Genomic DNA, 72,089 nt, shown 5'->3' on the forward strand with positions numbered 1-72,089 from the left:
GAAGGGAACATATGTAATCCAACTCCCTAGTGGTTTTGAGTTATTTTTAAATAACTGTTACTATGTACCCAGTTTATCTAAGAACATTATTTCTATTTCCGTACTCGATGTAGACGGTTTTGCATTTTCAATAAAGGATAATACATGTATTTTCTTTTTAATGAAATGATTTATGGCAAAGCAGTTTCCATGAATGGAATTTACATCTTAGATCAAACCACGGAAATATTACACATAAATAATAAGAAATTAAAGGTTGGTGACAAAGATGAAACCTATATATGGCATTGTCGAATGGGACACATAAATGAGAAACGCGTGAAGAAACTCGTCGATAATGGGACTATTCCCGCATTCGATTTTTCTACATATGGCACGTGTGAATCATGTCTCATTGGCAAGATGACTCGAATTTCCTTCAAAGGTGTTGGAATGCGCGCTAGTGACCTATTGGGACTCATACATACTGATGTTTGTGGACCTATGTCAATTACCGCCAGAGATGGCTATAGATATTTTATCACTTTCACGGACGATTTGAGTAGATATGGATATGTCTACTTAATGAAGCATAAAAGTGAGTCCTTTGAGAAATTCAAGGAATACCAGAACAGGGTACAGAACCAACTGGGTAGAAAGGTTAAAGCACTCCGTTCAGATCGGGGTGGCGAATATCTTTCAAATGAGTTTGATCAACACCTGAAAGACTGTGGAATCATTTTGCAGTTAACTCCACCTGGAACACCTCAATTGAATGGTGTGTCCGAACGGAGAAATCGAACCTTACTTGATATGGTTCGATCCATGATGAGTCACACAATAGTGCCTGATTCATTATGGGGTTATGCTCTTTTGTCAGCTGCTCTTATACTTAACCGAAGTCCGACTAAAGCTGTTGACAAGACTCCATATGAAATGTGGAAGGGAACGGTCCCCAACTTATCCTTTATTCGGGTTTGGGGCTGCGAGGCTTATGTTAAGTGGAGACACGAGGATAAGCTCGGCCCGCGATCGGTCAAGACATACTTTATAGGTTATCCAAAAGGAACATTTGGTCATTACTTCTATTCGCCTACCGAACATCGTATTTTTGTTGCGGCTAGTGCGACGTTCTTAGAGAAAGAATTTCTCGAGAACAAGACGAGTAATAGAACCTTCGAGCTGTCGGAGATTCCAGAACCAACTACCGAGGAACGGATGGAGGAAGTTGTTCCTCCAACTGATGATACGGTTAATATTCCTGAGGAACCTAGGAGGTCGGGTAGAGTCTCTTATCCTCCGGACAGATACATTGGTATGGTCGAGGAGAATGACGTTTTACTCCTAGAGAGTAATGAACCCGTTACCTATAAAGGTGCTATGACCTGTTCCGACTCAAAGCTATGGCTCGAAGCCATGCAATCCGAGATGGACTCCATGTATGAGAATGACGTATGGGATCTAGTTGATTTACCTAATAAGGTAAAACCTCTACAGTGCAAATGGCTTTACAAGATAAAGCGTTCTGTAGACGCGCAATCAGATACCTATAAGGTACGACTTGTGGCAAAAGGTTTCACTCAAGTGCACGGATTGCATTATGATGCGATTTTTGCACCTGTAGTCATGCTACGTTCCATTCGGATAATCTTAGCGATTGCCGCTTTTCATGATTATGAAATTTGGCAAATGGATGTGAAAACCGCCTTCTTAAACGGTTATTTGGAGGAAGAGTTGTACATGGTGCAACCCGAAGGTTTCATAGATCCTGAACATCCTAAGAAAGTATGCAAGCTTAAGCGTTCCATTTGTGGACTTAAGCAAGCTTCTCGGAGTTGGAATCATCGTTTCGACCAAGTGATAAAAAAGTATGGTTTCACTCGATCGGTCGAAGATGTTGGAGGTGGTGTCCTCCAGTTAGTGCGGATAACGTCATTGCACATACACTTGTACGGACAAGTGGGAGCTTGTTGGGGCTGGTGTCCTTTACAGTTAGTGCAAGGACTTATAAATCTCTAAAAGGATCAAAGGGTATACTTTTGTATCATAATCAGTTGGTCCACGTTTATCAATAACGGTTGGCTTGCTAGATAAGTTTGACGTTATTGTCATACAGATGGCGGTGATCAACTGGTCCCTAAAAGTCACACCTATAGGATACGTTTGAGAGATGTGACGGTATGAAAATACAGTCATGTAGATGCCAAATTTGACTAACCAGTTAGTCTGAGTTATTTGACTATTAATTAGTCAAAAATGTGATGTTGAGATATTTTATTTAATACGGATTAAATAATAATGGCTAAAGCGAATTAAGCAGTTAATTCGTAAAATTAAATATAAACGATTTATATTTGATTAATGTATATTGGATAAATTAATTATACGATATTGTCTTTGTCGGACACGTATTAATAATTCAACTAATCCGTGTTATTAGTTGATGCCTTAATATCCGATAACCGATGACAGTTTATAATGAAACCGTGTCATATACATTTAGCGCATTTCGGGTCGTACCATGAGTTAAAAATTAGAGAAAGTGGAAAGCCCACTCTCCCCATCTAAAGCTCACGGCCGAACCAAGTGATAAGAGGAGCTTCCTCTCCTTTTTGCCCTATTCATTCATTTGAGAAAATTTTAGGGTTTTGAGAAAATTGCCTCTCAAAATTCGGATCTCTCATCCAACGAAACCTCACAAAACAATCCTCTCAATATTGCAAGGCAATTAGAGGATTCAATTCTAGCACAAGGGCATTTCTCGGACAATCTTGGGTGCAACAATTAGGAGGAGATCTACTTTGATCTCTCATTGCCGAATTGCACTAGGACCGGAGGTTATTGCTTAATCTTTATCGTTTCATTATGTTTTTCGTTTATGACTATTAATCACGTATAAAATTTGCGTTATAATCCTTCAATTTATGGGTTTTATACGGATATTACCCTACAAGTGGTATCAGAGCGAATTACTATATGAATGATTTGAAGAAAAGTCCCCATGAACTGCACTCCCTTCTCGTACAGACCGAGAAGGACATGAAGTTCAGTGGGAGCTTGAAACAGGATGTTCTCGTTGTGACAAACAAGGGGAAAGGTAAGGGCAAAGCTCAGGCAAACCTAGCAGTAGGTAAACCGAAGTTCAAGAAGTCGGGTTCAGGTAAGAGTGGGCCTGGTGAATCGAGCACCTCATCAGGCGCGACAAAGAGCAAGAATGAAAACATGGAATGCCATCATTGCCACAAGACTGGGCATTGGAGGCGTACATGTCCTGTTTATCATGAGGACTTAAAGGCAGGTCGTGTTAAACCTGTTGGTATGTCTTCTTCTTCTTCTACTTTTATTCATATGATTGAGATTAACCACGCAAGTTACGGAACTTGGGTACTTGATATCTTATTGTGGTTCTCATCTGTGTAATCATGTGCGGGGGCTCCGAAACATCGAACCCCTCGTAAAGGGTGAGGTGGACCAGCGTGTTGGGAATGGAGCACGAGTGGCTGCCGTCTCAAGGGGAACATATGTGATCCAGCTTCCTAGCGGATTTGAGTTATTTTTATATAACTGCTATTATGTACCCAGTCTTTCGAAAAACATTATTTCAGTTTCTGCACTTGACAAACTTGGATTTTCATTTGTAATAGAGAATAATACTTGCATTTTCTCATTACACGATATGATTTATGGCAAGGCAGTCTCCATGAACGGAATTTATGTTTTAGATCGACGATAGAAATATTACACGTAATGAATAAAAAGTTAAAGGTTGGTGACAAAGATCAAACGTATCTATGGCACTGCCGTATGGGACACATTAATGAGAAACGCGTTAAACAGCTCATCAAGAATGGAGCTATCTCGGCCTTTGATTTTCAATCATTTGGCACGTGTGAATCATGTCTCATCGGTAAGATGACTCGGATTTCCTTCAAAGGTGTTGGAATGCGCACTGCTGACCTATTAGGACTCATACACACGGATGTATGTGGTCCTATGTCAATCACCGCACGAGAAGGCTATAGGTATTTCATCACTTTCACGGATGATTTAAGTAGATATGGCTATGTCTACTTAATGAAACATAAAAGTGAATCCTTTGAGAAATTCAAAGAATACCGAGAATAGGTACAGAACCTATTGGGTAGAAATATTAAAACACTACGTTCAGATCGTGGTGGCGAGTATCTTTCTCACGAGTTTGATCAACACCTAAAGGACTGTGGGATTGCCCTACAGTTAACTCCACCTGGAACACCTCAATTGAATGGTGTGTCCGAACGGAGAAATCGAACACTACTTGATATGGTTCGATCCATGATGAGTCACACCGTGTTGCCTGACTCATTGTGGGGTTATGCTCTTTGTCACCGCTCTAATACTTAACCGAAAACCGTCTAAAGCTGTTGACAAGACTCCATATGAACTATGGAAGGGAACGGTCCCTAACTTGTCCTTTATACGGGTTTGGGGATGCGAGGCTTATGTCAAGTGGAGACACGAGGATAAGCTCGGCCCGCGATCGGTCAAGACGTACTTTATAGGTTATCCTAAAGGAACGCTTGGTCATTACTTTTATTCGCCAACCGAACAACGTGTTTTTGTTGCGGCTAGTGCGACATTCTTAGAGAAGGAATTTCTCGAGAATGCAAAGAGTGATAGAACCTTCGAATTGTCGGAGATTCCAGAACCAAGTACCGAGCAACTATTGGAGGAACCTATTCCTTCAATCCCGGCTACGGTTAACATTCCTGAGGAACCTAGGAGGTCGGGAAGAGTCTCTATTCCTCCGGACAGATACATTGGTATGGTCGAGGAACATGACATAGATGACGTTCTACTCTTAACGAGTAGTGAACCCGCAACCTATAAAGGTGCCATGACTAGTTCTGACTCAAAGCTATGGCTTGAGGCCATGCAATCCGAGATGGACTCTATGTATGAGAACAACGTGTGGGATCTTGTTGACTTACCTGCTAAGGTTCGTCCCCTTCAATGCAAATGGCTTTACAAGATAAAGCATTCTGTGGAAGGTCAACAAGATATCTACAAAGCACGACTAGTTGCTAAAGGTTTCACCCAAGTGCCACGCTTGCACTACGATGAAATTTTTGCACCCGTAGTCATCTTTGCGTTCCATTCGGATTATCTTAGCGATCGCCACTTTTCATGACTACGAAATTTGGCAAATGGATGTGAAAACCGCCTTCTTAAACGGCTTTTTGGAGGAAGAGTTGTACATGGTACAACCCGAAGGTTTCATCGATCCACAACATCCTAAGAAAGTGTGCAAGCTTAAGCGTTCCATTTATGGACTTAAGCAAGCATCTCGGAGTTGGAATCATCGCTTCGACCAAGTGATTAAAGAAAATGGATTTACTCGATCGGTCGAGGAACCATGTCTTTATATCAAGTCGAGTGGGAGCAAGATTGTCTTCCTAATATTGTATGTCGATGACATACTCCTGATTGGGAATGACATACCTCTCTTAACTTCGGTGAAAGTATGGTTGAAAAACCATTTCTAGATGAAAGATCTGGGAGAGGCACAAAGAATTCTAGGCATCCGTATCTATCGAGATAGATCACGACGGATGTTATCTCTCGATCAGAGTCTTACATAGACAAAGTCCTAGAGAGATTCAGCATGACTAACTCCAAGAAGGGGTTTCTTCCTATGGCTCCAGGGGTGCATTTGAGCAAGTCTCAGGCACCAGAGACACCGGAAGAGAAAGAGCGCATGACACGGATTCCTTATGCCTCGGCTATAGGATCAATCATGTATGCCATGATATGCACACGTCCGGACGTGGCATATGCATTGAGTATGACAAGTCGATTCCAACAGCATCCAGGTGAATCACATTGGATGGCTGTCAAGAACATTCTTAAGTACCTACGGAGGACTAAAGATTGGGCATTGACTTATGGAGGCGATCAAAAGCTATGCGCAACCGATTCTGTGAGATGCTAGTTTCCAAACGGATCGTGATGACTCGAAATCTCAGTCTGGATTCGTTTTTACTCTTAATGGCGCTGCAGATCACCTGGAAGAGTTCCAAACAAATTACAAACAGATTCTACGACGAGTCCGAGTACTATGCCGCGTCCGAAGCTACAAAGGAAGCGATATGGATGCGTCAATTCTTACATGGACTATCCGTAGTGCCTAGTTCGAATGACCCGATCACCATCTATTGCGACAATAGAGGTGTCATCTTCCAAGCTAAGGAGCCAAAGTCTAGCAACAAGTCTAGACATGTACAACGGAAAGCTCATCTAATCCGGGATTACGTGGAGCAAAAGGAAGTAGTGATAGAAAAGATTGCTACGAGATGACAACATAGCAGATCCTCTCACTAAACCATTACGACAAGATAAGCATGAAGGGCATGTTAATTCCATGGAATTAAACGTGTTCCTAAGTTGTAGTACTCTCTTATGGATTAGATTCATTCTCCTTTGTACTCTATACGACATCATCGTTTTGATATTTTATATATTTTGTTTTTCATGTGGATTTGTACGACAAATTTTGAACACCACAAAGTGAACTGAACAAACATTATATTTTATGGTCCTTAATTACCCACGTGAGCTGATAACTCAAGGTAATTATTTTTGTGACGTTGGTTGATGGTGGGTTCAACGAGCCATAAGTCAACAAAGTTGGTCGACCAATCACAGAGGCGATTTATACGGATATCTCGTAGGACACAATTGCGACATCAACGTGGAGTCCTAAATGTTTTACAACATTCGGTGCCCGGTCGTGGATAGGACCTCCATGGTGATCCTAAGAGTCGATTCTTTTGACTATCGACTGTCTCTTGAGACTACGACAGATTTTGGGTGACTTTGGTTTCTTTCTCACGGTCATCCGTAATAGGGGGCCAAGTAGATTGTTTCGGGTCATTTCATCTTTGTGCTTAGATCGGAAGGAGTTCGAGTTGAAGGAGATATTCAGCCTTTATCAGGTACTCGACATTTCTCAGGGCCACTCGAGGAGCTGTAACTGAAATGCATGGCCATGCTCGGATACGGATTCGTTTTATCAGTTAAGTTACTCTCTAGTCGGGGAAACCACTCTAGATACAGATCGATTGTAAAATACGACCTTTGCGGATCCGGATCTGCAAATTGTTTTACATTGAGTGGGAGAAATTTTAAATGAATATGAGAATCGGTTATCGCACATACACTTGTACGGACAAGTGGGAGTTTGTTGGAGGTGGTGTCCTCCAGTTAGTGCGGATAACGTCATTGCACATACACTTGTACGGACAAGTGGGAGCTTGTTAGGGCTGGTGTCCTTCTACGATTAGTGCAAGGACTTATAAATCTCTAAAAGGATCAAAGGGTATACTTTTGTATCATAATCAGTTGGTCCACGTTTATCAATAACGGTTGGCTTGCTAGATAAGTTTGACGTTATTGTCATACAGATGGCGGTGATCAACTGGTCCCTAAAAGTCACACCTATAGGATACGTTTGAGAGATGTGACGGTATGAAAATACGGTCATGTAGATGCCAAATTTGACTAACCGGTTAATTACGAGTTATTTGACTATTAATTAGTCAAAAATGTGATGTTGAGATATTTTATTTAATACGGATTAAATAATAATGGCTAAAGCGAATTAAGCAGTTAATTCGTAAAATTGAATATAAACGATTTATATTTGATTAATGTATATTGGATAAATTAATTATACGATATTGTCTTTGTCGGACACGTATTAATAATTCAACTAATCCGTGTTATTAGTTGATGCCTTAATATCCGATAATAGATGACGATTTATAATGAAACCGTGTCATATACATTTAGCGCATTTCGGGTCGTACCATGAGTTAAAAATTAGAGAAAGTGGAAAGCCCACTCTCCCCATCTAAAGCTCACGGCCGAACCAAGTGATAAGAGGAGCTTCCTCTCCTTTTTGCCCTATTAATTCATTTGAGAAAATCACATAGAAAAATTTACGTGGCCTCGCTCTGATACCACTTGTAGGGTAATATCCGTATAAAACCCATAAATTGAAGGATTATAACGCAAATTTTATACGTGATTAATAGTCATAAACGAAAAACATAATGAAACGATAAAGATTAAGCAATAACCTCCGGTCCTAGTGCAATTCGGCAATGAGAGATCAAAGTAGATCTCCTCCTAATTGTTGCACCCAAGATTGTCCGAGAAATGCCCTTGTGCTAGAATTGAATCCTCTAATTGCCTTGCAATATTGAGAGGATTGTTTTGTGAGGTTTCGTTGGATGAGAGATCCGAATTTTGAGAGGCAATTTTCTCAAAACCCTAAAATTTTCTCAAATGAATGAATAGGGCAAAAAGGAGAGGAAGCTCCTCTTATCACTTGGTTCGGCCGTGAGCTTTAGATGGGGAGAGTGGGCTTTCCACTTTCTCTAATTTTTAACTCATGGTACGACCCGAAATGCGCTAAATGTATATGACACGGTTTCATTATAAACTGTCATCGGTTATCGGATATTAAGGCATCAACTAATAACACGGATTAGTTGAATTATTAATACGTGTCCGACAAAGACAATATCGTATAATTAATTTATCCAATATACATTAATCAAATATAAATCGTTTATATTTAATTTTATGAATTAACTGCTTAATTCGCTTTAGCCATTATTATTTAATCCGTATTAAATAAAATATCTCAACATCACATTTTTGACTAATTAATAGTCAAATAACTCGTAACTAACCTGGTTAGTCAAATTTGGCATCTACATGACTGTATTTTCATACCGTCACATCTCTCAAACGTATCCTATAGGTGTGACTTTTAGGGACCAGTTGATCACCGCCATCTGTATGACAATAACGTCAAACTTATCTAGCAAGCCAACCGTTATTGATAAACGTGGACCAACTGATTATGATACAAAAGTATACCCTTTGATCCTTTTAGAGATTTATAAGTCCTTGCACTAACTGTAAAGGACACCAGCCCCAACAGAAGAACCATGCTTATATATCAAGTCGAGTGGGAGCAAGATTGTTTTCTTGATATTGTATGTCGATGACATACTCTTGATTGGGAATGACATTCCTCTCCTATCTTCGGTTAAAGAATGGTTGAAGAACCATTTCCGGATGAAAGATCTGGGTGAGGCACATCGCATTTTGGGAATCCGTATCTACCGAGATAGATCACGACGGACGTTATCACTTAGTCGGGAGTCTTATTTGGATAAGATTCTTGATAGGTTCAGCATGACCAACTCCAAGAAGGGGTTGAACGCATGTATCGTGTTCCTTATGCATCAGCTATATGATCAATCATGTATGCCATGATATGCACACGTCCAGACGTGGCACATGCATTGAGTATGACGAGTCGGTACCAAAAGAATCCAGGTACCTACGGAGGACTAAGGATTGGGTATTGACTTATGGAGGAGATACTAAGCTATGCGCAACCGGTTACGCAGATGCTAGCTTCCAAACGGATCTCAGTCCGGTTCGTCTTCACTCTTAGTGTGTTGTAGCAGATTCTACTACTGAATCGTTGAATTATGATAAGCATGTAGGGCACGTCATTTCCATGGGAATTAAACGTGTTCTAAGTTGTAGTACTTGATTATGGATTTGATACATTATCTTTTTCATATACTATTTATAACTTCATCGTTTTATTATAATATTTTGTTTTTCATGTGGATTGTACTGACAACATTGAACGCCACAAAGTGAACTGAATTACATTATATTTGTTTTGGTCCGTAATCGCCAATGTGAGCTGATAACTCCGGCTATTATATTGTGCAGTCGATTGATGGTGGGTTCAACGAGCCATAAGTCAAACGGTTGACTGATCGATCACAGATGCGAGATTATAACGATAACTCGTAGGACAACTTTTTGTGACAACGTAATGGAGTCCTAAATGTTTAAAACATTCAGTGTCATGTCGTGGATAGGACATCCATTGTGTTCCTAGAGTCGATTCTTTTGACTATCGACTGTCTCTTGAGATTAAGGCAGTTTTTGGGTGACTTTGGTTTCTTTCTCACGGTCTGCCATAACTGGAGGCTAAGTAGATTTTTTCTGGGTCATTTCATACTGTGCTTACATCTGCAGGATTCGAGTTGAGGAAAATATCCAACCCTTATCAGGTATAGTTATTTCTCAGGGCCACTCGAGGAGTTGTAACTGAAATGCATGGCCATGCTCGAATGATGATTCGTTTATCAGTTAAGTTACTCTCTAGTCGGGGAAACCACTCTTGATAATGATCGCTTGTAAAATACGACCTTTGTGAATACGGATTTGCAAATTGTTTTACATTGAGTGGGAGAAATTTTAGGATATGAGAATCGGTTATCGCACATACACTTGTGAGGACAAGTGGGAGTTTGTTGGAGCTTGTGTCCTCCACAAATTAGTGTGATAACATTTGTAAATCTCTTACAGGTTCACAAGGGTATACTTCGTATATTTAATCAGTTGATTAACGTTTACCTAATAACGGTTGGCTTGCTAGAAAGTTTGACGTTATTATCATACAGATGGCGGTGATCAACTGTTCCCTAAAGGTCACACCTATAGGATGTGTTTGAGAAATGTGGTTATAGAAATATAATTACATTGATGCCCAATATGACTAAAAAGTTAGTCAATGTGTTGATGAGATAATTATTTAATGAAAATTAAATAATATTAGTTGAGACGAATTAACTGTCAATTCGTAAATTAAATATAATAAGTTATATTTAATTAAATGTATATAATGTTAGGTTGGACGAATTAATCTATTAATTCGTAAATAAATATAATCAGTTATATTTAATATCAACAAATTGAATGTGTCATAGTGGTAATAGTGAGGGTACACAAGCCAAGAGGTCATGGGTTCGATCCTCACTAGATGACAATTTAACACACTTTATATATTTTTGGAAAGACCAAAAATAAGGAGCATATAGTCCTTATTTCGGTCTGATGGCCGAAAATTAGGAAAGGATTATTCTTTCCTAATTGACTCCAAATTTCGGTCTGTATAAAAAGAAAGGGAGAGAATTATTTCTACCCTAATTCTTTTTCTTGACCTAGCCTCTCTCTCTCATCAGAAAAACACAAAAATAACTAAATTTTACAGAAAATTTTAGATCGATTTCTAGCATAATCAAGGGGCATATTTCATATCGTCTTGGGTGCAACTGATAGGCGAATATCTACTTTGATATTGTTCTTAGGCCATTTTTGCTAGGACCGAAGGTTAATTCTGAATCCTTTATACTTTGTTTATGTATTTTGTTTATGACCATTGATCATCATTGTTAAATTCGTTATAATCCTTCATTTTTAAGGGAAGTATACAGATTATTTCCCACAGTGTATGCCATTGAAAAGTTCCGGGCTTATCTCTTGGGTGCCAAGGTCATCATCTATACCGATCACAAGTCTATAAGGCAACTTTTAGACAAGAAGGACACCAAAGCAAGGCTAATGAGATGGGTGCTTTTGTTGAACGAGTTTGACATCGAGATCAAGGACAAGCAAGGGAGTGCTAATGTGGTAGCCGACCATTTGAGTAGGCTTCACATCAATGAGGATCTCGTGAAGACCATGGGAGTAGTTGACGGTAGCTTACCACATGAATCTCTATATTCCATGAAGGCCGTTGAGCCTTGGTATGCCAACCTTATCAATTACATGGTAACCAAGAAGTTTCCCACCTCACTCTCATCAAGTCAAAGAAACAAGATCAAGTCCGATTCTAGATTCTATATATGGGATGACCCATATCTATGGAAAATGTGTCAAGATCAAGTCATCCGACGTTGTGTACCGGACGTAGAAATCCCATCCATCCTCAAACATTGCCATGAGTACGCTTGTGGGGGTCACTTTGGGTCTCATAGAACGGCACGTAAGATCCTTGAGTGCGGGTTCTATTGGCCCAAATTGTTCAAAGATGCTCACGTTTTCGTCAATACTTGTGACAAATGCCAACGGGTTGGCAACATCTCACGACGAAACGAAATGCCCCAACAACCGATGCTTTATTTGGAGGTTTTTGATGTGTGGGGGATAGATTTCATGGGTCCATTTCCCAAGTCGGATGAGTATCTCTATATCCTATTGGCGGTGGATTATGTTTCAAAATGGGTCGAGGCTATACCAACTAGGAATGATGACGCAAGGACGGTCTCAAGTTTTGTTCACAACAATATCTTCTCAAGGTTTGGCTATCCTAGGGCGTTGATAAGTGACCGGGGGACTCATTTTTGTAATCGGATTTTGGAAGGGTTGTTGAAGAAGTATGGGGTCGTGCACAAAGTCTCCACCGCCTACCACCCACAAACCAATGGGCAAGCGGAAGTATCCAATCGGGAGATCAAGAATATCTTACAAAAAACAGTGAACCCGGATAGGAAAGATTGGAGTCAAAGGTTAAATGACGCTCTTTGGGCGTACCGCACCGCTTACAAGACACCAATTGGTATGTTCCCGTACCGACTCATTTATGGGAAGGCATGTCATCTTCCTTTGGAAGTGGAGCATAGAGCCTATTGGGCTATCAAATCCTTCAACCAAAGCATAGATGATGCGGGCCTCCATCGGAAGCTTCAACTTCAAGAAATTGAAGAAATCCGTCTTGACTCTTATGATAATGCCGCCATATACAAGGAGAAAGCTAGAATATGGCATGATCGGATGATAAGTCGGTGAGTTTTCAAAGAAGGCACCAAGGTTCTTGTTTTTCAAAACCGGTTAAAGTTGTTCTCCGGGAAGCTAAGATCAAGATGGGTTGGATCATTAATTGTGAGCAAAGTCCACCCTCATGGAGCGGTCGAAGTTGAGAACCCGAGCACGGGAAAGACAATTAAGGTGAGTGGGCAACGACTTAAAGAGTATCATGAAGGCATGGAAGCATAAATCGTTGAACAAGTCACTTTGGAAGACCCCATTTACCAAGCATGATCATGAGAAGCACTAAGTCGAGCCATCGACGTTAAAAATACGGCACAAATTTGTAAATATTCTCTTTTTAGTGTAGAATTTCCCGTTTTTCATAGGTAGAATTTAAATTCACGTCATTTATCATTCCGTCATTTACCTTCTTGTTTAATAAATTGCATTAACATTCATGAAGTTACTAATCATTCTATGAAGTTTGAAGTTGATTTTTACACCACCTCGGAAAGCGTGTCATTGGTGAAGTGACGGAAAAGTGGATGGGGAATTGAATGGGAGCATGTTAAGGGAAAGAGCAAGGAAGAGGTGAAGCTTCATTAGCTAAATTTTGGTTTAATACAAAAAATTTAGCCAACGAAAAATGTGCTAATCAGGGATTTTGGCAGACTGCCAAACCCCTCGGCAGTCTGCCAAAACCACGGCAGTCTGTCGTTTGCGCTACACTACGGGTTTGTTCCAAACTTACCCACGAGACCCCACCCCCCGCCTTTGCTCCTCATTTCAGAAATTTCAAGCAAGGCAAAACCCCATCTCCCTTCAATCATCATTTTTCCACCCAAATCACTCAAAACTCATCCCAACATTCATCAAATCTTCAATCCTTCAATCTTTTGGCAACAATCCTTCCATCACAAACACAAAATACCTTTGGTTCCACCAAAAATCAGAAATTTCCTCCAAATTTTTGAAGAACCCTAACTTTCAAGACCTCAAATTTCAAGCTACAAGATTGGAATTCAAGGGTCTAGGACGGGTTTTTGAGCAACTAGGAGCAACAAGGAGCATTATTTTGTGGAATTCGGGGAGGTATAACAACCAAACTCAACTTTTATTTTCTTGCTCTCTTATAATCCGAATTTAGCCTTGTTTTAGTGAATTAGTTGGATTAATTGTTGTCTCTTGATGTTATAGTTGTTGTTGGTGGTAAAATTTTCTGGGTGAGGCAAGACAAACACCAAACACAAGCTTTTGAAACTTTATTGAGCTAGTGCACACCAAGTGTTTGGTGAATTGTCCCAAAGAGTGAAAATTTTTTGAGTGCCATATTTTGTATTGTTTGTGTTGTATCAACTATTTTGTAGGTACAAGAATGTCAAGCTTAAACCCTTTCCGAAGGCCATCTAAGAAAAGGGTTGTAGAGGAGACCGAAAATGTGGATGAACCAATTTTTACCGGGGAGGAAGGGTTAGATGCCAACCAAACAAAAATCTTTCAAAAACTCGGCCTACACCAAAAACAACCAATCAAAACCACCCGTTTCCTTGCCCCCCACACCCTAAATGCCCTAGGCATGGGCACCCTAACCCGGGCTATGCTTGCTAAGGTGGGCCTAGAAGCATACTTTGATGATGAGTTATGGGATTACATCTACACCTCCTACACCCGAGAGTTCCTTTCTACCTTGACGGAGTGTAATGTGGCGGAGGGAAGAGAGAAAAATCCGGTTTAGAGTGAATGGAAAGTGGCACATCCTTACCCATACTCAAGTGAGGGAGGTCTTGTCTATTTCCAAAACCCCATCTTCCATTCTCATGCTCGGGCAAAGGAGTGATGCGGCTTGGACCGAGATTGTGGGAACAAAGAATGCTAAACATGACAACATGATTTCTTATTGCACCAACCCCGTGGTACAACTCCTCACCCGCTTCATAATCACCATCTTCTATGCCATAGGAGAGCCCACTAAGGTCAACTCAAAGATCCGAGCTACCATGTGGACCATGCTCCCGGAGGGGGTAGGAGTGCCCGATTGGGTACAACTTTTTATTGATGCATGCATGCTTCACAAGACCAAAAGTTCGGGAGGGAGTATCAATTGCGGGGGGCAATCACATTCTTTGTTACACACTTTGAGGGGGACATTGATGAATCCCAAGACATTTTCAAGACTAAAGGTCTTCCCTTGTACAATGATATTGTTCTTGAGGAGTGCAAGATGTTTAAGAAAGTGAGGGAAAACCCCCTTAAAGGGTATTGGTTGGGCCCCGACAAGCAAAAGTACTTGAGGCTACCAAGGCCTAAAAACTCTCCTTTGCCAAGTGGTACCCATGGTAGGAATTTCTATTGTCGTATGGATATATCGGACTTTGACTCCGATGAGGACGAAGAGGAGGCACCAAATGACCCTCCCGTGGACATGGACACCCCTATGTATGAAGCGGGAGAGGGCTCTCATGACCCGGTTGCTCCTTGGCAACAAAATATGTACGATTATTTCAAAGAGACAAGAGAGGTTTTCACTACCATAAGTGGACGTGTGGAGAATCTCCATTCTTTGCAACAACAACAACAAACGCAGAGATTGGAGAATCTAGATCAATGGAGAAGTGTGGTTGATGATAAAGGGAAGTTGATAGAGGAGGCCGCAACAAATCAAACGGCCTTGATGAGGGAAATGATTGCTAACCAAGAGGCTAACCGTCGTTGGCAACAACAACTTGACCAAACAATGACGGCCAATGCAAACATGTGGAAAGAGCAAAATGAGTGGAGAGGCCAAATGGACCACCAATTTGGGGTCCAAAATGAAAGATATCAAGAGTATGTCCAAGATTCATACTACGATGCAAGGACCCAAGAGGACACACTTGAGATAGTTAGTGGACTATTTGGCATGTCTCTTAACCCAACAATCCCACCCTCCATCACCCAAGAAGATGTGGACCAAAACTATGCCCGGGCCACAAGAGAAAGAGAAAGAAGAGAAAGAAGGTGGAAGAACCAAGGCACCCATGATCAAGGGGGTGCCTCGGGTTCTCATTCTTGAAGCACAGTTTGTGACCTCCTCCACTCTGAGGACAATGTGAAATGTAAGTGTGGGGGAGGAATATGAATTGTAATATATGTAAACTTCTTGTTGTTTAATGCTAAAAAAAAAAAAAAATTGAAAATTCCGGCTAGGTGAAAACCCACAAGGGTGGGCACCTAGGCAAGATTGGAAAAGGTGGCCGAGGACGGAATGAAAACCCGAAAGGGCATTCCGGGCAAAATGAAGAATCGAGTTGCGAGCCACCGATGAGAGGAAAGGAAAAGGCTAAGGTGAAAACCCGAAAGGGCACCTTAGGTAAAATGAGGGATTTTCAAACAAAAAAATCGAAAAATTGAAAAATGCAACACCAAAAAGATGGAGGGATAAGAAGGGAGCAATAAGGAGGGTCTTGGAAGGAGGTTAGATTTAGGATTTAATTTTTTTTTGAGTCAAAGAAAAGTGTTTCAAATTGGTGGTTTTTCATGTTGGCTACTAGGTTGTTGATCTTTGTTGGTGTTTGGCCAACTTAGTAGCATGACTTGCATTGCTTGGAGTGATAAGGGGGTGGTATAAGGGGAGTATGGATGATTTGGAGGATTGTGTAGGTCACTTTACTATTGCCTTGGGATAAGGCAAGAGTGACCATCTTTGCTTTGGAGTGATAAGTAGGGTGGTTGTGAAGTTGATGAGTCGGAGTTGGAGGTGTGTTGTGTCTTGTTTAGAGGGATGATATAAGGAGGGCGAGTGAGAGAAGAGAGTGTGTCAACTTTGAGTCTATACTTTCCTTTTTATCGGTGGTTGTCAATGAGGAAGTTATAAGAAGGTTGTAGTGAGGGAAGAGTGATCATTCAATCCCACACCCGCTTATGGACTTGCCGAATGCCTTCCTTGAGTTTTACTCGGGAAGAGCAAAAGTCCAAGTGTGGGGGATTTTGATAGAGTCAAAAAGTGTCGAGTCACTAGGGCCTTTTTAGGCCAAGTATGTTTTAATTAAGGGTCATTTTGTCGGAATAAAGAGTTAATCTTCCCGTCCCGATGATTGTCACAACTAATGCATTTTGATTCATGTGTGGAGCTTCGTATGAGGAGAGAACCCGGAATCCCAAGCGCAAGCCTCGAGCCACACTAGTAGACAAGCAATCACGCGGAGACGACCCTATATGAACCAGTTGCGGAGCCAACATTCCTTGTTAGGAAGCATGAAGGTCAAGTAGTGGCGAACTCATGTTGAGGAAGTGAAGAAACAATTCGCATTCAGGCATTTTGGCAGACTGCCACCAGCCACAGCAGTCTGCCACGGCAGTCTGCCATCCATCCGGCAGTCTGCCATTCAGCCGGCAGTCTGCCGATGTGCTGTACTCGTGACTTTTGTTTAGCCCGTTGGCTTAAATGGAAGCCCAAATTTCCGTATTACCCTAGAACTTCGTGCAGCCCTATAAATACTCCTCATTTTGAAGACCTAGTTATCATCTAATTATTGAATAATCTCTAGAAACTTGTAGTAGGAAGAACACTTTATTTTGGGTGAAAGTTGTAATCTTTCTTTATTGTTGGGTTTATGAAGACTATGGAAGGCTAAATCCTTCCCTACTTGGTGTAATCCATTGCAAGCTTTCATCTTTATCATTGTATTGACTCTTTAATCTCTACTCTTTCATTTATTTCAATTTCTAAGTTTGAATGTCTTGATGAATGTTTTGTTGTGAGAAGTAATTACCCTTGCCTCTTTAATGTTCATCTATTGCTTGTTTATTGCAAAGTTTCTTGCTTTTGTGATAACTTGTTGAAGCATCTCATGATTATTGATATCTTGGTTTAAAGTATCAACCTTTGTGAGTAGAAATTGATTGTATCATTGGGTTTGTTGGTTTAAACATATCTTTGTGATATCCCATTTACTTTCCTATTGGTTTTGTTCTTCATGCTCTTGGCTACAATTCCTACATGGTTTAATGTTAGAATTTGTAGTTTAAGTAGGATTATCATTGTTGGCTTAGATGGTGGTAATCAATTGCTTGAGGATTGTTGTTGGGTAAATGAAATTGGAAAGAAAGAGTCTTGCTTTGAGAAAAGTTGGAACTTGTAGGATTATACCAAGTATTCACCTCTTATAATTGTTACTTGCATACCAAGTGTTTGTTACCTTGTCTCATAGGAAAACTCACATCTCCTTGATTTTGTTACTTGTTTTCTCCATGCCAATTCTCCATATATGTCTCTCTATTGTTGTTCATTGTTAATACCCATAGTTTGTGCATAGTTTTGTGCTTTGTCCATTTCCATTAATCTAAATTCAAGTTTTTAGTCTTAAATCCCTTCTCTTGGGTTCGACCCTTACTTCCCTTTACTACTATTCTTAATTGCATAGTGTAGAGTTGAGTTTGGTTTATAAATTGTTAATTTGATAGGTTAATTCTAGTATATTACGACACCTAGTTTTGCGTTATCAGTGACCGCCCCTGCTAGCCCCCCTAGCTCACCACTGGTTTTAAATTAAAACCGAGTCAAATATGCTACTCCTTTCCTTCAAATCCAACACAACTGTTTTTCTGACACTATTTATATGTAAGAAGAATCTTCCGGTTAAGAGAAATTATATTTACGCGGAATCTTATTTGATTCGTCTCAAAGAATGCAACAAAAATATGAAACTTAAGAATTTTTACAAATAAATGAAAGATATAAGACAACAAATTTTTGGCTAGTCTATAGTCACCATTTTATCTAATCTACCATGAATACGGTTGTTTTAAGTAAGAATTTGTGGTCATGAGTATGAAGATTGCCTAGCCGTTGATAGAAATACTCCTGATCAACATAATGAAAAATATCTTATTATAGTGGTAGTAAATACTAGCATTAATTATTTGTCCGTCTCCTGTTTACTAAAAGAATAGGTGGACCTTCAGTTTTTCCCGGCTAAAATATTAGAATCGAGAATTGGGCTTATTATTGTAGTCTATTCTATTAGAGGTCGTTTGGTTTAAAGTATCGGAATGGATTGTGATACCGTAGAGGTAGGAGTTAGAACCCCATACTTGCTCACAAGTGTCTTGTTCGATCTTGGAATGGATTGAGTATACTTGCTCACAAGTGTTTTGTTCGATCTTGGAATGGATTGAGTATAGTAATAGAGTGGAATGGATTGAGTATAGTAATAGGGTGGAATGAATTTAGAAACTTGGGTATATCCATGGATATGAGATTCCAAGGAGTTAGAATAGGGTTAGAATACATTGGGTATCTAACTCTATTCCAATACCTTTCAACCAAACACTAGAAATAGACATTTTATAAAATTACTCAATTCTCTTATTGCTTTCTGTTCCGGGTGTAATTCCAGAGCAAGTATAGTTACCACCCGTGGCTAGTTGAATGATGTCTTGAGTTGGATTCTCCTTTGGTCTCAATCGTTCCTCACGGCCTCTCCTGCAACAATGAACGAACTGAGGGCTTGGCTTTGTGCCAAGCGTACTCACTCCGACGCTCAAGTCAGTAAACTTAAGAGATAAGTTGTTACTTGGCTGAATGTGTATTGTAGAGAGATAAGGAAGATATTACCAGATGAATAGTGTATTTAGGTTTAGTTGTGGACCAGTTGGGATCCTTTCCTCAATGAAGGTTGAGGAGTATTTATAGGCTTTCACCTTTTGTCACGTAGTGGCCAAGTGGCCAAGTGGCTAGCAGGTGGAAAGACTGATCTACCTCTCGGCCGAGGGGCCTATGGCTGGCCGGCGGATCCTGTTGACTCGCCGCCGAGGGGTCTTGGATATGAGTACGCGGATATGTGTCCCGGCTGGCAGGTTACCATGCCGAGACCCAGGCTGACGAGCCGATGGGTCGCATCGGCTAGATTGTCCAAGTCGTTGACTTCTTTGTGGATATCTTTGACCTTGCTCAATCATGTTGACTTGGTCAGCGGTGCAGAATATGCCCCATCAATTTGCCCCCAGCGTAGTCTATGCCGTGGTATGGGCTCCGATGTATGTTTGAGCGTATATTCTGCGCAAGTAATTTGTAAAAAATTTTCTCAGACGGCTTCTTCGCGGCGGCTTCTTTTACCTCGGCCTGGTCTTTCTTAGGCCGTACCATATCCCCCTCCACATGGATGCGTAAAGGGCATCCGATGTGGAAAAGAAAGTGACGCTGGCCGAGACCAGGGTTGAGAGTGCCGGTTGTTTTTGATTGCCCCGCCGGCGCTTTTTAGCTTGGTTGATTATGTGGCGGCGGAGAGCGGATGCTTGGGAATTTGTTGAGGAAGGTGAATAGGCAAGGAGATATGAATAGGCGTGTTGAAGACGCTTGGTCACTGTTGCATTGATTGACGTCTAATCGTTGCAACGATTGACATCCCGTGGTTGCATGTCCGACACGTGTCCGCACGCTGATTGGTTGACGCTTCATGGGTCTGTTCTCTCGATTGGTCCTTCTTCATGGGCTTTTCCCTATAAATAGGGCAGTTATCCCGTGAAATTGGCCACCAATTTCATTCTCTAAAATTTTCCTCTAAACTTTCAAGGGTTTTCTTTGTCTTCTAATCTTCAGAGTTGTTACTCCGGCGAGCGTTTTTTCAAGGTAAACAAACAAACTTCCTTCTTATTTTGTTAAGTAACTATTGCTATCATGTCTTCTCGTCGATTGGGGCTAGTACTTCGCACCGGGGGTCCTAGGTCTCCTTCTCCTGAAGTTGATCCTCGAGTTTTGGAGGAATGGGATGATTAGATGAGGTTGATGACGATTTTGGTGATGATGCTGAAAAGGCTCGCCCTAATGAGGAGAGGCAGCGTGTTATGGATCACGGCGACGCTTGTAAGGTCCGCCTTGACTGTGCTTGGACCCATAAGCTTGCCCGTTGTTCCGGCGAGAGATTTTTCGAGGACCATTTCTCCTTTGGCGAGGGGTACGAGATCGTTATTCCTAGGGAGGGTCAGGCGGTCTGTTGTCCTCCACCGGGTCATACTGGTGTATACATGCGGCATTTGGAGTACGGGCTCCGGTTTCCGCTAAATGAGTACGTTATGGCTATCATTAGAGCCATGAACGTTGCCGTTGCCCAACTACACCCGTTGGCCATGAGGACCATAGTCGGTTTTGTTTGGCTGTGTCTCTTCAAGGGAGAGGCCCCGAAGTTGGTGAATTTATTCCGCCGGCTTCATTATCTCCCGCCATCGACCTAACCGTGTCGGATGGTACGAGTGTGCAAACGGAGCATGGTTATGCTTCGTTGACAAACTTACCTCCTGCAAGGACTGGAGGGATCGGTGGGTGTACGTTAAGGTGCCGGATGACTATCCGCTGCCTCGCTCCTTCCAGCACCCGGTTAATTTGCGGTGCGAGACTAAGGCGGAGCGTGACAAGTGGGTTTCATACAAGAAGCTCAAGATGGATGCCAGCTGTGTCTACCTTAACGCGGATGAGAAGCTGGCGATGAGGCTCTTTGAGACGGATGAGAGTGGGGTGCCGAGAAGATGGATTCCCCGACGAGATCATTCTTCAGGATGAGCCGCTTTGCTATGTCGGTCTCATACCTGCCCTAGCGCGGGGTGAGTGGGGTCGGTGCAAGGCCCATCATCGCTCTCAATGTTCTTGTTCTTCGAACTTTGATTTATTTCTTCCACCTAACTCCTGCTTTGTTTCCTTTGCAGACCGCTTTGGGCCGGACCTGTCTGAGAATATCCTCCGGAGAATGGGGCTGCACAAAGATAAGACCGTTGCTAAATTGCATCCCAAGGCTCTTACCCATGACCGCAGGACGTCGCCGAATGAGCTTATGGACCAGCAGCTGAGACGCTTGAATGCGGTGGAAGCCCAGGCGAGGGTCGTTAGCCAAGTGCCGCGCCGTACGCGAAGAACAAAGTCTTCGGCGGTGGTGGCGCCGACATCAGTTCCACCCCCCATCCCCCCTGTTCAGAAGGAGACGGTGGAGATCGTTTACATCTCTAATGGGGATGATTCTGACGAGGAGGAGGGGTCTCCCCTTGTCCGTAAGAGAAAGCAGACGACCTTTACCGCTGCCGTTGCTTCTGCTGCTGACGAGGAGATGTGCCCTTCGCCAAGAAGGCCAAGCACGCATCGATCTATCCGTGGCTCGATTTAGCCGGTTCATCGCGCGCCGATGACGAGCTCTTCGGCATGTCGATGTATGTTGATACCGATGCTTTCTTTAAATTTTGTAGATCGCCCGTCGTCGCCGTGCCGCTCTCCCGTTGAGCGCAAGTGGAAGAGAAACCCGCGCAGCCGATGATCATGACGTCGCCATTGGGTCTTCATCCCGAAGGTTTCCCTTTCCGACCGCAGACTAGTGATCGAAATGTCACCGTTGACCCTTCATCCAGAAGGTTTCCCCCTCCCGCTCGTGGCGCGAGGTGCGAGGTTGGTCGAGGAGCTGGCGAGGTGGAACGAGCTGGCCGGTGCTCGCATTATAGAGCAAGAGAAGGCCGTGGCTCAGTCCGCTCTTGAGCTTGATGTCACTAAGAAGGTGGCCGCGAAGGCGAGGCTGGATATCCTTAATGAGCGAAGGCTTAGGGGAGATGTCGAGAAAGCGCTCTTGGCTGAGAGAAAGCTTAGGGAGGACGCTGAAAAGGAGGTCTTTGCTGAGAGAGCCAAGGCCGAGGCTGCTGCGACCGAAGTTGCAAAGTTGCTGGAGAAGTGTGACCTTGTTCAGAGGCATGCCGACCTTTATCTCCAGCAGAGGAATGAATTTAGGAGCAAATTTCAGATCCAGGGGAAGGTGATCCGGAGCAAGGAGGCCATCATCAGGCAAAAGGAGGACGACATTGAGATGCTCCAAACCAAAATGCTCCCTGACCTGTGTTCCGAATTCCGGGATCTGGCTGAAGCAGCTGCCAGGGAAGTAATTGAGGAGCTTTTTCCTCTTGAAGGTTCCTTTCCGTGGGACAAATACGACAAGCTGTTTGACGATAAGCTCGAAGCTAAGGAGAAAGCCGTGGAGGAGAGGGTCAAGGAGGCGGCGAGAGTGAAGATAGAGCAAAAAGCGGCCGAGGAGGCGGCAGCTATCGCTGAGAAGGCCAAGGCGGCCAAGGCGAAAGCCGATTGGGCAAGGGCAGTTGAGGCTGCCGAGGCTAAGGCTGGGGCTGCTGAAGCTGAGGCTGCTAAGGGAGCTACTGGGTTGCCCCTCGAAGAAGGTGCTGCTACCGCTGCTGATGGCGAGCAACGGCAGACATAGGGAGATGATATCCGTAGCCTTTTGTCTTTTGGTTTGTCCTTGTAATTTCTTGTAATCCGTTGAACACATTTTTTTTTTTTTTAATAAGAGCTCGTTTCTTCTGCCTCCGGCCTGGCCGAGGTTTTTACCTTACCTCTTTTTCTTGCGCTAGTGTTTGAGCCTCAACTGTACTTTTAGCGCCTCTGTCTTCGTCTGGGTTGTCTTCTTACGTTATTGATTGAGTGTCTCTTTTGTTTCCGCCTCGGCTTGGCCGAGGCAGTCTAGAGCGCGTATCTCAATCGTGTTAACGGTTCTAAGGCATTTTGATTGCTTTGCGAGTATCAACTTCGATGGTCGTGATTGCCGCTCTTGTCGGTGTGACAGTGTGAGCCAACATCTGCTTCTTTATGAGTCTGCCGTGGCGTCTACCACTTGGAGTGACTGCGACGGCGTCCAACCTCTTGGGGTGACTGCCGTGGCGTCTACTACTTGGGGTGACTGCGACGGCGCCTATTTCTTCATGAGACTGCCGTGGCGTCTACCACTTGGAGTGACTGCGACGGCGTCCAACCTCTTGGGGTGACTGCCGTGGCGTCTACTACTTGGGGTGACTGCGACGGCGCCTGTTTCTTCATGAGACTGCCGCGGCGTCTACCACTTGGAGTGACTGCGACGGCGTCCAACCTCTTGGGGTGACTGCCGTGGCGTCTACTACTTGGGGTGACTGCGACGGCGCGCTCGTTTCTTCATGAGGACTCGCGTGGCGTCTACCACTTGGAGTGACTGCGACGGCGTCCAACCTCTTGGGGTGACTGCCGTGGCGTCTACTACTTGGGGTGACTGCGACGGCGCCTGCTTCTTCAAGGAGATGTCGCTCTTGTCGGTATGACAAAGTGTGAGCCGACATCCGCTATCGATAAAGACGCCGCTCTTATCGGCATGACAAAGTGTGAGTCGGCGTCTTTGCTTCCTAGTGACTATGGGAAGAGTGAACATTTTGATGGAAGACTTGGATGATTTTTCATTTAGGTAAAAACATGCGTCGGGGTGCCCCACAACTGTTTTGGACACCTCCGCCGCTACATAGGTTATTCCCGAGATTATCGGCGTCCTAATGGCCTGTCGAAGGCACACCGTCCTAGTTAGCCGCTAGTTACATCCATGAGGTCGCCCCTCCCGTTGTAAGGATAGACCTTTCCCTTTCTCTCGATTTCTTTGCCACTTTGAGGGATTGCATGTTGCATCCTCCGGCGGCTATCCGGACGTTGACCACCTCGTCATTCTCGTCTTTGGAGATGAGCTTATGTGCTTCCCCCCGGTCCGAGACATACATCAGTGTTAGGGCCCGGATGGACATCACTGCGTCGCCTCGCTCGGGTGACTCGGCCTATGAGAACGTTGTAGGCGGACGAGCCGTCGATGACCACGAACTCGGCTAGGACATTTTTAGCCGCATTCTTTTCGCCGAACGTCACCGGGAGTCCGATTGATCCCAGTGGTACCAAGCCGGCCCCGAGAAGTCGTATAGTGGGTTGGTGCAGGGGCTCAAGTCCTCGACTTTCGTGCCGAGGCCGAGGAAGCACTCCCGAACATGATGTTCGTGTACGCGCCGTGTCAATCGGCACCTCTTGACCTGGTGGTTGGATATGTCCAAATTGACTACAAGTGGGTCGTCGAGAGGAGCGATGACTCCTTCGTAGTCCTTCCTTCCGATGGTTATATCGGGGATGTTGGGAGCGGGGATCGCTGTGTTGGGCACAAAGTTGATGGCCTGATATAGCTCGTTCAGGTGCCGTTTGTGCCCATGAGCGGACCCTCCGTTCTCGTTGCCCCAGATGACAACATGGATCACCCCTATCCGTTCAAGACGGATTTCTTACCCGAGCCGTCGGCGTCGTCTTTTGGCCTTTGGCAACGTACTTGCCGAGGCTCCCCTTCCGGATCAGCTCTTCAATGGCATTCTTTAGATGCCGCGATCGTTGGTTAAATGGGGTGTGGCCGTGGTACTCACAAAGATCGGCTCGTGTCACCGTCACTTTTTGGCTTGGGGGTCTCTCCCACTTCGGCCCTCGCTTTTGCTCGGGGCAAAGACCTCGGCGGCTGATACGACGAGAGGGGTTTTATCACTATACCGCCCTCGGTGGTACGTTCCCGAACTCCACCCGGCGCCCGTCGAGTCCCTGTCTCTGGCAGTTTGTCCGACCGTGACCTATTGTTCTCACGGCGTCTTTCGTCGGACCGTGACCCGTTGTTGTCACGACGTCTCTCATCCGGGTTGTCCTCCCGGTGACTCTTCTTTTCTGAGTGCTCGGCCTCGCCGGGGCCTACCCAGGTCTTGTGATAGTCCTCTACCTTGATGGCCTGGTCGGCCATTTTTCTAGCGGCGTCCAAGTTCAGGCCTCCGCACTTGATGAGCTCATTTTTCAAGTCTCCCCTTGGGAGGCCCTTCATCAGCGCGAAGGCCGCCAATTCGGGATTAATTTCTCGAATCTGCTGGACCTTTCCGTCGAACCTCTTCACGTAGCTTCAGAGAGACTCGCCCCCTCTGTTTGATAGTTAGGAGGTCCGATGTCTCCACGGCCCTTCTCTTGTTGCAAGAGTACTGGGCTAGAAAGGCGTCTCTTAGGTCGGCGTAATAGTATACCGAGCCGTCGGAAAGCCCTTTGTACCAACTTTGAGCCATCCCATGCAAAGTTGTCGGGAAGACTCGGCACTGCACCTCATCGGGTCGCTCCCATACCGACATGTAAGACTCGAAAGCCTCGGCGTGGTCGGCCGGATCACCTGTCTCCCTTGTATGATAGAGGTGGCAACTTGAGCTTAGTTGGCACCTGGACGTCCAGGACGTAGGCGTTGAGGGGCTGTCTCGACCGCAGATCGAACGACGCACGGCGATCGGCTCCTCGCATTCCTAATCCGGCTCCTCTCCTCGTAGCGGGAAGGACTTCTTCTTCGACTCGGACTTCTTCTCCAACTCGCCGAGTCGGACTCCTCGGGTTCCTTTGGGGTAAGCCTCGTTCGTGTTGCGGGGACGCTGTCCTCCCATGAGTGCGGGAAGGACTTAGGTCTACCACGCCCACTTTGGGCTCCCCGCGACTTGGCGGGTCGGCTTCTCCCAATGCTCCGTTCGATTTCTCTGAGTCACGTTTTGGGCCCCTGGTCTCGGGCGTTTTCCGCCGCTCTTGTCGGCGTGACAAAGTGTGAGCAGGCGTATTACTAATTAGGTCCAGGACCATCTTTAGTTTTGCTATGTCAACCACGTGTCCCATGATGGTGACTGGTTGGTGGGCAACGACGTGTCCCGCATTATCGGCATCCCGAACTCCGGTTGGATTACTCACGGTGGAGGGCCGCACGACTGCATTGTTGAAAGTGTCATCGTGGTAGAATGCGGTTTGTCGGTCACGACTGCGTCTTGTTGTTTTGACATCTTCTTAGCTTTTTGGGTGGGTTTTTGTTGTTTTTTTTTTGTTTGGGAATGAATGTGACTAGCTTCTAGTGTCTTTTCCCACAGACGGCGCCAATTGTTCCGGGTGTAATTCCAGAGCAAGTATAGTTACCACCCGTGGCTAGTTGAATGATGTCTTGAGTTGGATTCTCCTTTGGTCTCAATCGTTCCTCACGGCCTCTCCTGCAACAATGAACGAACTGAGGGCTTGGCTTTGTGCCAAGCGTACTCACTCCGACGCTCAAGTCAGTAAACTTAAGAGATAAGTTGTTACTTGGTTGAATGTGTATTGTAGAGAGATAAGGAAGATATTACCAGATGAATAGTGTATTTAGGTTTAGTTGTGGACCAGTTGGGATCCTTTCCTCAATGAAGGTTGAGGAGTATTTATAGGCTTTCACCTTTTGTCACGTAGTGGCCAAGTGGTCAAGTGACTAGCAGGTGGAAAGACTGATCTACTCCTCGGCCGAGGGGCCTATGGCTGGCCGGCGGATCCTGTTGACTCGCCGCCGAGGGGTCTTGGATATGAGTACGCGGATATGTGTCCCTACCGGGCGGGTTACCATGCCGAGACCCAGCCGACGGGCCGATGGGTCAGATCGGCTAGATTGTCCAAGTCGTTGACTTGCTGTGGATATCTTTGACCTTGCTCAATCATGTTGACTTGGTCAGCGGTGCAGAATATGCCCCATCACTTTCAATATCGAGTTTTTTTTTCAAATCAAAATATAAAGATGACAAACGTATAAAAAATGAAAGAATTATCAAGTTATAAATTAAAAAGTAAATCTTCATATACACCGTGCATATTATGCACGGGTCTATACTAGTTAATAGGAGTGTATTAAGAGAATATTGATGAAGTTATGATACTATTTTTTTTTGAGTGAATCCCCCTATACTAAAAGATTAAGAGATCTTCCAAATTTTCCCGCCTAAATGAATTTGGCTGTAATTGGGCTTTTATTATATCATATCTGTGATTGAGCTTTCATTATATTATATCTACAATTGAATTATACTGGACTTTTCCTTTTCCACTGATTACTACAAAACATTAATATTAACAAATTTTACAATTAAATTTTCAAATTGAGTTAAATATCAGTTGTATATTTGTTATTTTCATTTAATATTCCTATCTAAAAAACCGCGCATTCGCGCGGGATCTATACTAGTTATTATAATTTGTTTAAATGTTTGATAATAAGGTTAAAGTGGTAATTTAATTTGAGGTGCAATTAGTTACCTTAATTATAGAAAATCTAATATAGTGAAAATAAATTTGTCTATCATTTTATAGTTGTATTCTAGAAAAACCGATATTAACATATTTTCTTAAATATTTTGTTTTTAATTATCGTTTTTAATTACTTTTTTTTTTGCGCATTCTCACTTAAACGAATCACTCTTTACTTGACATGTTAGAATTATTTGAATTTTCCCGTGAATTTAAGCGTGCTTATGTCACCTTGTGCACCCTTGACTCTTATTTTTTTTCCATTTTTTTTATTTTTGATTTTGACTATAAGATCCAACATATGCATAGGAGACAACACTACATAGTTGTTAATTAGGAATGACATTTATCGGATCTTACGAATTACAATCGGAACTTAAATTCTTTGACAATATGAAAAACCATTGGTAAACTCTTTGACAACATGAAAAAACCAAAAGCCATGCCCTCCCTCTCTATCTATCCAAGGAATGGAAGGGTGGAGACCATTGATGTCCCCTCCAGTCTAAGGGTGTTAACGAGCCGAGCCGAGCCCGAGCTTGGCCTTGCTCGGCTTGTGCTCAAGAACAAAAATTCGAGCTCGAGCCTATCTCGAGCTTACCCGAGCTTGAAAAATATGTGCTCGTTATAAAGCTTGCGAGTTTTAACGCGAGCTCGAGCCAAACTCGAGCCTAAATCAAGCCTATATAAAACTGTTTATTTTTTTTTTCGATTTTTTCAATAACAAGGCTCAAAGGTTATACGTGAAAGTATTTTGCAATCAACGTGACATTTGATTTATGTAATATAAAAATATAATCAAATAAAATATTTTTATAAAATATGAGCAATATCTTATGTAATCACACATGTTCGAGCCGCTTACGAGCTTTTCGAGTCGAGCTAGCCTTTGCTCGGCTTGACTCGTTAAGCTCTCCAGCTGAGCCCGAGCCCGAGCCGAGCTCGCACGAGCCGAGCTTTGACCGAGTTGATCTCAAGTAGCTCACGAGCTGTCTCGTCTCATTAACAGCCCTACTCTAGTCACGAATTGGGGTCTCACAATCACTAGCCAATATACCTTTTTCAAATATCAAGAAACTTATTTTCTTCCACGAACTAGATTGAAAATTAAAAGTAAGGAATGAATGACAAATATGAAAATAAGGGCTTCTGTTCGTAAAATTTGTGAAAAGTGTCGTCTGATCCGCAGACGGGGATGAATTATCGTAATTTGAAGACCTATTTAACAACGGATTGTAGAGTTGTTCATTCGGACCTTTCAATTCAGAAATGTGGATCTCGGACCTATGAATGGGGATATTCCCAAAACTCACAAAGAAAAAGGGAAGTGAGTTAGACACAAAGAGAAGTAACTTGGACAAAAAAGAAGTGACTTCGACAGAAAGAAATGAAGTGACTAACACAAATCTTTTTTTTCGATAACCTCAGACCAATGCCAGCCTTTTAAACTAAATAAAAATTTTCATATTTAAGAGTAAGAAAGGTTAAGAATTTATGAATAAAAATGCATTACTTTAGCTAATCTGACTCCCTTATCACAATTATAGAAAACCAAAAATCTTATTTGTATAGTTAAACGCCAAAAATGACACAATTTGTTGAATTAAATAAAACTATTACTCGTACAAAGAACAAAAGGTGAATTGTATGTATATCGAAATAAAACCAAAAACGCCGTTGCCGGGGATCGAACCCGGGTCACCCGCGTGACAGGCGGGAATACTTACCACTATACTACAACGACTTTGTTGATGACAAAGCAAGATGATATAATAAAACCGCAAGTACTATCATGCATATAGCGCTATGTAAGTTGTATAATTCCTGGACAAGTCAAGTGATTTCTATTATATCTTCCATAGTCCATACAAATATTAAGATTTGTGATTAATATGATGGTTAATTCGCTAGGCCAAAAGGTATTAAAGACGTCTTTTTTAATTGTTTACCTCACCCTCATCGATGATTAAGACGAATATTATGAGGAGTCGTGTGTAAGAATATTTTACGTTAGTACAACACGAGTCTAACATTTTGGTACCGGCCGATAAAATCAAAATTAAGACGAATTGAAATGACATTGATGAAAATATGAACTAGATATCATATTATAACTTAAAAATAACCAACAAACCGAAAATAACGTTACTAAACCAACAACGAAACTAAATAAACATCATAATTTATTTCCGTGGTAAATCAACACCCTTAGTTAATTATTTTTCTCCGAAACCATCTCATTATTAGAAGTCACAAAACCATATGGCGGACCGGACTCGTGTTGGGCCTGGGCCTCACAATAAACACGAAGAAGATCACCTTCTTCAGAAGTAAAGCCCAAAGAGTTAAGCATAGACGGCCAACAATCATGGACTATAGTATGGACCGCGTTACAGCATTCCGAGCCCAAATATGTCTCACCATTGTAGAAGAAATTGATGACTTCACCGGTACAAGCCTGAAGCTTGAACAATGACCCCCAACAATTCGTGGCGTTGTCATCCAGGTTTAGCCTTGTCATGAGTGGACGTGGCTCGGTGTGACTTAAACCGGTGTCTATAGGACGCGCATGAGTGTGTGTTGGTGAAGATATTGCTAGTGCTATTAGAATTGTGGCGATGATGTTGAGAGGACTCATGGTGGTTTGTATGTGGAAGACGAAAACGAGTGGTAAAAGCAGGAATTTAGAATAAGGAGTGGAAATTGTTGCATGGAGAAGATGGTTAGTGGTGATTATATATAGTGTTTTAAGGTAATCAGTTTCGGTTTAGCGTAGGAGATGAAGAGATTTGTGATTAAATCACATTTATTTGTACATATTGAATTATTGATTGATCATAATAAGGAGATAAAAAGGTTATAAAACGGTAGTAACATAAAGGTTTTGTGACATTGATCACAAGCAATAAACACAGTTCATTGATGTGATGCCGATTAAGGTCATATCGAGTTCAGGTCATTTAAACAATCAACAAATTAAACATGGTACTAATGCTAACTATGCATTGGACTAATACGATATACTCCGTAATAAAATGGTAATTCGACTCGTCCCCTCCCTAGAGTCTCTTCGTCAATTAAGGTCATATCGAGTTCAGGCCATTTCGAAATGTTACTCCGTAAAACTTTTTTTGATGTGAATCATAAGTATAACGTACAAAATTGGTCGTTTTTGAAATTTGTGGGAAATGGTGATAAATTGGTGAATTTTCGATTAGTTCAGGCACTCAGCCTGGTACCTTAGTTCTCGGCCTTTGACATGCACGTTCCTCGGTTATCTACATGCATGTCAAAGGTTGTTGAGTTTATGGATTTAAGTACCTAAGAGGGGGAGGGGGTGAATTAGGTACTATTTAAAAATTTTATAACTTCAACTTTATTGAATTAAAGTGAGTTACGAGGACAAAAGAGATGAGGAGATACTTTGAATAATATTGAAAGACTAAACAAGTATCACGATGAATGTTTGCTGAAGTATGAAAGTAACAATCGTTCTGACTGTAGCTATTTGTCTCAGTTTGTGGAATACGATCAGACCAAATGTGACAAAGATATGATGAACTGTTACTTCTAAGATTAAGCAAAGCAAAACAAACAAACAAAGTAAATTGCAGCGGAAATAAAGTAAAACAATTGAACACGAGATTTTTGAATTGGTTCGGCAAGAAACTCAAGTGCCTACGTCCAATCTACCTTTTTATTGCTTTCTTTTAGTGATCTACTTCGACAACTAAAAGACCCTTACAATAAAAGACACCAACCTACTCCGGTTGTAAAGCTAGTACAAGAACTACTCCGTTCTTATGACAAGCTAACTCGCAACCTACTCCGGTTGCCAAGAGTTAAAGACTACTCCGTCCTAAACTCTACTAGTTTCCACTAACATATTCTTAGCAAAGAATAGAGATGGACAACTTTTACAAGATCAACAATTCTTAAGCAAGAGAGTTTAGTATAATAAAGTAACAGTAGCCACGACTGTAACAACTTGAAGACTCTTTAAAGGTTTTGCAAAGAACACACGGTTAAAAGCTTTGAAAGACAATTTTGCAAACTTGAAATTAATTTCAGAAAGAAGTCTTAAGATTTTATGAAGGAGAGGCACGGTTTATATAGAGAAGGTGAGTGAAGGGGTTGCTAGGGTTTTGAAGGGTCAAAGACCACACATGTGAAGGGCATTAGCAACCACCCAAAACTTGCACCAAAGAGGGCTCTTTTGCAAAGGCAAGAATAGAGAAAGAGTGTTTGAAAGATATCCTTAAAAGCTCATGCAAATTCAGAAAACAAAGAGAGAAAAGACAAGTCACATGATGACAAGTTAACACCAAAATGGCAAAAAGCATTCTTTGTTTTCTTAAAGAATCAAAGGGTTGAATTTGCATAAAGAGGAAACATTTTGAAAATAATAATAATTCAAACCACTCTTTATTGAAGACCAACTCCTTAATAAAAATCTGAATTTTATCTTTGAAAAATAAGAGTCACGTGAAAGGCTTTTGAAAGATAAAAAGGGATTTCAAGTTTTGCGAATTGTGGCAACAATCCAAGCAGTTGTTTACTAATGAAAGCAACAGTCGTCTGGACTGTTTCTATTACTCTAAGATACTCTACTTTGTCGCTTGTACATTAGATGACACTAAGACTCAATACAAAGGGATGAACACTTCTTAATTCATGCTTGATTACATCATTAATCCTGAAAAGGTAAACTAAGATAGCACAAATCAAATGGGCATGTCATCATCAACATAAGGAACCCAACAAATTCCCCCTTTGATTATGACAAGCCCCAAACGAATGTATAAGCAATGTAAACACCTTGATTCAAGATTTTAAACAAGCAAGATCAAATGAGAGAAGGGACAATATTACCTTACCTAAAGCAAGAGCTAGAATCAAACTACCATGACAATTTGATTATAACAATTAGAATTTTACGGAAGCTAATAGTAAACCACAAATGACGCCTCCTATAACAATTAGAATTTTACGGATTGACCTTTTGGTGTTTGTGGTTTGATTTAGGGAAATTGTGTCAGTACCATTGTAAGGTGGATTAGGAACTGCAAGATTTCTAGTTGGATCGCTCAACTTCAAGATCTCCAACCCGCTCAGCGATATATCTGTAACCCTAAACAAACAGAATAAATGCAACAAATAAGTAAGATGATATCCGTGAATGAGTCATTTAGTATATTTTGAATTGTTAAAAGACAGGTGTGTAAATCTAATATCCGTAACCCTAAATCTACCGTACCTGGTATTAATAATGTAGAAGTATGATGAGTGGTTTAAATATACTTACAGGTAAGGTAGAGGATGGAGGGCCAAGGTAAGAGCAACTTTTGAACCATTATTATTAATACCAGGCATACTTATAACAAAATCCTTGTACATTGGAATATATCTTCCTCCAGCCTCGGCCCAAATATCAAGACCCGGATACACCAGGATGCCATCAATATACACTTCCATCACCCTCTGTTTTATCCCCGTCACATTAGCACCCAACTCACACAAATGAAGCCTCACCACGTAGTCAAACCCCGGGTCCACCTCAAACTTCCACGTTATGTTCCGACCTAGATTTATATCAGGCGAGTTGTCTCCCATGCCCCTCCTCGTCCCGTATACTATCTTAGGCGCCACGTAGGCTGGCGTCTTCTTCGTGTAATTAATCTCTAAGTTGTTAAACCCTGGTGGTGGCTGCAACTTTATGCCTCGTTCCCCCATTACGTAGTCTTCGTCCGCCTCCCATTTACGCTTCATTCCCCCTGGATTATCGTCATTCCTATCCACGTTCTCTCCTCCCACGTTTAGCCTGTAAGCTGTCTGGAACGCCGTCGAATTTTGACCCAAGTAGTACTCGCTTACAGGATATTTGGCATATAAGTAATTCGGGTTGGACTCGTTTATGTACAAACTCTCCGGAATTGTTTCTATTTCTTCACCGTTGATGTATCCAAAGGTTGATCTTGTATTATTATTTATTATACCACCTGGAGAGAAGGTTAATTTGAGATTATTTTCACCATTTTTGAGGATAAGTTGGAATTCATATTGTTTTGTTTCTTGGACTGAGTTGAGGAAAGGGTTGAAGTTATGTAAAAGAGTGTAATTATTAGCAAGGAGAGATGTGGAAAATAGGTGAGAAGGAGTGTTGTTGGAGGAAACATTTGGGAAGAAGTAGAGGCGTATGAATATGGGACAAATCAAATGGGCATGTCATCATCAACATAAGGAACCCAACAAAGGTTCACCAAACAATCGTTCATGAGTCATGACTGATTTTCAATCATCAATGTACAAATGTAAGAAAACTGTACAGATTATTAGAATGTAAACAGATCAAAATGTTTATGCAATTTCAAATCCTCAAAAATCCAACAAATAAACAAATGTAAAACTCGATACAACCGTAAAAGGGAGAGATACAAATTTCCAAAATATGTGGCAATACTACAGTTTCATACACCATGTTGTTAACTACCCCTAGATGAACTTCTTACAAGTTACTATCGTCTATGCCGACTCTTTTGTCGCTTATTGTAAAACTGCCTTACAAAGGACTTACCATGTTGTCGTAATCTCGACACAACTGGATTCTATATGAATCAGTGAAGTGAATAAATGAATGAAAGGAATGTTAATGATTGACAGACTAACCTACTCACTCGAGATCTCAAGTTTTTTTTTTCGCTTTCTTTTTTGTCTATATCTTCTCTTTTCTCCTATGGACCTATATGCTTATATACAAATTTCACAAAATTTGGGAAATCTTTTGTTAGGATGTTTTTAAAAAGGGCGGCCAATCACGAAGAATGTGGAAAACATGAGCATTATATGAACCCAAATGGAGTAGCAGAGGATATGCGCAGAACTCATTTGCCATGTTTTGATAGACGCGGTCACACTGGCTGTTGTCGCGTTGTTGAATAAGAACAGTTTTGCGTCTTTGTAGATTGCCTTTGTTGGGTAGACTCGAGTTGTGACGCATGTTCTACCGCCTTGGGCAAAGGCTTCTACTATCGAATGGTCTACCTGTTATCAAAAATTCAATTTCATCGATCAAATTAGACTAACAATGTCAATGTTGTTTAGTTTTTGAATGGTAGACGGAGATTTCGATGGCTTACCAGGATTCTCATAGATAATTTTTCGCCGTTGAGTACTGGAACTGTGCTACCGTAAACGCCTTTGACAACATCAGTAGCTACAGATGACCTGAATCACAAAAACAAGGAAATCAAGACGGATCCAGGAGATACAGCAGGAAAACTGGCTAACAATGAAAAGAAACTGACCTAGATAAATCTGAGCAAAAGAAAGTTTTGAGGCCGCCACCAGTTGTTTTTACGATGTAGAAATAAACGGAAGTTTGCTCTGAGAGATCATTGTCAGCTAGAACTAAGAACCCGAACGGTCCAAGTGCACTCCTTTGAGCAGCTCCCTTACTTTTAGGGCAGCTGTACTGCTCTTCTGATACTGGTAGGCTTTCAATGTCTTCTTTATCAACCGTAAACTCAGCAATTACGTCCATCTGCAATATTATAAACCATTAGCAACATATCGAATTGTAACTATAACACGGTCTATCTATGGTACCAGCTTAAGTTCAATAGAGGACAGACCTCGGTGGCAGCACCGACATCCAAGGGAACGACTGATCCAGGAGATACTACAATTTTCTCGAAATCCTTGCTTCGTTGTCTCAAGGTCTCTACTTCTTCCACTGGCCATAGTATTAAGTTGCTTCCAGTCTTTTGGTCAAAAAGTACTGTTCTAGGAATGGCCTACATTCACAAATCACAATTACAGCATAAATGGTTAAGACCCAACTATTGGAGGCTGCCACGATTTGAACTCGTGACCTTTGTACCATGATAGATGAACCATTTCAACTGATGGTTGAGGCTCAACTATTATATTTATATCCTATTAGAAACCGAAAGAAGTACCTGAAGAGCAGACCATCCTTTCTTAACATCAGCAGCTTCACTATCACTTTCAGGGATCCAACCCCACAAAATCCTCCTCTTCTTTTCTTGGTCATAAAACGTTTTCGAAGCATAAAACTTACCACCATAATCATATCTTAATCCGATTCCGACATCAATTAATGGATTATCAGGCACCCATGTAACATTAGCCTCATCATATGTCCCTAATGCATAGTAATCTTGCCTGTCATCATCCATACTTGCCTTAAGCACATGTTTCAGTAACCGGCCTTTGGTTGAGGTGTTAAGCCCAATGGACTCGGACATGGATACCGGATAGAAGTCGACACACTCCCACATACCAGTCCGTGGCACGGCATGTAGGATGTTATCTAGGAGGTTATATTTCTTAAAGTCACTCGTCTCGTAGACGAGGGCAATACCGGTTTTATTAACAGTCTTGGACCCGATTGTGATCCTCCATTTGCCTTCGGTGGTCAACCAAGCAGTCGTTGGATCGCGGAAGTCTAATTTGTGAATCCCCGGGGGAGGGACGAGGACCGGATTGCCAGGATACTTGACCCATTCGCGAAGGAGTGGGTCGGATAAATTAGCCGGGTAAGCGAGGTTTTGGACTTGAACCGAGTCATTTGTTGAACCAGTGTAGAGCATCATGATTTGGCCATCAGGTAGGATGGTTGCGGACCCGGTCCATACACCATTGAAGTCATACCATTGGTCTGCAACCATGGCTAAGGGAAGGTGGTCCCACTTGATCAAGTCTTTCGACACGGCGTGACCCCACACAATGTTGCCCCATATTGCACCTCCAGGGTTGTACTGGTAGAACAGGTGGTACCAACCTTTGTAGTATAATGGGCCTGTTATCCACAATTGTCCGAGAAAATTCCTACATTAGAAATTTAGAATCGAATGAAAATGACTCGTTAAATTGATTGCTTGCGTAATTTTAATAAAGATTTACATAATTTATTGACACAGCAATAAGACCGCGTAATGTACACGCGACTCATTTACCCCGGTTGCATTTGGAGAGGGGCCTCGATATGTTGACAGCTATGTTGCTCGGACTTTTTAATATTACCTCGCCTACTTCAGAGTGGGGTAGGACTTTCGGACACTTCATTTTAGACCAAAAATATGATTTTTTTTTTTTCATAAAATAAATGAATCTGACACTTGGATATGCACCGGTATCAGATATTCCTAACCGAGTATAAGCAACATAACTTCACACTAATGATCCAGCCAATGAAATCAATGACATATTAAAATCCAGATTAAAAGTTAAAATAACAAATAAAAACATTATTACCGTTTGGATCTGTTGTAGAACAATGCGACGTCCAACCAACCACGAGCCCGAGCAATGGAATACAAAAAAAGCGGAACAAGTTAGTAATATTAAATGTACAATGTCTGGAAGAATAAGGGGGTGTTTGGTTGAGGGGTTTGGAATGGATAGGAATGGAGTTGGGCAAATCTAGTGTTTGGTTGGCTTGTTTTGGAATGGAGTTACATACCGGATGGATTCTAACTCCATTCCAACCCCCTAGAATCTCATACCTAAGTCTTCACCCAAGTTTCCAACTCCATTCCCTTATAGTGTAAAAATAAACATACCAAACAAGTTTAGAGTGGTATGGGGATCTCAATCCATACCTCTATGGTATGAGATTTTAATCCATTCCATTCCACCATCTTGAACCAAACGACCCCTAAGTATTACCACAATCATAATCATGCTGTTTAAACCTGGACGAATAGTAGACTTGTACATTTATATTCGGGGACTCTGGTGCACTGACCTCCATTTAGTTTAAGACGCCTTTGTTTGTGATTAGCTTAAAATTTCCATCAAATTCCCCTACTACTAAAAGAATAAAAATTCTCTTAATTTTCCCTCCAAAAGGTATCTAACTAAATAAGGTAACAAGTAAAAATAAAACATTACATTATTATCTTTTCAATTAATAAATTCTTATAATTAAACTCTAATCTTTTAATTAAAATTCATATTTATGACTGTTTCATTAAATTTCATAATTTATTATGCAATCATTTCCATTTCCAATTCCATAGATATTATTTTTCATCAGTTACACTCTAAAATTACGCAAACCCGATTCTTATGCGGTCTTTAACATAATTATTGTCATCATTTACACCCCATAATTACGTAAATCTATTTCTTATATTATCCTTCATCAGTTACACTCTAACTATGGTGTATATTTTAAAGGACGTAGTAATTTATATGTATTTTTTTAATTAAAAATAAAAAAAAATATTAGTCTAATTATTCGTAAATCGTCTTTTTAAGTGCGTGATATACTGTTTTTATCTGTTTTTGTTATAAGGTTTATACGTATTTTAATTAACTTTTACATTTTTACATCATTTAATTGTAATTTAATGTCATAAATTAGTTTCATGCAATGATATAGCATTATAGAGTTGATTTTTATAGTAAAGTAAAAATGGTTTAAGACAAAAATAACTTAACTTTAAGTGTCTTTTGATAGTAATAAACTTTCATTTTCTACCTTACTAAGATTATATTTGTACATTATAACATTAAATAATTAAATAAAGGTACAGTTAATTTATGCAATTAATTTAAAGAAAATGTCTCTTTATAAAACAAAACTAAAAAATACCGTGTTGTAGCACGAGATCTACACTAGTGCTGAAAGAAAGAGATTATTAACACAAACGATTAGATACTACTCTATTACTTCTCGTTCATCGATCATCAGCATTCCACAGCGTTCAAGATGGTCTGAATGATGGACAACAACAATTAGGATACTAATGGTCTGAAATCTACCAATAAATACATCCGAAATAACCAACTTAATACTACTAATGATGTTCACACTACTAAGATATTCTACTACAACAACTAATCAGGAGGTGTAAGGGCAAATCTCATCATCATTATCATCATCATCAGTTGGATCACTACTCTCCGACGATGTTCCTTCCTCGGCGATCGGTGGCAAGGTTCTGAGGAATGACACAGAGGTGATGCCTTGATAACGAGTGATGGCTTCTAATTGGAGTTGTACTACCCTCATTGTTGGCCTTTGCGTCCTATCCTCGTCTAAGCATTGTGCCGCCAGATTTGTGATAGCAACGATAGTCTCTTCCGACACCTCATTCACAACCTCGGCCGCCAACATCTCTTGGAAAGTGGAGTTTTTCATGGCCTCTTTAAAAGATAATACCAGGTTCTCTCTAGTTCCAGCCTTGGTTTGATAAACCACCTTCTTACCCGTCAATAATTCAATGATGACTACCTCGGAACCGTAGAAATCACTTCTATCATTATATTGTCCAGTTCGATGAAATTCAGGGTCTAGATACCCAAAGGTACCCTTGATTTGTGTGGTGAGGTGTGATTTGTCCACACTCATGGACCTTGAAGTCCCAAAATCGGACCGTTTGGCTCTATACTTTTCATCCAAAAGTATATTATCGGTTTTGATATCCTTGTGCAAGATTGAGGATGAAGAACTAGTATGGAGATAATAAATAGCACCCGCCACATCCAAGGCTATTTGTAATCTCATGGGCCATGTAATCGGGTAGTCATCTGGGTGAAGGAGGTATTTTGACAGGGCTGAATTGACAATGTATTCATAAACGAGGAGAGGAACATCCGTCTCTAGACAACATCCTAAGAGACGGACTATGTTCTTATGATTAATTGCCGAAAGAATAATTGCCGAAAGAATAGCAATCTCGTATATAAATTCTTATAATTGAGTTTGGTCTCCTAGTTTATGCTTTTTGATTGTAACCAAACTCCCATCACCTAACATTCCCTTGTAGACGGTCCCTTGACCGCCCCGACCAAGGATTCTATGATCATTGAAATGTGATTTGAGTATCCCTTTGAAATTAATCGAACTTTCATCATTTTCGCAAGATGACGCGATTTGTGTGCCTACGAATGTGATTTGAGAGTGCGATATATCCAATATTTTAAAATTGCATTAAAATGTGCTAGTAGAAAAAAAATTCACATCATTTATAACGTATTAAATGTCTTTGACCCTAGAGATTGAATATACTACTGTATATACTAAAGTATATATATAATATATAATATATAATATATAATATATAATATATGTATATATATTTTATACTTCCTCAATTTTTTTCAATCTTCTACGGTTACACGTGAGAAGTATTTTATAATTTTGAGCTGGGAAGATAAAAACTTTCGTATGTATTTATTGTTATATATGACCACAATTTATTATTACTTTGTCACGAATATTACTACGTTTTTTACTGTGACAAAAAATATTCACTAAATTAAATTCACAACTTAAATAATTTTTTTTATTAGTTTTCCATTTCAATTTTTTGTTTTATATCAAAATACAATGAAGTTTACTGATAAATATTAATGAGGTGCAAATTTAAAAAATATAAACCTTCCTATATACTAAGAGAATACATCTTCTCTAATGTTTTCCCTCCAAAAAGCTCAAACTTATATATATGGAAATAAATTAGATTTTCATTTATTAAGCTAATTTTCCATTTAAAATAATCTATACATAACAACTGTATTCCTTTATTAATTTCGTGACGAAAAAAGATTTTTTTTAAAAATAATTTGATGTAGTTAAAATATTTTCATAAAAAATACAATTCATAGAATTATTCAATTCTTTTGATTTATTTTAATATTAGTTATTTTTTATAAAAATTCGTGAGATATAAATCTAAAATCTATAACTAATGCACTAAAAATTAAAAGGCTTATATTTACCGCGCATTTGCGCGGAATCTACACTAGTAAATTGACTAAGCACAAAATCACTTTCGAGTACAAACTGTACAATCACCAACTCTTTCACCTTTGTATGGAAACTCTTATTCTTCATATTTCCTTTTCGAAAAAGATTTTCGAACCTATATTACGTACATGATACAATCTATTTGGTCCAAAAATAATTTTACGTGGTCTAATCAAATTAGGCTTCAAGTTCCACAAGTTAAAATGTTATCTAGTCGGACAAGATGTCTCAAGTTCGATTCTCTAAAAATATATGCCGGTCAACGCAAAATGAAATATTTGACCGTCCGTATGATTTGACCCGTCTCAAACCCACCATAGAAAGTAACCGAACAACGATATTGTGACAATAGGTCACGGTTGAAATCCCCTCTCTCAGCTATATTTTACCGGTCTTGCGCCTCATTTGACACCAAAAACGATATTAGATACAAAAAGAACAAAAAACGAAAGGTAAATGTTTTTTCTTACCGTTCATCCAGTTCTTCTGAGGTTGAAAATGAAAAGCAGTTCTTTGCCAAGCTAATTGAAGATCATTCCAATCAAAGATAGGCAATTTAACCCCACGTAACGGTAAATCATTAGCCTTCTCCGAAACACCGTGATTTTTACCTCTAGTTACCTTAAACAAAACATTATTACCCTCAACATCTAATACGCTAGCCAAATTCTGTGAAGGAACCCTTAAGCTCATATCATCATCATCAACTTCTTTATTGGGTTGAACCATATTTTGTTTGTTATTGTTGTTGTCCACCAAGCCCATTATCAATGCAAGTATCATGAGCCCACCTAAAATGGCTAACCCGGCTCGCCATGATCGTCTTGTGACCCTGGCTCCGTTGGCTAACCCCTGGGGTGAATGGCCGGGAGATAGCGGCGCGTATGAATATGGTAGTTCTGAATTCGAGCATGTTACCATGGTTTTTTTTAATGTTGATGATTTTGGTAATGGTTAGGAATAATGTAGGTAGGAAATAATAAGATTTTTATTAAGGGAAATGAAGAGGGAAAAAAACGTGGTGGCAAACAGTTTGACTAGTTTATCTAATTATGAGAGGTGTAGGAAAATTGAGAAAGATCAATCATAATTATAGGGTGTTTTATTATGTTGGATAATCTAGATTTTTTTTTTTTTTTTTTTTTTTTTATTTCAGATGAGCGCACTTATTTCGCAGGTGAGAATCGAACCCCCAACATTATTGTTGGAGTAAGAGAACTCTTACTACTTGAGCTAACTCTTGTTCTCGATGTTGGATAATCTAGATGATATGCTTACCAAATGACCGGTTGATTTCATGTTTAATTGGTCCTAATCGGGTTAGAATTTGGACTATGATTGATAGAAAATTTTTCGTATAATGTCGAATAAATAGTCGGGCATTCTTAATAAGAAACTGGAGGTATCATGATTCATAAGGATCGTGTATTGTACTGATCTTGTGCCTCATTGAATTTTTTTTTTCTTTTCAATTTTGAATAACTATAAATAGAATATCGCGCTCTATGTATATGTTGAGATTCTCCCATATAAATAAAAATTTGTATTTGAAAAAGACTTCATTACTTAAACATCTCAAATTTTGTAAAGACTAGAGCAATTTTCATTGAGTGGAACTCATCTTAATAATGCAAATACTTTATTTTTCTCATAAGATATTAGGATTCAAGTTTATTTAAAAAAAAATCTTACATATAACGAACAAAATGTGATGGAATATTATATATATTGTTCTTATTAGAAGAATAAGTTAGAAGTGAATTTTTAGAGGAACTCGTACACCTTATTGTGTGATTTACGCCAAGTAAGAAAACAGAGAGGAGATGTCACATTGTCACCATCAACAAACTTTCAAAGGAGTTGAACTCATGAACTCAAATTTGTAGTACACCAATTACAATGTGCATGTTTCTTTTACGTGCGAATCACTTTCTTTGGTCTTAAATTATACGGAGCATATTTCTCGTCTTTCAAAAATCCAAATATTACTCGTCCGAAATAATTCTTAAGTACATCCAATTAACCACGTCCGAAATGTCAGAAGATGCCCTATACAATTCCAAACGGATTTATATTTGGACCAGAAACACAGTTATTGATTAAACCGAAAAAGCCCACCAAAATAGCCCACTATGGCCCAGTGGTAGAAAATACAATAACATTGCATACAATAATAATACAAGACTTAAAAATAATGCAGGATATATATAATTAGGCTGCATTTGCTTGAAGATTAGTCTATACTAAACATGATTAGAGCTTGTGTAAGATTTGACTCTGCTCTCTCCATTTCACCAAGGCCTTCAAAAACTGTTTAACCTGCTCATTTCAAGCACAATTGACGGATTAGCGCTAGTGACGGGTTTAATCGTGCAGAGGAATGAAACCGACCAGTATAGAACAAAAAGTCACCTCTGCAGGATCTTTCAGAGAGTAAAACGCCTTGGTTTCTTTCGGAATTGGGGATACTAGAATCCCATAGCCTTGCTTTCTCTTCCGAAGAACCTATCAGAAAACCGAACAATGTGCTTGAAATATTAGACGATCACTCAAGAGATTTGTCGACAACCGACAAGGCGACAAGGATTAATTTTATACCTTAAACGCATCTTCATCAGTCCTGTCGTCCCCGATATATATTGGGAGTACATCATCACTATTAGTCAATCCTGAGGCATGTGTTCCAAGATTAGTTTGTAAGAAATTTGAAGCATGGATATTGAACAGAGCATTTATGCAAACAAACTATTTCGGAGACCAGAAACATACCGAGAGATTCGAGGAGAAACTCGACTGCCTTCCCCTTATCCCAATCAATAACAGGGCGTACCTCCAATACCTACACAAGATTAACAGCGTGAGGCAAAGACGATAGTTAATCTGGAAAGTTCAATTGAGACAATCGTACACCTATACACATTGTTGATCGCAGTACACAGCTGTATGAGGATACCTTCCGTCCGTGAGTTAGGCGTAAGCGAGGATAATTCTTAAGAACATCATGCACGCGCTGGGCAATTGTAGGCCAATTCTGCAATATTCAAGTAGTTCAGCATTTACATAATGGAAAATGTTCTAAAAAAGCTACAAGATTATCACAATCTGGAATTCGTCATGTACTGGTGATTAGCGACTCACTTTCTCATTTACATTACGGTAATGAACAGATGTACAGAACTTGTGATTCTCTACAGTCACGCCTTTGATATCACTAGTTATCTCGACGAGGGTTTTAAAAACCTGAAAGTAATCAATCATCAATCACATTAGTCCAACATAGCAATCTCATAATCTTATAATTAAACGAGCAATACATAAAGAATTGATTGGTCTCGCACAAGAATAAACACTGCCAGTTTTTGATAACGGAAAAAGAAAACAAAAAAAGTTGATTCGAGTACCTCATTGATCATGGGTAAAAATTCTTTTGCTGGCTGGAAGAGACTTACTTCCTTACCCTACAAAAGGACAAATCAACGGACTTAAGTCGTATGTGGAGTTGGGGACTACATCTGTCAATTTTACATTCAATAATGTCGGGATTTTGGATTTGAGAAAAAAGAAAAGAGAAGAGAGTTATGAATGTACCTGCAGGTCAGTAGAGTTAAAAGAGTTAGAGTGGGCATCAGACACTTTGCGCTTCGGACCCATAATATCCATCCCATGACTACCGGCGTAGTATAGTTCTGATAGACCTACCAATTCATAAACCTGAACAAACGCATTTTGATTACTTCCTCAAAAAAAAAAAAAAAACAACAATAATAGGAGATAGATCAATTTCGGGGAAAAAGAGGAAGAATATGGAGTTTGCTAATTACCATATCACGGCTTCTTCCACTTATAATTGCTGTTGGAAAATACTTGGCAACATTTCTCACAGCAGTACGCATCTATATATATCGACAAGTTTATTAGAAAATTTTATAGTTAAGAAATTGATATGATTAATAAACATGAACTAGAATGTTTAGAGTTCTTACATCATCAGACATAAAAGCCTTATCAGGGTCATCCACAATCGGAGAAAGGGTACCATCATAATCAAGAAAAACAGCAATCTTCTTACCCTTTGCGAAACTGGTAATTCTTTCAAAGTAACTCAAGGCAGAAGGATGTTTAATCTGTAAATTTACATTATAAAGGTTAAAAATAGTCGATAAGCAAAAAAATTTCTCTACATGACAAGTAATATGTAAAATATAAAAAGGCATTTATCTTTACCATCCAAGAAGTGTAAGCAAAATCGATATCATCTAAGACAACCCCGGCCTTGAAGTCCTTGAGAAGCTTCTTACGCGGAGGAGAAGAAGATCTCATGGCATCTAACCATCCATTAGACAAGACATCTTCAAGCTTACTCGGTTTTTTCTTGGGGATCGGTATATACAACCCTTTTGAAAATGATGACCCTGGGTTTGAATGAATGCCTACTCTAGGTTCTTTTATAGGGGACGGGTCTGTTAGAACAGGAGACGGTTTGCCTGACAACATATTTTGTAAATCAAGTTCTCTAAATTCTTAAGTATGCTAGTGAGGATAGAGTAATCAAACTATATAATCTTCGTTTTCCCAAGTACTTTTCTATCCAACTCTTTTGTCGATGAAGAACCACCTCTTTAATGTTTTCTTGTCGTTGCAACTAGGTAAATTTTCCATTAAGCATGAAGTACCTGAAAGCTGATCGTAAAACATGTCGATTACAGTCAATTTCATTGAGTAAAATTATGATTGCAAATCAAATATGTATAAAAGAAATCAAATACCTTGTCATATCGAATGCAAAGCTGCATTTACACAAAGTAACTGAACATTATATCCTCAAAGCTAAGTTCCCCCTGAAACAAAATACATTCAACTTTATCAACCAGTAATCAAAATCAAATATATCGCATACAGCAAATTATTGTCAATCATTTAATCACCACATACATACAAAGAATTAATGAGTCGGAGAGTTAAGAGTATACTTTGATGAAGAGTTCTGCGACGAAATCATTATTTATGTAGTTAACATGACTCAAGACTCAAGAGTCAGGACCATAACCATGTAAGACTTCCTATTTTAGCTTCCAGTTTATTAAATTTTCTTTACTAAATATGCCCAACTACTACTGCTCACAGGCCACATCAATGAGCTCCTAAGTCCTAACACATGAAATTGTATCCTGAATTATAATATTTTCTGCTAGTGAATTATTTAAAGCTAAATTGGACCACGTTATCTCGCAAGACGTGGTTTTCTAAGAAAAACCAAGGCGAAGCAATTCCACAGTAACAGAACTGCAAAAAACCAGCATGAGAATATGTTACATGCAAGGACACTAAAATCATCCCACTTTCCCTATAATTAAAAGAGGACACATAAAAAATCAGGCTGGCCTCACATGTAACATGTTCTACAACTCAAACAAGACCAGCATCCCCTCCAATAACACGCGTTTAAGCAACCATGTCGTATATTTTATTTGTTAAAACTGTCAGATCAAATTTAAAGAGATTGTATCACATGGGACACGACGATCAACCCTCTAACCCTAAAACTAATCGAGGACACATAAAAACAAGGTTCATCTCACATGTAACATCTTCTACAACTCAAAAAAGACCCACGATTCCCTTCAATAACACGCGTTTAAGCAACCATGTAGTATAATACTCGTAATTTTGTAAAAACAATCGTCTACCGACGCTGTCAGCAGATCAATGTAAAGAGACTTGTCACAAGAAGTTAAATTACCAAAAAGCTTGATAGTCAATTCAGGTACAAAGTGCTCCCACCAAAAAGGACATTACAATAATATAAAGTTTGTAAGAAGAACAAAATTGATGGAACATTCACACACATAATCTTCACAAAAAAAAACAATATTAAAAAAACAGTGAACTAAATTTATAGTCGGGCTAAAATCAACTGTTTCATTTCATATAGACAACTTTTTTTTTCTTTGGAACAATGAAACAAATAAAGCTGAATTGTATTGTGAAAAGGTTACAATATTTTTACTAGAATTATATAAACTCACTATCTAGAGTAAAAACAAGATCAAATAAAGTTAAAAATGTACAGTCAAGTAAAAAAGTAAGTGAAGAAGAAACAAGAATGTCCTACATCTAGTTAAAAGACATAGGTTAAGACACCAACTACTGAAAAGTATCCCTGACAAAAGCCTCTAGTTTTTCTTTAGCCAAGAGATTGCCACTCCATTGTAGTTGAGATTTGAGAAGTAGAATGTGACAAAATAGTCTAGGATATTTATGTTGTTTAGGACCATGTCACTATGTTGCATGAATATCTTTGATTCTAGCAAAATGTAACTCTAGAATCTTTCTACTTTTCGTCGTATTATTAATGTTGAAATCCCAACTACCCGATGGTGGATGGTGGAAGTATGACATAAGTAGACCTGACAAAATTGACACGATCTATATAGCGCTAGCCCAACTGCTCGATCCGTTTCACGGGTCTAAGTGATAGCAATAAAGATTTTAAGAAAATTTGACATAGCAAGAAGCTCATTTAATGGTAAGCAACAAGGGTTTGAATCTCACTACTTGCAAAGATTACCTTCTCGTCTCCGACTCCTAAGCTACACGAATGACGTAAAAATCTTCCTACCAATCATCAAATGAATGGTGGATGGTTGAAGGATGCCATAAATAGAACTGTCTAAATCGACATTCTATATAGCCCGACCACTCGATCCGTTTGACGGGTCATTTAATGGTAAGCAACAAGGGTTTGAATCTCACTACTTGCAGCATTTACCTTCTTGTCTCCGACTCTTGTGTGACACGAAAGGCTTAAAAATCTTCCTACCAATCATCGTGTCAACTATGCACGCATTTACTTGAAAACAGAATTGTATGACAAGAAAGGCGAATAGGCGATGCAACAATCTTCTATGCTAGAAAAAAAAAAAAGTGATGCAAGATATGAAAGCATGAGTAGGAAGTATCATAAGCTATGCACTATGGTAGGTCAAAAACCAACAAACAGATAAACTAGTGATCTTTTTCACTAACCTGCCTAATTTTGATAGTAAGAGGCAACACAACACCAAAATAAAAGCAAACTCAAATATAAAAAATACGATATGTGTGACGAAGTTTAATCATATAATACTCCGTAACAGCGTGCCTAATGATTTATTAGCTAAGTTGATTGTGATGGACATTAGGTGAAGTGAGGAAAAGGGTATAGCTACCAAGTGCTTTTAATTGTTACTTTAACATCAGCACTGCAGAAAGAAAACAACAGCTAACTCATTAAATTACATTTGTGATTAAGACACTTTTGTAAAAAACTAGTTCATTTTCAACCTGTGTGACCTGCAGCAAACTTCCAAACAAATATAGAACATATAGGCCTTTATGTACTACACTATTTTTGACCACAGTGGTTGGCCCTTGCAACATAAACAAACACCACCTGAAATATTGTACATTATTGTTTTATTGATTGGGTGAAACATCATTGTCTATGAAACAAATGTGTCAATACTCCCTCCATTCAAATCCAAATTCCCGGGTTTTAGGATATTCATTAGAGAAATTTGGAGTTTATGGGGGACTCGGATATGAAGTGAGGGAATTAAAATAACATCACTTGTTTGGATGGGGTATTTTGGAGGCAAAGGGACCTCATTGCCATAGGTGCACTAAGTAAGCACCGAGTATACTAGATCTTCTCCTCCCCTTGTTTGGATGGGTCATGGGGGATCTATTTTACTTTCCACTAGCTACAAGCCAAATTAATGCCAGAAAGGTTCTTTACCCTCTCCCCTCTCCTTTCCCTACTCGAATTGTGTCCAACAAATTTGTAGCGAGCCTTGTAAATGAATGGAGTCAAAAACTTCGGTTAAGACGCGGCTTGAGATACGTTTGATGGATGGTTTAATTAAATTTGTAGCGAGCCTGATCTCAATCTTTGATAGGCACGCTCTTTTGATCTCATTTAAAAAAAAGTGTATTTTTTACTTCATACCGTGCAAAAATCAAACCCAAGTGTGACAGTACCACTGTTTTGTAAGAGGCATTTTAAAAATATAGAGACAAATTCGGTGGGATGGAGTACTAAACCAAACAAATACAGAGACAAATTCAAAGAGCTCTTTCAAGCATTTCTAAGATCGGTATCACAAAATGATTCTCAATCGTGAAATCATGCTCTTTTTAGATTGGATCAAGCTTGAGATTGAGCTAGAGTCACTCTCGACCTCTCATATTTAAGCTTTCTCAAAACTTCTACTCTTCAAGTGTATGGTATTTATAGATCAACATACGGAGTACTAAACCAAGATAAAATATTCATAAGCTCCGAGTTTTATCAAGCACATTAACTCCTCAAAACCTTTCAAGCATATTTGAACCTAAATCTATGAATACAACTCAAAATCACCAAAAATTAAAGCTACAAAAGGCTCAAAATTACAAATTCTTGTATAATGCAGTCTTACAAAAGAAGTTTGTAAAACAGAATCAACGAATATAACTCTGTTTTACACAATTTCAGTGTAAAACGACGTTACATGAGAATGACCGACTCAAAATTGAGTAGGGAAGAAAGAGTTCCACTACATTTCCATTTACGGAACTAAGATAGATTGTATGGGCACCTAAATAGAGCCAAAAACATTGCAAATTGGTACTACTCCTAAACAACAATGTCTAGCATTTAACATGAAAGTGTCAAGCACCTAACTTTCACATTAAATAATTGGGAAAATCACCTCTTTCACGCATCCAACCACCAAATTTCTGGAACATACTACAAAAAATACTAATATTAAAAGTGTAAGGACGGTGCCTCACACAAGTGGGGACGTGTCTTATTCAATAGCTTGCGAGGATGAAAACACCCACCACAGCCACAAAATAAAATACTGCTCCCTATTTTAAAACAAAATGAATGACAATTCACAAACAAAAACACTAAAAATAACAACCAAGTTTTAAACTTTATGGCTTTATAACACGTATTTGTATCCAACGTGCGGTCCTCCATCACATTACCTTAATTCAACCATAAAAAAATGCCCAGAAAATTGAATTTCTAAACAAAATAGAAATAAAAATTGCAGAAAAAAATTACAGAAATTATGCTAAGTCATTATATTTGCATGTTTCACCGAAATAAATCGGAATAATTTGCTGGGATTAATACCCGTTAATGCAAATCATGCAAATCATTAAACAAAAATTACAAATGTCGAGTTAAGGCGGCCTTACACAAGAATACAGTTATCTACGGGTCATTTACATGTTAGTGAAATTCGTCTACACAATGTTACTGTAAAACCGTCTTGCACAATATCAATGGATGGAAGAAAAAAAAACCATAATTAAGAATAAAATAAAATAAATAAATTGGACGTAATTAATTTTAATAATTACCTGAATTATAGAAATGCAGAATGACTGAACAAAGTTATAATCTTGTAGAGAAATAAAAGGTGGGAAATTTTAATGGGAGAAAAGCGGTGGAAAAAGGAGGAGATATGAAGGAAATGGTGAGAATAGAAATGGAGAAATAAGAGGCAAATAATTTTGGTATTTATAGAGTTTCATACTCCGTATGTTTTATTAAGGCCGTAATTCAAAAGCCAACTTGCCTAGTTTTGCCCCAATTTTGGAATTTTTATATAGTATTATTTTTTTTCTCCATCTTTTTTTTTTTAATAAATGTAATGCATATTTACATGGAGTCGCTACGAGTTGGGTCTAGGTCAGGGGTGTGTTAGAGTTTGGTGTCCTTACACTGAACCGGCTTAATGGAAAGTGCAGGTCGAGTCGGGCTGGGTTGGCTTAAGTCGGGCCTTGACCCGGTGGCGAGTTGAGGCGGGTAGGACATGGTGGACAATTTTTTTTTTTTTTTTTTAAGATTCTTAGATTGGTAGGGGATGGGCTATGAAAGTTTGAGACTAACCCGACTCGAATAAAAAGGTCAATTTTAGGCCAGGTCATAGTGGGTTAAGCGAGTTAGGGGTATAGCGGTTCATGGCAGAATGGCCTGCCCTGGCCAACCCTATTGGCCACATCTAACTAGCATATGACATTAATATTTCGCTGATGAATTGAAGTTAATGGCTAATTTGAGATAAAATTGAATTTTTTTATTTAAAAGCGTTTTGCTTGTGACAGACACTATCCGCCACAAGTTTGCGACGGATAGTGCTCCTCTCACAATAAGACAAGTGGGAGGGCAAGTGGGAGGAAATGGAGCATCCCATGGATATTGCCATTTGCATATTGTGAGAGGGGCAGTATTCGTCTTCAGCTTGTGACGAATAGTACACGTCTTCAATGAGAATTTGTGCTAAAATAAAAGATTACAGAAGATTGGTGGTTAGTGAAGAGTGAAATAAATAGGAGATGATCATGACAAATCATTACTTCCGTAAGGCGAGGGGTAACGGAATATTCTCCCATTATTAGTGAATGGCTTATTACACTATCTTCCTCATTTTGTAGTTCACCACTAGAAATCATCACATTAAACTTAGGTAGCAGTTGTAGCACGGACACTCCTTCTAACCAACTATTCCGTGCCCGACACCGACACTCGTCGGACATACGCGAAAACGCCTAAATGTGTCGGATAGCTATAAACGAGGAATGAGATGTCGAAACACTAAAAGAGCTTGATTAGAAGGCGGGTTTTAGTGAGAAATGAGAATAAGTTATAGTCAAGGTCAAATTTTACCTTCAATTATTTAAATTTAATATCAAATACATTTACAAAAATATATTTTATTAAATTTATATAATGTGTCACGTGTCCTAAATATAATGAGAAACCATGTCACGTGTCCTGTCTGTAATACCAAATATTTTGGGACCCACAAAGGACCTTGGGACACGTGAGGGGGACCCACGTGTACTCGGAAGTAAAGGATGGCCATTCACTAGACCAAATAAGACCTAAACTAAACTTAGTAGACTTCCAGTGGACCGAGTAGAACCTCCAGCGGATCGAGTGTCTAACACTCAATCGAGTAGGGCATATACTCGACCGAGTGAACCGGTCACTCGGTCGAGTGACATTGTGCAGTACCCGATAAATGATATTTCGGGATTACACCTTATCCAAACCTCTTATTCCTTTCATTCTTCTTCTCCTTCCTTCTTACTCTAAACAGTCTCCCCTCTCTCTAGATGCTCCCTAAACCTCTCCCATAACCTTCAAGCTTAAATTAAAGATGGAACATCCCTCCTAATCCCAGATATAATACTACGGATTTTATAGGCTGGTACTCGACCGAGTATGGCCTACTCGGTCGAGTACAGTGTGTCGTGTAGCCTGTTTGGCTACTGCCCAGGAGCACTCGACCGAGTATGCTGACTACTCGATACTCGGCCGAGTATCCGGCCTGACGGGTATTATTTCCGCGGTTTTGATTAAAATGATTAGAGATTATATATATAATCGTTCATCAGTTTCTAAAGCCATTTCTTCCAAAACATAAACTGTGTTTCATTCTCCTCTAATCATCTTCATCAATTCCAAGGCAAAGGTCGTCGATTGTGGGTTCTAGCATCTTATTCCGTGTCAATCGTTGTAGTAAGTGTCTTATCCTTATTGATCTATTGTCGTTCTTATAAGTTAACAAACCCTAGTTTGGGTTAATTTGGGAGTTTAGGGTTTGGTCATCATATGTGTGTTGATTGTTGATTATCATTGCTGTAGGTGACGATGTGGTATTTGTTATGCATATTGTATGATTGATTAGAGCATAGCGGATTGCAAAAAGGTAGGGTTTCCCTACTCAGTTTATGTTGATTGAATTAAGATGTGATTGTTTTGTGTTTGCTGTTATCTGCTGATCATCGGAGTGTTGGTGTTGTGGTGGTGGTTGTGATGTTGTGGTGTTGTGATGATTGTGTTGGAGTCACTTGCGGGAGTGGCTTCACGCCCTAGTTCGCTCTCCGTGGAACCCGTCAGGGGAGGGGATGTGCACATTAAGGGACATGGTTATCGCTCGTTGATGAGCGGGATTTAGGTGGGGATTGGCTGCGGTCCCCCACTGGCGGCGAGGATTACCTGTTGTGATGGGTAATCTGGCAGGGCTACACACTTTGGTGTGTAGTCGGTTACTATGTGAGTTCGGGAGACCGGGGATGGTGGATGATCAGCTGGTTACTTATCATATTTGTCTTATTTTAATTATGCAAAGAATCGACCCCGTGTTGTTGTTTTGTAAAACTGCGGTGATCCATTCGGGGATGGTGAGCAGATTATGACAGTAATGCGAGATGTTTAGCTATGGGACGATCATGGGGAGTCATCACTTGAGTCTAACTTCCATTGTTACGAGTTTAGTGTCTTTGATTTGATTGTATTGGGGTTCTTACACTTTTATTTTGAGTTGGTCTGAGATAATGTAATCGTTAAACTCTTTATACTTTAATAAAGTTGTTTTGGATTGTTGCTTTTGATATACTAACCTCGGGCAACCGAGATGATAACAGCCTTTTATGCTAGGGTAGTCCTTGGTAAGGTACCTTGGTATGAGGGGTTGTTACACCAGATCTACCTTTGTAAATCGAAATCTCACATTCCTCCTTTGTCTTATGTTAATCTCAATCTTAGGGTTTTACTAGAGAGAGATTAATTAGTAGTTTACTTATGTAATATGGGTAAGGGGTTTCATATTATTGTAGTGTAGAATGCATTGTGATAGTGTTGTATGATTTGTTTAGGATGAGACGGTTTTATGAGACGACATCGAGTCAGATTCGAGTAACTTATGAAGAATGCGAAAAGGTAGGTTTATCCTACTCGGTTTCAATATTTTGTATGCATATTTGTGTGTCTTTTCCTCACTATTGCATTTATGAGTTGGTTGGTATATCATTTGGTATTTGAATCCATGATTGACATATTATTGTAGGGATTGTTATTCATAACATGTGGGGATTGAATCCATGATTCGGTCATATGCTTCGTGTTGTTTATCCATTTGTCATATGTGGTTATGGTTGTGTTTTGTTGGAGGTCATTGGTGGTGGGTGGTACTTGGTCGTTGAGGAGACGTAAGACGGTTGGAAAACGGTCTTATGCTTGGGTCACCTCTTGGAACTTCCCACTCCAAGAGGGATGTGCACATTAATGGCTTGAGTTATGAGGGACTTGTCTGGGTGAGACACGACGTCTAGCAGAGGATTCGGTTGGCTTCCGGACCCAGTACGTCTGGGCGTGTCCCGGTACCTTATAGTGAGGTATGGTGTCGTGGGCGTGTCCCTTGCACCGATGGATCGGATATGGTATGACTGGGCATGTCCCGGTACCGACATGGTATTTATACCTCATTTACATCTTAGCATGTTGCATATTTATTTACTATGTTGTGTCTCATATTAAAATATTGAAACTGACGTGTTGTTTGTCTGTGTAATTGTCACCTATTTTCTGGGTGACTTGTGTCGATCCATATAATATTTCCGATCTTATGGGGAGCAGGTTGAGTTGATGTCACATGGGAGGCGGGATGAGCTTCAGACTTGGAGTCGAGTCGACATGAGATAGTATTCTTTAGTAGAGTATAGTAGTCATGAGTTGTATCATTTATTTCATTTATTCATTTATGGTTATGTAATCCACTAAATACTTTATTTATATTGGCCGGATAATTGGGGTGTTACATACATGGTTGTTGAGGAGACCTAAGACGGGCGGGAGTGTAATACTACGGATTTTCTTTGGTGACTACTCGACCGAGTAGAGCCTACTCGGCCGAGTAGTGCTGTTGTTGTGAGTTGTTTTGGTTCTGCCGATGAATACTCGGCCGAGTATAGTGAATACTCGACCGAGTAGCGGATACTCGGCCGAGTATAACGTTACTCGACCGAGTATTCGGTCTGGCGAGTGTTATTTTGACGGTTTGATTAGGGAGTGTTTAAGATTATTTTATATCCCGCGTCAGTTTTTAAAAACATCATTTCAACTTCATCATTTCTACGTTAACCCTAATCTCTCCCTAATCACTCCCTAATCATTCCATAGCTTTGTTGTGTGTGAAATCTTCGGAGTTCTTGCGTATAATTCCTCATCCTACTGTTGGTAAGTTCTAATTATATGTTATTCGTATTCGTTGGGGTTACTGTACATTTACGGAATTGGGGATATGGGGGTTGTGCAATGTGTAATTGTGTTATATGATTATGGTATAGGAGAAGACTTCGTAGAGGAGCCTTTCTGATTGTTCGAGTTCATTCCCTTTGTTGATTGCTAAGGTAGGGTTTCCTACTCAATTTCTTGTTCTTTGTAAGACATGTTTGTTGTGATTATTGTTATCTGTTGATCATCGGAGTATGGAGATTGTTGTGACGATGTTGGTGTGAGGGCATTGAGACAATTTGTGATATCATGTGATTGTGATTGTGGTGGAGTCACTTGCGGGAGTGGCTTCACACCTAGTTCGCCCTCCGTGGAACCCGCCACGGGAGGGGATGTGCACATTAAGGGACAGGGGATTGTTAGTCGCTCGTTCAGGAGCTGGACTAGGTGGGATCGGCCTGCGGTCACCCATGGCGGCGAGGATTACATTGCGATGGGTAATCTGGCGGGGCTACACCCTTCGGTGTGTAGTGATCTTGTGTGAGAATGGATGATTGGGAATTGGTGATGATCGAGTTGATTACTTCGTTTGTTTGTCTTAATATTTGAGTATCGACCCGTTGTTGTTTGTGGAATCTGCGGTGATCCATTCGGGGATGGTGAGCGGGCTTGCAGTATTGCTAGTGTGAGCTTGGGGACAGTCATGGGAGTATTGTCATCACCAGTCATAGCATCACCGTCTGAGTCTTAGCTGATTTCTTTTATTGTCAGACATTGGAGTTGTATTTTGTTAAACCAGTATTTGGATTTGGATGTTGTAAACTTTATACCTTGCAGTACTTTAATAAATGTGCTCAGTTCAGACGATTTTGATATGTACTAACCTCGGGCATTCGAGATGGTAACACACTTTCATGGTAGGGTGGTCCTGGTAAGGCAACTTGGTATGAGGGGGTGTTACAAAGTCGTATCAGAGCCGAAGATTCCGGCACCTAAACAAATGAATTTAATGAACCTAGGGAGTCTAAATAAAATGAACCCGAGGAGAGTTGTTTGGATCTACCGTAAAGACTCGGGAGATGTCCCGGAGTCGCAAATTAGCCCTCATTAACTCGAGCCGGTAACATGGGAAGTGTGATGAGAGTTAGGTTTGGTATGTACATGTATGTGAAGAAGCATGTGGTAATAGTGATAATTGAAAAGGGTATGTGATGAAATTTGTAAGTGTGGTGATTGGGGAAATGGTGGAGGTGACGGGTTGTGAATGTTGTTATGTTGGAATTAGAATATGCATGAATTGCATGTTGGTATGGTTATAATGTGGCATTTAAGTCCTTGATGTTCTGTGTTTGTTGCGGGAATAGTGAGCATGATAGAGAACTTTATACTGTATACCCGTCTATTTTGTGACTCGGCCGAGCAGGGCAGGTACTCGACCGAGTAGGGAATACTCGGCCGAGTAACCAAGCACTCGACCGAGTATTGTTTGGCGATGAGTAGCGTAGCTCTGTATGTGATAACTCGACCGAGTAAGAAGTATACTCGACCGAGTAGTGGCTACTCGGGCAGTGTTGTTTTACTCGGACCGAGTGTTGTTTTTGAGTTTCGCGTTCGCATGCGAGTCGAATACTCGACCGAGTATCTATGATACTCGACCGAGTAGTCGTTACTCGACTGAGTATGGTTGTATACTCGGCCGAGTGTTCTTTTGGCGGAGGGATGTTACGTTTTGAGCCATAGGCTTTTGTGTTTACGTTTCCTTGTTTCTTGTCACTCAAAATGCCCAAAAGAACTCCGCGCAGATCCAAGCTTCGAGATGACTCTTGATGAGGTTGCTCGCATGATTGAGCAACAAGAGGCTCTCCTTGAAGCTCTCAAAAATGTGGGAAAGGGGAACGAGAAGTCGATGGATGCTACTCAGCATCATCATTGCTCGCTTCAACCCTCCCACATATGATGGGGTAGGTGAACCAAAGCTACTCGAGAAGTGGCACCGTGAGATTGAAGCTCTCATGGAAATGGTTAAGTGCCCCGAAGACATGATCGTCGAGCAGGTAGTGTACTACCTAAGAGGTGAAGCTGCAGTTTGGTGGCAAAACGTCAAGGAAGATGCTAGAGCTTTTTACCAGGCGGAAGGAGCTATTCCGTGGTCTGGGTTGAAGAGTGCTATGAGGGAAGCGATTCGTGCGGAGCATATCCGACACAAGATGAGATCGACTTTGATTCCTTCACCATGACGGATGAGATGACGATCACCGACTACTATCATCGGTTCTGGAGCTATCTCGTTATGTTGAGGACATGCGGCTAGGACGAGAGAGGTTTGGCTCTCCGTTTTGAGAGCGGTTTATCTGCTAAGATCGTGAGTCGTATGCCAGCGGAGTTGCCTACGACCTCAAGGAAGTGTATCTGAGAGCGGGTCAAGCTGAGAGAATGGTAGATCTCTCAAGAGAGATCGATGAGAGGACTGCCGCGGAAAAGAGGAAGGCTGATAGTGGAAGCAACAGTCAGTCGACCAACAAGAAGGGGAACTTCAACCATGCTAAGGTTTTTCTCGGTGAGAGTGGTTTTTCGGGAGGATCTCGTGGTGGGGAAAGAATGGAGGTCGAGTGTGAGTGACAACTCTAACCTTACATGCTTTTGTGGTGGAATAGGCCACAAAAGACGGGAATGCACGAGCTATAAGCCCGGCACTGGTTCAGGAGCTCGGTCAGGGAATTTTTCTCAGGGGCCGACTCAGAGTTTTGCTAGTAACCGACCGTGAGGTTCATGGGGCAATAGAGGTGGACAGGGCAACCAGGGCGGTTACAACCGCAGTGGTGGTGGATCATATCGGCGCTTGAACAACAAAGACCACTCGGGATTCAAAGCCAAGCCAAGTACCTCCAATGCTTCAGTTCAGGGTGGAGGATAGAAGAACAGTGGGAAGCTTTTCATGATGGACAAGCAGGAAGCACAGGATGATGCTCATGTAGTTACCGGTACCTTTCTTGTTCATAATGTACCGTCCTTTGTTTTGTTTGATTCAGGGGCTACACACTCTTTTGTGTCTAAGAGTCATGCTATGTCTATGGGTTTGGGAAAGTTTGAGGTTGTTAAAGATGACGTGTTCATACCTTCGGGAGAGTCTGTGTCGTGTCTCAAGTTGTATAAGGGAGTATCTATGGTAGTTGGAGGGGTAGATTTACCAGTAGACCTGTTAGAGTTTCCCATGGATGGGTTCGAGGTGATTGTCGGGATGGATTGGCTGGGTAGGTATGATGCCAGGATAGATTGTCGGCAAAAGAGGGTGTCCTTAAAGGGGCCCAAGGGTATTAGGGTGTCCTATAGAGGGTTTGTGGTAAAGCCTAAGTGTAGGTTCATAGCTGTGATGACTTTAAAGTCATGTTTGAGGAAGAAGTGTCCCTTGATTCTCTGTCATGTGAGAGACCACCGAGTAGAGCCACCGACAGCTTCTGAGATATCTGTGGTGAGAGAGTTCGAAGATGTTTTTCCTGATGAGATACCGAGTTTGCCTCCCAAGAGGGATGTTGATTTCAGTGTGGAGCTTAAGCCGGGAACGGGTCCTATATCTAAAGTACCTTACCGTATGGCACCTAAAGAGTTGGCAGAGTTGAAAAAGCAGATACATGATTTGCTAGGCAAGGGTTACATCAGGCCTAGTGTGTCACCGTGGGGAGCTCCAGTTCTTTTTGTCAGGAAGAAAGATGGGAGTATGAGACTGTGCATTGACTACAGAGAGCTCAATCGTGTCACAGTGAAGAACAAGTATCCGTTGCCGCGGATTGATGATTTGTTTGATCAGCTAAGTGGAGCAGGTGTGTTTTCCAAGATTGATCTTAGGTCGGGATATCACCAGCTGAGGATAGCAGATGAGGATATTCCTAAGACAGCGTTCCGATCTCGATATGGTCATTACGAGTACGTGGTGATGCCTTTTGGGCTGACCAATGCGCCAACAACTTTTATGGATTTGATGAATCGGATCTTTACACCGTTCTTGGATAGGTTTGTGGTTGTTTTCATCGACGATATTTTAGTCTATTCTAAGACTAAGGAAGAGCATGAGGAGCATTTGAGGATAGTCTTGCAGACCTTGAGAGAGAATCAGCTTTATGCCAAGCTATCTAAGTGCGAGTTCTAGCTAGAAGAGGTGGCTTTTCTAGGCTATGTGATATCTAAGAAGGGAGTATCTGTGGATCCTAGTAAGATTGAGGCCGTAACCAAGTAGGAATCGCCGAAAAATGTTGCTGAGATTCAGAGTTTCTTAGGCCTTGCCGGCTACTACAAGAGATTTGTGAAAGATTTCTCTACCATAGCGCGGCCTATGACATCTTTGATGAGGAAGGAAGTCAGATTTGTTTGGGATGAGAGTTGTGAGACGGCGTTTCAGACCTTAAAGGAACGCTTGACCACAGCTCCTATTCTAGCCTTGCCAGAGGGTTGTGAGAACTTTGAGGTATATACCGATGCTTCAAAAAATGGTCTTGGTTGTGTTTTGATGCAGGAAGGGAAAGTCATAGCTTATGCTTCGAGGCAGCTGAAGCAATATGAGGAGAACTACCCTACTCATGATCTGGAGCTGGGTGCAGTTGTGTTCGCTCTTAAGATTTGGAGGCACTACCTTTATAGCGTAATTTTTAAGGTGTTCTCTGATCATAAGAGTGTAAAATATATCTACACTCAGAGGGAGCTTAACATGCGACAGAGACGGTGGATGGAGCTGATCGGAGATTATGATATGGAGATCATCTATCGCGAGGGTAAGGCTAATGTTGTTACAGATGCATTGAGTAGGAAGAGCGTTCATTCGCTATGTACAGCTATGTCCTTGCTGAAGCTGAGGGATGAGATGTCTAGGTTGGAGATCTTTATGATTCGAGAGGGGGATACCATCGGGGATTTGACGATCGAGCCAGAGTTGTATGAGAACATCAAGAGTAAGCAAGAGCTTGATCCTAAGATTCAGGAGTGGAAGACAAGGGTTGAGAGTGGAATGGTTTCCAGGTTTTCTATCCATACAGATGGGAGTGTTCGTTTTGATGGGAGATGGTGTGTTCCTGAGGATGCAGAGTTGCGAAGAGTGATCTTGACGGAGGCTCATTGCACTCCCTATTCAGTTCACCCGGGAGGTGACAAGCTTTATAAAGACCTTAAGAAGACTTTTTGGTGGCCAAACATGAAGAGAGATGTAGCTGAGTTTGTAGCCAGATGTTTGACCTGTCAAAGGGTCAAGGGTGAACAAAGGAGACCACAAGGTAAGATTCAGTCTTTGGAAGTACCCGAGTGGAAGTGGGAGTCGATCTCCATTGACTTCGTTGTGGGGTTGCCTAGGTCGCAGCAAGGTAACAACATGATTTGGGTGATTGTCGATCGGTTAACCAAGTCAGCCCATTTCGTTCCCATGAAAGATACTTGGTCGAAGATGCAGCTGGCATTGGGTTACAGGAGGCATGTGGTTCGGTTATATGGTATACCTAATGATATCGTTTCTGATCGTGATGCGAGGTTCATATCCAAGTTTTGGCAAGAACTGCAAGAGTTGATGGGTACTACTTTGAAGATGAGTACAACCTTTCATCCGGCAACCGATGGTCGATTTAACGGACCATCAAGACCTTAGAGGACATGTTGAGGGCATGTGTTATGGAGTTTGGGGGCAGTTGGGAAGATAGGCTTGATCTGATCGAGTTTTCATACAATAACAGTTATCATACAAGCATCGGGATGGCACCTTTTGAAGCTTTGTATGGCCGGAAATGCCGAAGTCCAGTTTGTTGGGATGATAGTTCTGAGACGGTGGTTTTAGGGCCACAGCTGGTACAAGATATGGTTGAGCAAGTCCAGTTAATTCGGCAAAATATGAGAGCAGCTCAAGATCGTCAGAAGAGCTATGCCGACTTACACCGCAGGGACATTGAGTTTGCGGTAGGTGACAAGGTCCTTTTGAAAGTGTCACCTATGCGAGGTGTTATGAGGTTTGGGAAAAAGGGTAAGCTAAGCCAAACGTTTATAGGCCCTTATGAGATTTTGGACCGTGTTGGCGAGATAGCTTACAGGTTAGCGTTACCACCAGCTTTGGATAGGGTACACAATGTTTTTCATGTATCTCAGCTTCGGAAGTATGTGAGCGATCCGTCGCATATCCTTGAAATGGAGAACATCGAGCTTGATGAATCCTTGTCCTACGCCGAGATTCCTAAGGAGATTCTTGATCGCAAGGTTCGTAAGACCCGGAATGGTGAGACGGTCTTACTCAAGATCCTTTGGTCTAATCATAATGTGGAGGAAGCCACATGGGAACCCGAGGAAGCTATGCGAGAACGTTTTCCTAACCTTTTTGATCAGGTATGTTTGGTTACGGGGACGTAACCGTTGTCTTTTTAGGGGGGCAGGAGATGGCCGCGGTTGTGTTTTGTCTTGTTTTGCTGTTTTGTTTTGAGTCGGGTTAGTAAATTTTGTGGTGACTTGTGTAGTTCTTTGGTGTTGTTATATGTGGTTAGTATAGTTTGGTTGCGTTGTGTTGTGCCTGGTTTTAGAGTGGAGTGTGAACTTCGGGACGAAGTTCTTTTTAAGGGGGGAAGACTGTAATACTACGGATTTTCTTTGGTGACTACTCGACCGAGTAGAGCCTACTCGGCCGAGTAGTGCTGTTGTTGTGAGTTGTTTTGGTTCTGCCGATGAATACTCGGCCGAGTATAGTGAATACTCGACCGAGTAGCGGATACTCGGCCGAGTATAACGTTACTCGTCCGAGTATTCGGTCTGGCGAGGGTTATTTTGACGGTTTGATTAGGGAGTGTTTAAGATTATTTTATATCCCGCGTCAGTTTTTAGAAACATCATTTCAAATTCATCATTTCTACGTTAACCCTAATCTCTCCCTAATCACTCCCTAATCATTCCATAGCTTTGTTGTGTGTGAAATCTTCGGAGTTCTTGCGTATAATTTCTCATCCTACTGTTGGTAAGTTCTAATTATATGTTATTCGTATTCGTTGAGGTTACTGTCGTTTACGGAATTAGGGATATAGGGGTTGTGCAATGTGTAATTGTGTTATATGATTATGGTATAGGAGAAGACTTCGTAGAGGAGCCTTTCTGATTGTTCGAGTTCATTCCACTGTTGATTGCTAAGGTAGGGTTTCCCTACTCAGTTTACTGTTCTTTGTAAGACATGTTTGTTGTGATTATTGTTATCTGTTGATCATCGGAGTATGGAGATTGTTGTGACGATGTTGGTGTGAGGGTATTGAGACGGCTGTGATATCATGTGATTGTGATTGTGGTGGAGTCACTTGCGGGAGTGGCTTCACACCCTAGTTCGCCCTCCGTGGAACCCGCCAGGGGAGGGGATGTGCACATTAAGGGACAGGGATTGTTAGTCGCTCGTTGAGGAGCTGGACTAGGTGGGATCGGCTGCGGTCACCCACTGACGGCGAGGATTACCCTGTTGCGATGGGTAATCTGGCGGGGCTACACACTTGGTGTGTAGTCAGATCTTGTGTGAGAATGGATGATTGGGAATTGGTGATGATCAGTTGATTACTTCGTTTGTTTGTCTTAATATTTGAGTAATACTGACCCCGTTGTTGTTTGTGGAATCTGCGGTGATCCATTCGGGGATGGTGAGCAGGTTTGACAGGTATTGCTAGTGTGAGCTTGGGGACAGTCATGGGAGTATTGTCATAAGCAGTCATAGCATCACCGAGTAGCGGATACTCGGCCGAGTATAACGTTACTCGACCGAGTATTCGGTCTGGCGAGAGTTATTTTGACGAATTGATTAGGGAGTGCTTAAGATTATTTTATATCCCGCGTCGGTTTTTAAAAACATCATTTCAACTTCATCATTTCTACGTTAACCCTAATCTCTCCCTAATCACTCCCTAATCATTCCATAGCTTTGTTGTGTGTGAAATCTTCGGAGTTCTTGCGTATAACTCCTCATCCTAATGTTGGTAAGTTCTAATTATATGTTATTCGTATTCGTTGGGGTTACTGTACATTTACGGAATTGGGGATATGGAGGTTGTGCATTGTGTAATTGTGTTATATGATTATGGTATAGGAGAAGACTTCTTAGAGGAGCCTTTCTGATTGTTCGAGTTCATTCCACTTTTGATTGCTAAGGTAGGGTTTCCCTACTCAGTTTACTGTCTTTGTAAGACATGTTTGTTGTGATTATTGTTATCTGTTGATCATCGGAGTATGGAGATTGTTGTGACGATGTTGGTGTGAGGGTATTGAGACGGCTGTGATATCATGTGATTGTGATTATGGTGGAGTCACTTGCGGGAGTGGCTTCACACCCTAGTTCGCCCTCCGTGGAACCCGCCACGGGAGGGGATGTACACAAGGGACATGGATTGTTAGTCGCTCGTTGAGGAGCTAGACTAGGTGGGATCGGCTGCGGTCACCCACTGGCGGCGAGGATTACCTGTTGCGATGGGTAATCTGGCAGGGCTACACACTTCGGTGTGTAGTCGGTACTGTGTGAGAATGGATGATTGGGAATTGGTGATGATCAGTTGATTACTTCGTTTGTTTGTCTTAATATTTGAGTAATACTGACCCCGTTGTTGTTTGTGGAATCTGCGGTGATCCATTTGGGGATGGTGAGCAGGCTTCACAGGTATTGCTAGTGTGAGCTTGGGGACAGTCATGGGAGTATTGTCATCACCAGTCATAGCATCACCGAGTAGCGGATACTCGGCCGAGTATAACGTTACTCGACCAAGTATTCGGTCTGACGAGTGTTATTTTGACGGTTTGATTAGGGAGTGTTTAAGATTATTTTATATCCCGCGTCAGTTTTTAAAAACATCATTTCAACTTCATCATTTATACGTTAACCCTAATCTCTCCCTAATCACTCCCTAATCATTCCATAGCTTTGTTGTGTGTGAAATCTTCAGAGTTCTTGCGTATAATTCCTCATTCTACTGTTGGTAAGTTCTAATTATATGTTATTCGTATTCGTTGGGGTTACTGTACATTTACGGAATTGGGGATATGGGGGTTGTGCAATGTGTAATTGTGTTATATGATTATGGTATAGGAGAAGACTTCGTAGAGGAGCCTTTCTGATTGTTCGAGTTCATTCCACTGTTGATTGCTAAGGTAGGGTTTCCCTACTCGGTTCTTGTTCTTTGTAAGACATATTTGTTGTGATTATTGTTATCTGTTGATCATCGGAGTATGGAGATTGTTGTGACGATGTTGGTGTGAGGGTATTGAGACGGCTGTGATATCATGTGATTGTGATTGTGGTGGAGTCACTTGCGGGAGTGGCTTCACACCCTAGTTCGCCCTCCGTGGAACCCGCCATGGGAGGGGATGTGCACATTAAGGGACAGGGATTGTTAGTCGCTCGTTGAGGAGCTGGACTAGGTGGGATCGGCTGCGGTCACCCACTGGTGGCGAGGATTACCTATTGCGATGGGTAATCTGGCAGGGCTACACCCTTCGGTGTGTAGTCGGTACTGTGTGAGAATGGATGATTGGGAATTGGTGATGATCAGTTGATTACTTCGTTTGTTTGTCTTAATATTTGAGTAATACTGACCCCGTTGTTGTTTGTGGAATCTGCGGTGATCCATTCGGGGATGGTGAGCAGGCTTGACAGGTATTGCTAGTGTGAGCTTGGGGACAATCATGGGAGTATTGTCATCACCAGTCATAGCATCACCGTCTGAGTCTTAGCTGATTTCTTTTATTGTCAGTCATTGGAGTTGTATTTTGTTAAACCAATATTTGGATTTGGATGTTGTAAACTTTATACCTTGCATTACTTTAATAAATGTGCTCAGTTCAGACGCTTTTGATATGTACTAACCTCGGGCATCCGAGATGGTAACACACTTTCATGGTAGGGTGGTCCTGGTAAGGCACCTTGGTATGAGGGGGTATTACAGGGAGACCATCTTACGCTTGGGTTGCCTCTTGGAGCTTCCAACTCCAAGAGGGACGTCAACGTTAATGACTTGAGTATAACGGGGCTCGTGTAGTGTCACGACGCCTAGCAGGGGTCCGGTTAGTGCCCAGACTCGGTACTAATGACGTGTTCCGAGTATCTGTTTTAACGGTTGCGGTCTGGCTGTTTAGTGGGCGGTGTTGCGGTTCCGTCACCGGGTTTTTGGTAGCGTGGACATGTTCCTGGTACCGGTGAGGTGGGTGTGGAGTTGTGCCTGATTGAGAATTGCGTCTTGTGTACTTCATTGATGTGTTGCATATTCATATACATGTGTCGTGTCTTGAGCATTTGTATTACTGAAACTGATGACATGTGTTGATTGTGTGTAACTGTGGCATGCTTTAATTGGGGTGACATATGATGAACCATATGATATTTTTGGTCATATGGGGAGCAGTTTGAGTACAGGTTTGGTTTTGGTATCTCGCGGGAGATGGGATGAGCTTCGGATAGTTGGAGTTGAGTTGCATAGTTGGTAGATGACATAGACTTTAGTTGAGTTGTAAAATGTATAGTTTACACTTGTTATTCATTTATTAGTATGTAATTTGTTAAACATGTTATTTAAATAAAATTTTACTTAATTGTAGTTTTGATTCACTGGTTCGGAAAACTGAGATGATGACGTCTCCCGATTACCTCGGCCGGGTAAGAAGGGGGTGTTATATAGGTTGATAAACTTTGTAAGTTGTGATTTGATTTGCACTATTGTGGTTGTAATGTGTTGAAGCCTTGAGAAAAATAAGTTATATGCTTATTTGGTGAAGTTAAAGGCATTGTCAAAGGAGGTCAAAGTCAAGGAAATTTAACGGATAGTCAAGGTCAATCTCGATCCAAAGTCAAAGAAAGTCAACAAAAGTGGAGTCAGGGGAAGTCATTAAGAAGTCAATAAAGATCAAGTCAAGGTTAAGTCAATGTGGAAAAAAGGGTTAACAATAGTCAATAGAAGAAGCAAAGTTGGAGCAAAACCACCCGAGAAGTCCCTATTATTATTAAAATGTTTTCTTTCACACTTCTTTGATCTTTGTGTCGAAATCAATTGAAACTAATGAGTGGGGCAGAGGAAAAATATTTTTTAAATTAATATCAAATTTATTTAATTTGATATTATTTGAAAGAATTATATAATTTGAACAAACCCCTCTATTTTTTGAAATTTATATCAAATTATTATAATTTCAAAAATTATATCAAATTTAATTAAGAGAAAATTGTTAATTATAGCCTTTTAAAAACCACTTTTTGAAAATTACAGCTTTATATAATTTTTTTTTTTGAAAACTACAGCCATAATATCACTTCTGATCAGAAATTGCATCCAAAACATTAACTCCGGCGGAATATTGACGCAAATTTGAATTTTTCTGATTTAAGTTCATTTTTTAAGACCAAAACACTCTTACCTTCAACCTTTATAAACCCTTATGTTCATCCCCTTCATGAGATTTCACAACTTCACCCATTTCTTCAACAATACCACCTAATCTAATTCACTCATTTTATTTAAATTCTACCCTAATCACTTTAATTGAATTCTAATTCTATTATTTCCATTTTCTGGGTAGTGTTTGGATACCTCAATTTTATTTGATAAACATAATTTTAAATGTAAAATCTGAAATGAGGAGTTCAAAATCCAAATCTTCTGTTTGGGACGGCCAACACTTTCAAATCCTCAACTCTTAATTAGACTTAGGCTATCGATTCTCATTTACTATTGTAAGTTTGAAAACAACAGTAATCTAATAATTTATGGAAAAAAATGATTTTTGCAACAATTTGCCAAAAATACCGAAAACAAGTAATCGAGGAGAGAGATTAGAAAAAGTTATCAAAGAGAGGAGATGATGGAGCTGCTCTAAACAAATGACGAAGGAGAACCAGGCTTATGTCCTTGAAGAAGAATTTCAGAATTTGCTTGGATTTAAATCAAATCTAAATGCAAATCCTCTCATCTCCCAAACACTAGATTTGACCCAAATATGTATTTGCAAATGAAATGTCTATTCCCAAACATACCATAAATTAATGGGTGTTCTTTATCATCAATTTTCCCCAAAAAATAATTAGGGTTCTTCATGTTTGGTAATAATGGTGAGGAAGATGAGAAGGTTTGGGGTTAAATGAGAGGTAAATGTTAGGGAAAAGATTTGGGTAAGTAGGCAAACAAATATGCAAGGGTATATCGGTCACTTTTTTGACAAAATTCACCGGAAACGTCATCGTGGTGCAACTTTCAAAGAAAAGTGATATTATGGCTATAATTTTCAAAAAAAATTATATAAGGCTGTAAGTTTCAAAAAGTGGTTTTTATAAGGTTGTAATCAACCATTTTCTCTTAAATTAATTTAATATTTTTTGAAATTATAATAATTTTGTTCAAGCCCGCTTTATTTAATTTTGTAAATTGTAAAATTTTAAATATTTTTTGTATAAAAAAGAGTTTTTCTATATGGTATCCATGTGTTTTTCCAAATTTTACATAGTACCCCTCTTTCTTTCCAAAGCATCACTGGACATTTAAACTTAATGAAAATATCTCAAAATACATCAATCTCCCTCTTTTAAATGTTTATTTTATACACTTTTTATTGTTCGTCTTGCAGTAATTTGTTATACCATTAACATAAATATCATCACTCAATCAAAAACATAATTTTTTTTACAAAATTAAAAGTTTGAAAGCTTGATATTTAGTAGCCTGCATAATTTAAGAACTATTTACAAAGATTAGGGATATTATAGATATTTTTAGAAAACGAGGGGTGCCAATTACAATTCGAAAAAAACACGAATACTACATAGAAAAACTGAGAAAGACAAAAAAGGAAATGCGGTTGACCCGACCCGCCCCTAACCCGCCACCGGCCGATTCCTGGTTGATCTTGAATTGACTCGGCTGGCCTGCTTAGACTCATCCCCATCGACATCCTCGGACCGACCTTTACAGGCGCAGCCCAGGTCATCAATTTCGGCTGGTGCTTTGACCAGGCCAAATGAACAAGAAGTAATTTATCCGAGACACTAAATAAATTTGTCTAAGGTAATAAGTGTAAATAGTCATTACCTTGAACAATTAATTGCCTTAGACAAGTAATTTATCCAAGGCACTAAATAAACTGGTAGTTTGTTTGACCTGAAAAAGAGTAAGTCAAAATAAAAATCATTCATAAGAAAACACGTGTAAGTCAATAAAGTGAAGTAAATAAGTAAAACAAGCAACACGTGTGGCAACATACGTGAGATGTGACCACGTGTCACGAAATTGTTCCGTCGTCGTCCTTCAGCCGTCGTCTAAGACGGGTCGGTAGGATTTTTGTGGTGTCCAACTTTTTGACAAAAAACTTGGTGCTTGACATTAGAACTAGTAAACGAATCAGTCAGATCAGGTTTAGGTCGGCCCAGTTTGAGTCGGGTGTTTGGGTTTTGACATATTTTTCGGGGTTAGTTTGGGTAGAGTCGGATCATTTTTGGTTATAGGTCTGTTTCAGGTTTGTTAATTGGGTCAGTTTCGCGACAAGCGGGTTGGTCATTTTCGGGTCAAAGATTAAAAGGGAAAAAACAACCAGCCCGAAAATGACCCGACAAAACATACCTCTAATTGACCCAAAAGATTTGAAATTGTTTTTTCTCTCTTATTCATTGCCCGAAAATGATACCCGAAATAACTCGACCCTCTTGACCCAAAACAGACCCGACCAGTAAACCCGAAACAAACCCGTAACCATAAATAATCTGACCCGAAACAAACTAACCCGAAAATATGACAAACCCGAATTGGCCCGGCCTGACTCGACCCGACTAATCCGTTTTCTAGGTCTAGTAAAGTATATGAAGGAACTACTTATACAATTATACTTGGGTGTCGTAACTCTCGTTTAAAGAATCGTTGAGATTGTAAATAATACATCTATTTTCTTAAGGTAATTATAAACCTTTTAAAAGTAAAGATAACTCTACTTACAAAAAATCATATATGGTAATTTACTGTATTAGTACGTACTACTAAGTACTACCTATCTGGTAATATATTGTTAATTATGCGGGAAGTGATAATTAGACCCCTTTACTTTAGTGAATTGTGAAATCTAACCCCTTAACTTTTAATTGAAGTAATTGACCCCTTCTTACCTTTTGCAAAATGTGAAATTAAACTCTTATGTAATTTTTCGGCCAATTTCTCATCGGTGCTTATATGCATAAACCAATTTTATAAGAATCTACCAATTTATTACTTTGATTCGAAGGGTACGGAGTACCTTTACAATTAGATTATTCAATTTTATTTTGCAAATTAACCAACTTGAGGATGCTGTAGTTTATTCGAATAAGAACGATAATAGAATTTGGCTAAGAGGATCTTCCATTGGAGGGAAATTAATAGTATAAATGACAGACGAGCAACTAGTTTGATTAAGATGTCACTTTAGTGCATAATTACTCATTTCAGAAACCCTTAAGTCTTCTTTACATTGAGCAAGCATCCCACTCAACTTCTCGGCTTCCTTCTTCATCTGTTCAAGCCCTTTGAGTCAGCCACAAGAAGCCGTCAATAACGTAATTTGAGAAGATAAACATGATAGATGTACAATTGATCAATATTTATATTTCCTTTGTATAAGTCCAAAAATTTGTAGTTGTATACCTATGGTTATATCATATGCATTTTTATTTTTTAGGAGGAAAATGTTAAATATATAAAGGAGATATTGACGAGAAAAATGAAATTCCGGTGAGATATTGGCCGGAAATTACAAAAGGGTTTAATTTCACATTTTGGAAAAGGTAAGGGTGTCAATTACTTCAATTAAAAGTTAAGGGGTTAGATTTCACAATTCATTAAAGTAAAGGGGTTTAATTACCACTTCTCCGGTTAATTATGTGAGCACCTGACTACATATTATGCTTTTTTACAAGTTAACTCAAGTTAACTCATGTTCCATTTTAACAATTATATAAGGTAATTAACTCCACTTAATCTTATCAATATAAATTTAGAAGACAATACTCATCATACATAGTGCCACGTCATAAATGCAATTTTTTTTTTCAAAAATCCAGGTTATGGTGGGACCCTTGTGTGCGCAACGTATTTAATTACTGAGATATCCGTGTTTTAAAGCATGCGCTCAAATCTGGCTCGCAACAAATCTTATAAAATCAGCTTACGGAATACTTCATCGAATTAATATTATGATAAAATTTTATACATTCCGTGTAAAAAAAATGAATAACATTTATGCACAATTAATAACAAAAGCGAGTTAACGTAATTGAATTACATAAATTTTAAAACAAAATTACATAATTTCAGGAATAAATTACACTTATATACGGATCGGAAATACATCAGGACTGAATTACAAAATGAATGAAATGTATTTTTCTTACGAATAATTTTACCATGCAGTAAATTTAATCAAAACATAATTTTTTAAAAAAACAGTGGACCGAATTTTTTTTTTAAAATATCATTAATGACGGCATTTGTACTTGGAATATAAAACTCAGCATCTGAACTACTAGCCGCGCACACCGAAATTGGTAGGAGACAATGATAGGAAACCGAGTTAATATATACTTCAACAAGCATAGAAAGCTATTTTTAAATTTTTTTTTACTCTACAAAAACAAACAAATAAATTTTCATTTAATTTACAAGTGATTTAAAAAATTTTAATAAAATTTTTTGAATAAATTTTTTTATAAATAAATCACAATTGTTATAACAAATAATTTTTAAATAATAAAAATACGATAAGATAAGTCGAAACACTTTAAAATATGTTGTTTTTTAAAAAAATAATCCTCTCAGATCTGTATAGAAAGCCGTTCATCACCGAGGATTATGTACTTGGAGCAAAAATTCTGGCAATTTAACTATCAGCCTCGCACTCCGAATTCAGAAGATGACAATGATAGGCTACCGAGTAATTTCTACTTCTACAAGTACAAATGATAGGCAACGTTATTATCATCATAATAAATACACTTGGACCGTCCAACCATGAAATCCAAAACTGCATTAAATTGAAATAATCAGCATATTCTGAAATTAGGGCATATGCAGTAAAAAATGGCATGGCTGCAGTTACAACAGTTTCAAAGAAGTGGGGTTGAGGGGTAATGGTAGTAGTGGGGGATTTAGGGTTTAGAAGAGGTTATTTTTTCCTATATATAGGATTGCAAACATTCAGTGTGTCACAAAAACTCAATATTGCAAAGATTATCAAAAATTTGAGATTATGGCACACATCCAGAGTATTCCAATTTCGAGCATCACCAAAGAAACATCCAGGACGGAGCAATTAACTATTCGGGTTATGAGATTGTGGTACAGAAAGTCGGAGACAAATCCTAAGGAAGTGAAAGGTGTAGAACTCATCCTAATTGATGAAAATGTAAGTATCCCTTTTCCTGTGGCAATTTTCAAATTATTGTCACAAGTTATTAACTAATATGAATGAATGCAGGGAGACACAATTCAGGCATCAATCAACCAGAGGCTGACTCGCCTTTTCTTAGAGCACCTTAATGAAGGGAGCACATACAAAATCAGAAGGTTCAGTGTATCATCAAACCGAGTGGGACTTGACATGACAACAATTCACCCGTGCAAGATTTGGTTCGAGTATAGCACTAGGGTGGTACCCATTCCTAATGTAGATATTCCATTTTCTACCCATGCTTTCTACACTTTCAATGAGGTGGTCTTTGGAGCAATGCCGAATAGACTTTATATTGGTAAGCAACAATGGCCTACAATTTATTTTTCATATATGCATCATAAATGTTAACTAACAAGTGAAAAATTTTGCGTCAGACGTAATTGGAAGGTTGGAGCACGTTTATCCAATAAGAGACATCAATGGCAAGAGAAGGAGGACTATTGTTTTGGGCAATAATCTGTAAGTTGACTATATTCTATAAACAATATGCTAAACTTAACACCATAACAAAATAATCATTACAAACCGTTTTTTCAGGAACCAAAACTTGTGCTGCTCATTGTTTGGGGACTGCGTTCAGCAAATTTCAGAAATCGAGCAAGAGTTCATTAACAAACCAAAGCCAATGTTGGTTATGCTATTCGTAAAACGTTCTGTTTATGAAGGTATAAAATTCTGGTCATTCAAATACCATTTTCAGCATTACAAACACTTTGATTACATACAAAGTATAAGAAAAAAATGTTGGAAAAAAATTGTCTCATTATTTTCTACTATGCAGGGGAAGTTAGCATAACATCAACATGGGGTGCAACAAAGATATTGGTTAATCCAGATATGAACAAGGTGAAAGTGTTCAACAATAGGTATGACATCTAAATCCGTTTTATGTGATGTTATTGTCTTTAGGGGAATAGTAGGTGCAGTAATTGTTATTGACCAGAAAACGCACAACATGAAAACTCCAGAAAACGTCCACAAAATGAAGCACTCGATAACAGTCAAAAAAAATATATGAAATAAACAGTCCAAATAGAGTCCAGAAAAATTTTGAGTTCAATTTTTTTTTGAACATTCTCATTTCAGCTTAAATTAATTAAGCCATTTTTCTTACTAGTTTTCCAGATGATGATGAACCCGTCTTTGGGGCTCCAGAAACTGCTGGGTACCATCCTCCAATCCTCGCAAGTGCAAACATCAAAACACTATCAGAGATATCAAATTTAACCAAAGGAGGAGCATATGTCACAATGACCAAGATTATTGAGTTAGATACATCTGGTAAT

At 40.2% G+C, this 72,089-nt stretch overlaps 3 protein-coding genes and 1 non-coding gene across 4 annotated transcripts in view; 1 reads left to right on the forward strand and 3 right to left on the reverse strand.

Annotated features, from left to right (window-relative positions):
• Window positions 1–29,210: 29,210 nt before the first annotated feature.
• Window positions 29,211–29,282, reverse strand: TRNAD-GUC (transfer RNA aspartic acid (anticodon GUC)). The gene has a single exon. It is a non-coding gene; the product is annotated as a tRNA-Asp (tRNA).
• A 4,834-nt stretch (window positions 29,283–34,116) lies between these two features.
• Window positions 34,117–41,361, reverse strand: LOC141587353 (acid beta-fructofuranosidase 2, vacuolar-like). The gene is made up of 7 exons (XM_074408820.1): window positions 40,790–41,361; window positions 36,815–36,823; window positions 35,497–36,359; window positions 35,170–35,331; window positions 34,843–35,078; window positions 34,675–34,762; window positions 34,117–34,579 (listed from the first exon to the last, which is right to left on the reverse strand). The coding sequence occupies exons 1-7, from the start codon at window positions 41,238–41,240 to the stop codon at window positions 34,334–34,336; spliced, it is 2,055 nt and encodes a 684-aa protein (XP_074264921.1). The 5' UTR covers window positions 41,241–41,361; the 3' UTR covers window positions 34,117–34,333.
• A 1,032-nt stretch (window positions 41,362–42,393) lies between these two features.
• Window positions 42,394–49,920, reverse strand: LOC141587355 (putative trehalose-phosphate phosphatase F). The gene is made up of 13 exons (XM_074408821.1): window positions 49,716–49,920; window positions 45,086–45,157; window positions 44,544–44,999; window positions 44,303–44,443; window positions 44,141–44,212; window positions 43,908–44,030; window positions 43,721–43,777; window positions 43,458–43,559; window positions 43,273–43,350; window positions 43,089–43,158; window positions 42,918–42,988; window positions 42,732–42,824; window positions 42,394–42,638 (listed from the first exon to the last, which is right to left on the reverse strand). Exons 3-13 carry the CDS (start codon window positions 44,811–44,813, stop codon window positions 42,573–42,575), a joined length of 1,143 nt encoding a protein of 380 aa, XP_074264922.1. The 5' UTR covers window positions 44,814–44,999; window positions 45,086–45,157; window positions 49,716–49,920; the 3' UTR covers window positions 42,394–42,572.
• Window positions 49,921–70,599: 20,679 nt separating this feature from the next.
• Window positions 70,600–72,089, forward strand: part of LOC141588762 (uncharacterized) — a 2,381-nt gene continuing 891 nt past the window's right edge. Inside the window, exons 1-5 of the mRNA XM_074410188.1 lie at window positions 70,600–70,755; window positions 70,828–71,098; window positions 71,394–71,468; window positions 71,585–71,669; window positions 71,921–72,084. Coding sequence (XP_074266289.1) covers window positions 70,600–70,755; window positions 70,828–71,098; window positions 71,394–71,468; window positions 71,585–71,669; window positions 71,921–72,084 — 751 coding nt within the window. The remainder of the gene's footprint in view (window positions 70,756–70,827; window positions 71,099–71,393; window positions 71,469–71,584; window positions 71,670–71,920; window positions 72,085–72,089) is intronic.

Source organism: Silene latifolia, chromosome 6 (assembly GCF_048544455.1).
Source record: "Silene latifolia isolate original U9 population chromosome 6, ASM4854445v1, whole genome shotgun sequence".
Taxonomy (NCBI): domain Eukaryota; kingdom Viridiplantae; phylum Streptophyta; class Magnoliopsida; order Caryophyllales; family Caryophyllaceae; genus Silene; species Silene latifolia.

What these genes read in the sequence shown, in the direction of transcription:
- LOC141587355 (XM_074408821.1), bottom strand. Translation starts at nt 44,813, where the DNA reads ATGTTGTCAGGCAAACCGTCTCCTGTTCTAACAGACCCGTCCCCTATA. An exon ending in GTGGAAGAAGCCGTGATATG is followed by an intron (nt 44,031 to 44,140) that starts GTAATTAGCAAA and finishes GCGTTTGTTCAG; the next exon opens with GTTTATGAATTGGTAGGTCT. An exon ending in TTTTACCCATGATCAATGAG is followed by an intron (nt 43,560 to 43,720) that starts GTACTCGAATCA and finishes GATTACTTTCAG; the next exon opens with GTTTTTAAAACCCTCGTCGA.
- LOC141587353 (XM_074408820.1), bottom strand. Translation starts at nt 41,240, where the DNA reads ATGGTAACATGCTCGAATTCAGAACTACCATATTCATACGCGCCGCTA. An exon ending in TTTTGCTCAGATTTATCTAG is followed by an intron (nt 34,763 to 34,842) that starts GTCAGTTTCTTT and finishes TTTGTGATTCAG; the next exon opens with GTCATCTGTAGCTACTGATG. An exon ending in AATTATCTATGAGAATCCTG is followed by an intron (nt 34,580 to 34,674) that starts GTAAGCCATCGA and finishes TTTTGATAACAG; the next exon opens with GTAGACCATTCGATAGTAGA.